Genomic DNA, 71,567 nt, shown 5'->3' on the forward strand with positions numbered 1-71,567 from the left:
TTGTTGAAGATGAGAAAGATGGGTTTGTTTACCTTTGATCAAAGCATTGATTTCAAAATTGTAAATGGAATGTGCTTTGATAAGATTCAAATTTCTCTTTTTTGGTTTTTCTAGAAAAGGAAAAACAATCTTTGAATCTTTAGCTTTGAAAATGATTCCAGCAGTTGTTACTTTAAAGGGAGTTATCAAATTGATAAACGGAGTCCCTAAGATAACAGTTTGCTGAAGATCCTTTGTAAGAATAAAAACATTCTTTAAAGCAATGTTATTATTAAGAATTGCGGCTTCAGTTTTACCAGCAATCTTAATCTTTGAAGAATTGGCTGAAGTCAGCCTTTCTTTGGTTTCTTGATGAAACCTTTTAGGAACCAGTTCGCAGTTGATACAATTGAGGTATGCTCCTGTATCAAACAATGCGATGGTTTCTAACTGGAAATCAGCAGGGAAAACAAGCTTTATTTGAATCAAATATTTTCTTGAAGTAATTTCCTTTAAACCATTGATAAAGTTTTCAGGAACATTTTCAGAAACTTCAAGGTTTTGAAAATCATTTTCCTCATCAGAATCAGAATCACTATTCTGCTTGAGGATCAGACTTTGGAGCAAAACAGAATCATTTTGTTGTTTTTCTTTCAACTCTTTGAGTTCTGTTTTGATGGTTCTAATCTCCTTCCGAGTTCCCGAACGATGGGAAGAGAGTTTTTTGACTTCTTCCCTTTGTCCAAAATCATAGTAAGATCATAAGTATTCTTACTAGAAGAAGGAACCAGAGATTCAGTTTTTAAAATCTCTTTTAAAACCTGCTTTTGAATAAGAGGATCACTAATATGCTTTACAGCCTCAAGAAGAGCTTCTTGTTGCCTAGTGAGCATATTAATGTTCTTTGAAGAGCTCTCTGAATCTGTCTCAGAACAATCAGTTGAGGTTTTTATTTCATCAATTTGAAATTCTTCCTCACTGTTTGAGAACTCTGATTCAGATGAATCAACTAGAAGAGCAGAAATCTTTTGCAAAACTTCTTCTTCTATTTGAAGCTCAAGAAGTCTTTTGGAAAACTTACAATACTTCGAAGTATGGCCTTTCTTACCACATTTAAAGCATGTAATTTTTGAAAAATCTTTTTTGGAATCTTTCTTTGGAAATTTAGAATGAAATTTGGAAGAAGATGGTTTTTTATAGAAATTCTCCTTGGTTTTAGAAGGCTTTCTATATTTGGAAAATCGCTTCTTTTTGAAAGACTTTGAATAAGAATCTTCTTTGCATTTCCCTTTGCAACTAGACACGGGCTCTATTGGGTTGTACTTAAACTGGTTACAGAAACTACCTAGTTCCTGCCTAGTATTTTTCATCTCCCATTTGCGCTGTCTTTGAAGCTTAAGGTCATGACAAATCTTTAAACCTTTTTTTTTGGGTTAGACTAACTAACTCACCATAAGTGTAGAAATCATAAGGGATTTGACCGTTATGGGCTTCTCTTATGGTATTCCTAACTCTTTCACCTAAAATCTTAGATAAACCGGCTAAGAACTTATATATATATAAATAAAAATTTATGATATATTATAAGTTGATTTATAGTAATGAAATTAATACTTTTAGCTCATTTTAAAAATATATAAAACTAAATTTATTACATCAACCATGATCTTTTTATGTATATTCAAAAACTTACAAGATAAAAAAAAGTTTTTTTAGAAGTAGAAATAGAAGTAGAAGTAGCAAAAAGAAATAATAATTTTTCATGTTTAAATGTATAATAAAGAGTTAGATAAAAATTTTAGTATTACAGAGAGAAAGAAAGAAAAACTTTAATTTATATTATTATTAAAGTAGCTCTAAAACAATTGGTAAAACCTATTATTAAAATTTTTAAATTTTATTTTATTGAGCTCTTGAATTTTTTTTTATTTTATCATTAGCTCTATCTTTTTATTTTTTTATTTTATTAAAGGCTTTTGACACATATATCATGAGACTTTTATTTATTCTATTGAATTATTAAATTTTTATTTTTATTTTAATTAAGGACTATTAGATCCTCAATAAAAATAAAATTAAAAATATAAAGGCTCAAAAAAATAAAACATAAATTAAAGAGTTCAATAAAATAGAACTAAAAAGTCAAAGCTTAAAAATGCATTGTTTCCTAAAATATTTAGTACCGGCTCGACTTAAAATTATGATTATATGATGTATATTAGAATTATATCTAAAATAATAAGTCTGAAAAATTGTGAACTTCAATGGAAGTTCCAATCAAAAGAGAAATAATAATTTGGTGGTAGTGGATCTGTGACGCATAGAAGATGGAGAGCAAGAGTGTGCATCGGTTGGTTCCATTTTTGAATCGAACTGAAATAGGTTAATTTTTTAAATCAAAACTGAATAAAACTAAATAATAAAATTTTAGTTCGGTGTGATTCAGTTCAATTTGACACATTTGTTTTGTATTCTAATATCTTTTATGTCATATTTAATATATTGGCAACAACTAAATCGATTTTATAAAATTATTAAAACAACAAAGTAATAAATAATTTATAAAATAATTTTAGTAGTTTATTTTATTTTTATTAAAAACTGAAGAAGAAAAAGACAAAAAAAAAAAGAGTTCAAAATTGTAGCATCCATTATTTATGAGTGTATTTTTATCTTTATTAAAAACTGAAAGAAGAAAAAATATAAAGAAATTAAAGTTTAAAAAAAAAAATTTCAAAATTTTTCAATAATGTATTTTATTTTTATTAAAAACTGAAAAGGAAAAAAATAAAGAAATAGAAGTTTAAAAAATATATCTCAAAAAGTACAGCACGGATTGATCCTAGGTTAATGCCTTTGATAAATAAATGCTTAGCCAAGCTAACCACAATGAATTGATACTATTTGCATCGACTTATATATTAGTGTTTGGTCCGTTTGGTTTCTCTCTATAAAAACCGACCCAAGCCGGAATACATAAAATTCCTTAAAATAAAATCAAAAATTGATTAAATTTTGGTTCGATTTATTTTTTTGATTTAAATCAAATAATGCAGTAATGAACGGACGGTGAATTGTTTAGAAAAAAAAAAAAAAGATAGAAAATAGTATTAACTTTTAGTGTTATTATTATTATTATTATTTTAGTAAAAAAATATATTGCCTAAATGTCTTTTTATTATTTGGTATAATTTATAGTTGGGTCCTAGTATTAATGGAGAAGTAACATGATTAGTAATTTGGGTTTAATTTAAACTTTTTAAAAATATTAAGAGTAAAATTTGAGATAAAATAAAGTACAAGGGTTTAATTATCTTTTTTTAAATTGTTTAAGGGCCTTTTCATATATTTTGCAAAAAAAAAAAAACCAGTCAAACAAGGAACCATTACTTGGTTGCCTGTTTAGAAGGTAGAGAGAGAAGAGAAAAAAGAACCAAAAAGAGAGAAAAAGAAAGGAAACCAAAAGCTTCATATCTAATAATAAATACATTGAATGAATTTGCATCCACTGCTATAAATTCTTCTTTATATAGAAAGAAGAATAATAATATGGATAGGGTTACAGAGTATTTGCCTCTATCCTCTGTTCTAAGATTATAAATGCTTGAAAGCTTTGTAAGTGGCTAGATACCCATGATGCAGTGCACAACTTCCTCCATTTTCCACCGCTAAGTACTAAAGTATGATCCCTTTCTTTTAGGGAAAATGAACATTCAAACACATAGACATCCATATCTATTATGACATGCAACTCTAAATATAATGATAATTAAGCTGGTCTCTTGAAAATTAGAAAGAAATGCCTCTTTATTTTTCTTTTCCTTTTTATTTATTTGTTTATAAAATAAACTTTCTCGTATTAAAGTTTGTTTTTTTTTTTTTTTTTGACCTTGCATATGTAGTAAGTTTTAATTGATAGTATGACTAGCAATTTTTGACACGATTTATTTAAATAACACAATACATCTATTAAAAAATCAGTTTAAACAGATCGATATGATCAATTCATTTAAAATATAAAATGACACTTTTAATTATTCGATTTAATATATTGATATATATATACACAATATCAATCAATCCGTTCATATTACAATTATATATATATATATATATATATATATATATATATATATATATATATATATAATTACATTCATTATATGAATTACATAGATTGTATGATGTTATCTTCCTTAAAGCCATCAGTTACTCTCTCTAGTTCAGCATAGATAAAAGATAAAGGAGCAACTTCCTCACTTAATCCAATATGCTCATTGCTAGATATCCTTTTATATGCCCTTACATGATATCTATAGATCATAATGCCAAAAATTGTCAACGCAAGAAGCTCAAAATCAATAATTGAAGCACTGACAATTAGTATGCCTTTGCCAGGCTCTTTCTTCTTATCAATAGGATCAATTGTGTTTGGAACGGGTGTAGATGCTCTAACCTTGATCAAAGCCGAGTTTGGATTCCTCAGATCTCTTCTTCCATATCTCAAAGGCAGCCGCTGCTTTGCGCACTCCCCACTGCTGAAAATTGCAGCATCGCAATTACAGTCCTCCAAACAGGCTTTTTCACAATCTTCTTTGATAGAAAATGACATAGGGGAGTATGTATTAACTTCCCATATGGTGTTGGGAAGTTATCGAATCGTGTTTCTTGCATCATCGCCTTTGCAACTTTCAGGAACAGAGTTCCTCTCACAGCCTGCAGGCCAATTCCCTTCAGAAACAAACGCAAATCCTGGAAGACATACGCATTTAGCTTCTTGATCATTTAAAACGCAATAGCTATTAAGACCACATAGTCCCTTGGGATCACACCTATCGTTTGATGAAGACCATAAAACTGACCAGTTTCCGTTCTCTTTCAGATCATACGAGTATAATCTGAATATCCCATCAAAATCAATTCTGATTATGTGAATTGCTTCTTGCATGGGAAACCCTCCTCCAGTAATATTTTTGATGTTGAAGCCAGTGTTATTGAGCAGATAGAGACGAATCATCACGATCAAGATTTAGTGTCACATTATCTTCTTCTCCAACTGTACCCGATGTCCAATAAGCAAATGCAGCAATGTCCGAAGTTCTCACTGGATACTGCACAAGGTTTCCATCATTTTGCATCTTAAGGCGAAAAATTCCAGTTGAGTGATCAGTTGCTGAAACACTGGAATGCAGCTTTCTATCAGCTCGAAGGCGTTGCGTAGGCAACAGCGTATCAGTTGGGTTATCAAGACTCTGCAGCTGCAGAAGCAGACTGGGCAGCAGAAGGAGAAACGAAATTGTTTTGGCCTTGCGCAGATTGCAACACCAAAGCGGAATCACTAGTGGAGAGCGAGGTAACATCTCTTGAAACTGGTGGATCATCGCGGTTGGCAGTCCAGACTACTGTCTTTTGGGGAGCTCCAGCAAGAAAAACACCAACAGCATAGCCATTGCCTTGTTGATAAAATTCAAAAGCGTTAAGACTGCCATGAAGAGTTCTCTGTGGGGTAATTTGCCCAGCTGGTACCAATTCTTGGCACTATATATGAATTTGATACCAAAACTTTAATTTGAATCAATCTGGTACCAAACTTACATAAAAGTATATCAATTTAGTCCAAATGTACAAATTCCGACAACCGGTGGTGACGTGGCATGCTGAGTAGGTATATTCCGGTTGTTTTTCCCTCTCAGCGTGTGCCACGTCAATTAATGAATTGACTCAGCAATATCCCTAAATTAAATCCCAATTCCCCTAATTTTTCCTAAATCAACCCTAATTCTATTCCCCTCTCCTATTCCCCGTAACTTAATGATCCAGTTCTATCACGGCGGTCAATGTTGCTGCTGCTTCTTTCCCCGCTAGAAACACTTCCATCCTTAGATCCAATGCTGCTCTTGTGACTTAATCTAGCATCGTGATACCGTGATTCCCTACTGCTATAATGGCCTGAATAAACACTTTCATACTGCGATTTGCAACTGTTCTTTACGCCTCGAGAAGCATTTCTGCTTTGTATTCTTTTGCTTCCTTTATGGCTTGAAGAAACACTCTCATCCATTGATCTTATGCTGTTCTTGCTCCATTTTCTGCTATCTTTATAATCATCACTATCTCCATCTTCATCATCTGATGTCTCATCTTCTTATTCACTTTCACTATCTTTACGATCGCTGTCGCTATCCTTGTGATTCCCTTTATTGTCCTTGGGATCACTGTCTGAACTATCTCTACCAGCTTCATGTATATGTTGGTCATGATTAGGTACTTGCTTTGAAGGTGGAGTGAAGGGGGTGGAGGAGAAGGGATGCTTTCATCTGTAGCCATGGAAAGGAAACTTAAAGCTGTGACAACATCACTCATTAATGAACGAGTTGTTGCTTCCTATTGCAGACACATTGCTGCTATTGCAACTGCCTGATTCAAATCTTTTTTTGGGAATCTCTTATTGAGAACTGGATCGGCCATATCAAGAAACCTTTCCGGATCTCGAAATATGGATTGTGCCTGTTTGATATTTGTGAAAAGCATAAAGAGAAAGACTTACATCAAAGACAACTCAAAATATGCAATCAAATCATAACATCTTGGACGTTCAAGCGATTTGCTGAGTCTGCAAGAACAGTTTTAAGATCTCTACAGTTACTTACCCAAGCAACTAGATTTTGCTCGTTGACTGGTTTTGTTGTGTCTATGGCCCTTCTTCCTGTGATGAGCTCAAGTAAAATAACTCCAAAGTTGTATACATCTGATTTCACTATGAGTTCACCCCCTCTGATATTTTCGAATGCGAGATTGCTCTCACAGTGGGGGTAATAGGAGTTACGGGAAATAGAAGAGAGGGGAATAGAATTATGGTTGATTTAGGGGAAACTAGAGGAAAAATTAGGAGAATTGGGATTTAATTTGGGGATATTGCTGAGTCAGATTCATTAATTGACATGACACACGTTGAGAGGGCAAAACAACCAGAATATACCTACTTAGCATGCCACGTCACCATCGGTTGTCGGAATTTGGACATTTTGACTAAATTGATATACTTTTATGTATATTTGGTACTAAATTGATTCAAATTAAAGTCTTGATATCAAATTAATATATAGTGCCAATGATTGGTACCAGTTGGACAAATTAGTCGTTGTCCGTGGGTGTTAGGGAAGATCCTAAGCTTATATTAGTCTGTCTTTGTTGTGCTGCAGCTTTGATTAATGATGAGAGAAAGAGAAAGAATGAGAGGGAAGCCATGAAAAGGTTTTGGTCACCTATCTTCATCTTTTGGATTTGGACAAATGGATTTGCAGAATTTGGTGGGTGTGATTTTTTGTGGCCGTCAGAAGTAATTTAAGCACTTTGAAGATCTTTCGTCTATGAGTGGGAACAAGTCAAAGCTGCTGAAAATTCCACCTCTCGGAAGTCTCCTTTCGAATTGAGTCAATTGAGTTTGGTTTCTCAAGTTTCTTATTTTCTTTGTCCAGTATGATTAAGGCTCTTAAGGCAGTTTCTAGAGGACTATGAAATATATTGGGAATGACAATAGTTGTCTTACTTTTTAACTTTTTTTTTTCGATCACTTTATTTTTGTTTTTTCTATTTTCATTATAAAAAAAATGTGATAGGTTCTTATAATTTAAGAATAGTTACATTGATAAAATATAATATTAATATATATATATGATATACACTGTTAAATCTTTTTATAGTTATACACTTAATGGTCAAATAAAAATCATGTTTACGAGGAGTTATAACTTAATAGAGGTTTAAGTATTAAAATTTTTCTTTTAACATAATACTTAATCTTATTGGTGAGATGATATAAATATAATATAATATAATATGACAAGATATATAATATGACTATGTTAATATATTGTTATATTATTTAAATAAAATTGATGAAACAAAACAATCTTACAAAGGAAATGAATGAACAACAACTTGCTACATATTTTTCTATTATTTAACCAACAAATGTCATTTGTCACTTTATTATATTTCTTAAATGTTAGTAATTATTTAATCTATTAATCTTTTTATTATTATTTATTATTTAACTAATAAATGTCACTTGTCAGTTTATTATATTTTTACAAAATCTTAATTATGGAACATATTTTTCTTTGTCATTAATTATTAATTTAAAATAGTATAATGAAGAATACTCATATATAAATGTAACAAAAATTGAATAAAAAAAATTAAAAAATTAGGAAACATATATACTTGGTACTCATACTTCTAAATATTTGATGCTTATGTATTATTTAATTTTCAATACATGATACTTATATATTACCAATTTAGAAAAGAAATAAAAAAATATAACTATATAAAAAAATAATTTTCTTTTCTCTTAGATTCAACTTTTTCTTTTTTTCTTTAATTTAAGCCATTAATAATTACATTAATTTAAAGTTTTAAGCTTTACTAAAGCATAAAAAATTTACCAATTTAGTAGTATAATTTTTATGATTTTTATACTCTTTATCATTTAGTTTTCAGTTTAATAATATAAAATTTTAATAATGTTATACATCATTTAACAGTTTTATAATAAATCTTGGTAATAATCATATGGTTATTGGTTTGGTTTTACTTTTAAATATGTATAATATTCATGTAATAGATATAAAAAAAAAAAAACAAATGCCTTAATTATTTATTTGACTTATATTTCAAATATAAAAATATATTTAAAAAAATAATGTTATTAAAATAAAAATATTAAAAATAAAAATAAATAAATATGAAACTTTATTATTGTACGCATGACTTTTTTTTATAATTTGTAACTAGAAGCTTTGAATATGTAAAATAAGTTTTTTTATGATTAATCTTTTCTTTATTAATTTTCCATGCCTTAATCAGTTTAATATTCAATAAATAATTTTATTTATTTTTCTTTTGATCCTATTAGTATTAGGGGTGAGCAGGGATCGGTCCAATTCGGTTATTTATAAATCACCAGTACCATACCAAACCTCGGTTATTTTAAAATTGAAGGTACCAGTACCGTACCAAACATAAAAGGATCCAATACCGTATTGTACCAATTTTACGGTTCAACACAGTTCGGTTCGGTGCTATTTTCGGTTCTAAAAATTTTAAAAAATACAACTTTAATCAAATACATTTAGAGAAAATATGATTACCAACCTAAAAAAAGTAGCATGAAAATCTGAATTAAAATTACAATTACATTCTTGAACAACCTGTTTCGCAATTCAGTCACTTGCAAATACAATAATTCATTCAATATTCAAGTACAAATCATTAAAATATATATTACTGCTAGCATAAAAATATTTTACAGATGACAATCATTAAAATAAATAAATTTACAAACTTTATGTAGCACTAAAATAAATTTCCAAAATTAGCAAAAGAATGTTATTACCTCCCCTCAAAATTAGCATTCCACATTTATTCTTGGCGTAAGGGACTCACCAATCTCAAGATCTTGAATAATTTCTATAATAAAAGTAAAAGATTACGTCAATAAAACTTAACAGCATCAACAATAAACAAATATATGTAAGAAGTAAAGAAATGTTATCTGACTCTATGCTTTCAATATCCTCTATTGATTCTTCTAGTTGGATAGGTTTATTTGAACTTCTAAGCCAATCTTAACAACAAATGAGGACCTCCGCTGTTGTAGGAAGTAAAGAACTTCTATATTGTTAAAAGATGTTTTGACAATTTTTTTCTCAAGTTTTGTTTGATCATTTTCAAAAAAAAAATTAAATTTATAAATATAATTTAATATATTTTTTATATTTTAATATTAATTTATAATATTTTAAAAGTTAATAAATTAATTATTTCTAAATATTTAATTTTTTAAGTTTTATTAGTATAATTATATAAAAATTATTTTTATAATATTTATTTCTTAATTTTAATATTTATATAAATTAATACTTTTAGTATAATTAATATTATTATTCTTAAAATAAAATATTATATAATTAAAAATTAATTTATTAATAAATAGTGTAAATAATATTATATTTATATAATAATATCTTTTTATAAATCTTATTAATTTATATAACTTTTTATTAAATTAAGTAATTTTTAATTAACTTGTCAAAGATTTCTAGATAGTAAATAAATTTTAAATCTAGTATTATAGTATGTATACTAGATTACTAGTATCAATATACTATGTGACATATTAATATATAACTTATATTTTTTATAGAGTATAAAGTATATTATAATATTATAGTTATTTTTAATATGTATTATTTTTATATTCGATAGCAATTGCTTGAATTATATAAATGATAAATATAAAATAATTTTTTATAGAGTATATGTATTATTCTTTTAATATATGTATTATTTATATAATATAAATAATTATTTATAAATATATGTAAAAATTCGGTTCTACGGTTTGGTCCGGATCAGTACAAGACGGATCGGTTCTGGTACGGTTACGGTATAGTTTTTACTAAAGAACCAGTATCATACCGTAATAGTAAAAAAATTCGGATCGGTTCACCGAGATCCATGCTCAGCCCTAATTAGTATAACTTTTATGATTCTTATACTATCTATGACTTGGTTTCTTGATTAATAATATGAAATTTTAGTAATGTTATAAATTATTTAATTATTTGACAAAAAATCTTAATGATGACCATATGGTTATTAATTTGATTTTATTTCTGAACATGCTATGATATGTATGTAATAGATGCAAAAAATAAAAATTAGGTTTTAATTAATTATTAACTTAAAATAGTTTAATTTTCTTTAATTAATGTGATTAGAATTAATATAGTCAAAAAAGAAATAAATAATCAGACATTATAAGAATATTTAAAAATATAGAAACTAAAATTGCTTATTATTTAAATTAATTTACCATGATGCAGTATGAGGATTATTATATTGCAAACTAATATAATATAATTCAATTTAATATATATATGAAAATAAATACTGTCATCAAGTATAAATAATTAGTTATATACTTTTTTAATGCGTAATAACTTTAAAGTTAAAAACTACATATATAAGTTAATAAATAATCTATTTTTTCATTTGTTAGAGGTGATAAAAATAATCAACTTCTTTCAAATATGAATAAGTAATAATATACTTCTTTAATATATTATGACTTACTAATTTAGCCATAACAGTTCTAATAAATAATTGATGTATAATTTTTTTAGAATAATTGTTTGTTATAGACAATAATCTTAATATATTTATGTTGATACTAAGGTTTTATAATTAATATAACAAATTTTTATAAATATATAAAGATATTTAATATATAACTATTTCAAAAAAATTTAACTTTTAAAATTATTTTATCAGTTTTAAAATAATGCTAACCGTACATTACTAACTTACTAATACTTTTAAAATTTATTCAAATGCAATTAAAATAATATAACTACAAGAACATTAGAATAAAAGTTAGATGAAAAATTTAAATTACATTTCAAGATATGAATTCTGTTCAGTTGAGAAATTTAATTGCTAAAATTTAACAGTTTTAATTCAGTTGAGATGACACCCATGCTATAAGTACTTTCATCTATTATAGTAAATAAAACAAGTTATACAGTAAGAATTTTAAAAAAAAATTTCTTTAACCTTCCAATTAATATGATCTAAAGTTATTAAAAATTAGATTTGATTAACATAATATTACGGAACCTTTTCTTAATTTTATATCTCATTGCCAAATTTATCACTATAAATTATATCCCCCATTTGAATTTCTTTTATTAAAAGAGTTTCTATTCGATATTTAGATATTATAGACATATTTAGTTCGGCCGATCAATACAGCTGGTGGATGATAGCTAATAACTGATGGCGGGTAGTTAGTAGTTGATGGCTAATAAATTAAACTGTTATGTAAATTTTTATTACAAATTGTTGTTAGTATGTTAAATGACCATTGAGGGTTGTTGTTAAATATATTTTATTTTATTATATTATGTTCAATGATTTAAATTAATAAAAATAACTTATAATAATTAAAAATATTATAGTTAATTTTTTTTAGCTTAATTTTATTTATTATTAAAAATAGAATAAGGTTCAAAATATTACCATGTGGTTTGACGCTTCTTTACTTGAAAGACGAAGATATTTTTCACATTAAAGGAGTATCAGGTGTTTTATTTTTTAAATATACATTTATATTATTATTATTTTTTACAGAGTTTTATATGTATTTAATATTAATAATTATTAAAATATAATTTTATAAGCAATGTGACATCTATCAATGTCTCAAAGACTTAATGAATATATTGAAATTTTATTTAAAATTTATTTCTTCAATTTGATTAAATTTAAAAAATATATATTTTAACATTTTGTTATAGTCACAAAATATCTAATTGAATGCTAAATTAATTAAAAATATTTAATCTATCAAATATTTATATTACTATTAATATTTACAATTTAAAAATAAGAAAACATTAAATATTACTAAAAGAAAATTAAATATATGTTACTTTTTTTATACGAAAAATATCTTTGTCCCTCAAGTATAAAGCGTCAAATCACATAATAGTTTTTTGAACTTTACCCTTAAAAATATTTATAAAAGTAATTTCAAAAGTAGACATTTAAATTTAAATTTTACTAATAATTTTTTTTTTAATTTTAAATACTATATTATAACTATTATAATTATTTAACTACTAAAAATAATTTTAAAATAATAATTATTTTATTATTAATAATAAAAGTTTAATTATATGAGATTAACTTAAAGTAAGCTATTTATCTATATATATATATATCTATATATACTGAGGTCTAAATTCTTTTGATATGTATACTTAATTTTTGACACATAAAATTTTTGTTTTGACATGTGTAAATATTTTTGACACGGGGAATTCAAACTTATATGTAATTTTATAATTTTTTTCTACTAATTTATTGATTCATATATATTAATTTCTGATATCTAAATTTCTTTTGATATGTAAGCTTAATTTTTGACATTTAAGATTTTTATTTTGATATGTATATATTCTTTTGAGACATAAGATTCAAGCTTATATGTGATTTTATAATTTTTTCTATTAATTTATTGATTCATAAGTTACATTTTTAATTAAATACCAACTCTTATCCGAAGAAATAGTATATTAATTATATTTTAATTTTATATTATATAATAAATAGTTTCCTAATTAGATAGTAATACTAATTCTATCATGTTCTATATTAATTATCTTTTAATATTATATTAACTAATAAATTAATTTCTTACTAATAATTTTAATTTTAAAAAGTAACATCTTAAATTATATTTTTAATCTTGTATTCAATAATAAGTTAATTTTTTAAATATATAATAAATTTTTAATCCTAAAAAATAGTAAAATCAATTGTATTGATATATTAATTTATATAATATTAGAATTAATTAATAAATAATTTTTATATTATTGTATTAATAAATTTTAAAATTTTAAAAAGTTAAGGACATTTAAAAATAGTTAGTTTGCTATTACTTTTTAAAAAATTATAACTTAATATTAAATATTAAAATTTTATTAAATTATATCTATTAACTTGATTTTATAATTAAAATAATAATAATGATCGTGAAACGGAAGGATAAACGGCTAATTGATTTTAATTTTAAGAAATATTATATTAATAATAAATTAATTTCTTAAATACATAATAATTATCCTAAAAATCACATATTAATTATATCTAAATATTATATTAACTAATAAATTAATCTTCTAATTAGATAATGATTCTAATTCTAGAAAATAATCTTAAATATTATATTTACTAATAAATTAATTTTTAATTATATAATAATTTCTAATTATTAAAAATAATAATATTGACTATATTGATTATTTTAATTTATATAATATTAGAACTAATTAATAAATATCTTTAAAATAATTTATATATCAGCACACTAATAAAATTTTAAAATATTAAAAAGTTAGAAAAAATTAAAATATCTAATTTATTGTTATTTTTAAAATATAATAGGTAAATATTAAATTTTATATTAAATTTTATTCTTAAACTTAATTCTACCATTATATAATAATAATAGCCATGCGAGTAAATGACTAGTTATTAATAAGTTTTAATAAGAGTAATAGTGTGCAGATAAATTAAAAATATTAAATCAGCTATTAGCTGATAAAAAAATCTCTAAAATAAATTTAATACAATCAGTAACTACTGATTGGAACTAAATCCACTATCAATTATTGTTTCTTAAGTCTTTACTAAATGTTTTAATATAATTGTTCAGTGAAACAATTATCAGCTACATCAAATCTCTGAGCCAAACACCCTTCATAAACTTTAATCAATTACTATAAAGACTTTAACCTAATAACAAGTTTATTTTAATCCTTATATCATATACTATATTCTAATACTAATTTTTAATGGATACAATCTCTATGTATTCTACAATTTCCATTGACTCATTAAAATATTATATCATAAAAATATGTTTAATTGCTCCTTTCATGTGATAATCATATTTAGAAATGAAATTAATATTTTAGTTCTATTCTTCCGTAATATACAATGCACAATCATTAATTAAAATTATTATTTTCTATTTAAAATAAAGTATATTCTAATAAACTTAAAAAAATAAGGCACTTAAATAAATTTAGAAATGAGGACTTGGGCATTTTTTGGTTGGTAGAACTTAGAAATAGAGTTAATGGGCATCTAATGTTTTTTTCTTGAGGCTCTTAAATATTATTCGCATCAAATTGAATTTTATTTCAAGAAAATTTCTGACTAAATAAAGCAAAATTATTCTTGCAAGTTGTTGTGTGCTGGTCTCCAAAATCTTCAAGTCATATCATACCAGTCAACTTTTAATCTTTGTCAATTTTGAAAATATTATTTCGTGATTGATTATATAATGAAATGTCATTTTGTAGAACTCTCCACATTATTGATGTGTGGGGTAAGCCAAGAAAGGAACTTCTTCACCTGTAAACATTTCAGTTCTGTCAATTTCATCTTAAGCAATTTCAAGAAGTATATTTGATACAACCTGTACCGCAAGACCATTTGCAGCAAATGATAAAAGATTTAAAGTTAGAAGACTCAAGTGGAGGAGAAATCGCAAGGTAAGTACAAGACAATAGAGCAAATTTGAAGACAATAATCATCAAAAGAGTAAGAAGAAAATAGTTGGCATCAGCAAATCATATTGGTGAATAATATGAAAAGAAAAAAAAAATACTTCTAGCATAACATAAGAAGGTTATCATTTGTATTTTATATTTGTATGATATGAGATTATAATATAAGAAGAAAAAGACAAGGTAATCCCTTCTATAGATTACATATTATTATTTATGATCTTTGTTATCTATTTAACAAGTAGTAGGTAACAATATTTCAATGACTAAGATTATAAGTTTTAAATCTAAAGGCTATTATTTCACAAATATAAATTACACTAGATCTATAATACGAAAAGCTAAAAAAATATATTAGTAAGCATAATTGATAGAGTGATTGACTATTTTTTCTTTTGATTAAGAATGAAATTATATTTTATTATTGAAAAAGTGCAATACAAGACCCTAATGCTCAAAACAAAATGTCCAATATATTAGACCCAATTAATATACAAGAAATCAACAACTAAATACTAAATTGTAAGGAGCCGCCGCCACCATGACCGTTGCCGACGGCTTGCAACACCAGAAGCTAAGGATGCAACTCATTAAAACTTTACTTGTGACCTTGGGATTTGTAAGGTGACAGAAAAGATTCTTCAAGGTTTTAATTCTAGAGGCAATCAATAGAAAGAGTGAATTGGTTGAAATCAAAAATAATAAAGAAAATAAATTAAGGAAAGAATGAAAAATCAAGCACAGCTCACAATCCAAAAATTTATAGTGGTTTAGCAACTCTTGTCTGCATCCACTCAAGAATTCTCTTGAGATTTGCACTATCAAATATAATTAGAAACCTAACTCTGTTTGTATTCTTTTATAAGGTTAAGAACAAATCCAAGTATTTTTCTAGGCTCACACTCTAACCCACTTTAAGATTTTTAATCTTAGTTACAAAAGCTTTTAGTCCCTTACCCAAATATTTAATCTCCTCTTTTAAGCTTTGAATACAAAAATTAATAACCAACTACCCAAAGATTCAATCCCAAGTTTGAATCTTTAATACAAGATGAGAAAGATGAAGATTTGAAGTTGTTGAGAATAAATCAAACTGGGGGCTCAAAATAAATGCTCTTGCTTGACCTAGAACACTTAGAAATTATGCTTAAATACTTGTAGCTGAAATAGAGACGTTGAACCCTCATTCAATGCAAAAATAGTCATTTCAACAACTGTCATAAATGCAGCTTCATGGGTGGAAAGAATTCTTCATGGCCGTGAAGCATCAACGCAAAAAACATATTTGAAAAGCTAAAACTTGTCATGGTCATGAACAATTCTTCATAGTTGGGAAGTCTGCTTTGACGGCTGGAAACTTTTATTCACATCTGGAGACTCAGGTTTCACGGTTTGGAAACTTTGGCTGTAAACTGTATTGTGATTTCTTGAAATTTTAGAGAGTTGCCATCATTCACGGTCGTGAACTTTTTCTTCATAGCTGGAAAGATTTGTTCACGGCTTGAAAACTTTGGTCGTGAACTCTTATGTGGTCTTTTCAAGTTCTAGGAGGAAGGCATTTTTCACGGGCATAAATATTCCTTCACGGGCGTGAATTCTCATTTTCATGACTAGGAAGGATGTCGTGAACGCTACTGCCTTTTTTGCTATTTGAGGTGAGGATTCCTCATGGCTGGGAACGTTTTTTGCACAATTGAGAAAATAAGAAGTTTTACAGCATGAATAAAAATTCACGGGCGTGAATCTATCTTGTCTTAAAAGAACCAATTTTTTTCCTTGCACAAAAATACTTAAACATAAAATTAGTCATTCTTAATTATTTATAACCATCAAAATATGATTAATAACCCTAGGTTCAACATTTTCTCCTTTTTTATGGTGATAAATAATTATTTTAAAATAATTTTCTCTTCCTTTTAAAAGGAATTTACACCTATGATTTTTCAAGAATTTAATCAACTTATTAAAATCATAGAAAACCACAATATCAGTCACAATAAAAATCATTCATTTACAATTGATAATTATCAACACAAAACACAACTTGAATATAACTAATTGATGATTAATTGAGGATGAACAAGAAATAAAAAGTAATAAAGAGAAATATGCACTACTTCACCTCCCTTGGCACCAACAAAAAGAACTAAGGCCAAATAGGAGAGTACAAAAAAGTATTTCCAATAGCACTAAAGACTACAAACATAAAGTTTGAAATGTGCTTAAAAAAAGATTGAAAAAGAAATTAAGGAGGGCCAAGAAATTGGTCTTTGATGAACTTGATATCGGCTTGAAGAGAGTCGTATTTGCCTTCCAAGCATCCAAACTGAGCGTCAAATTCACCAAACTTGGCATCAAGCTTGGCATTAAAATGAGAATGATTTGTTGGACCCAAGAGTCATAAGAAGAGGAAGAAGAGTCACCCACTCCATGGCTTTTAGGATGCTTTCGAGAAGACTCATCACTTCCTTGTCGAAAATTCTCTGAATCTTACTCTTCCTAAATAGGCGCCCCATTTGCATTAGGAAACCGAAACTCATTTGAAGCCACCTCCTTGATGACCTTTATCTTAACTAAACTAGTAAGATTAAAATAGACATTTTACCTAACTTAAGAGGAGGAAAGATTCTCTTCTGGACAAAAGCATTTAAGGAAAAGAACTATCCTATTCACTAAATCCCCTATCACAATATCTCCTACTTTCTTTTGGGCTATGGAATAAAACTAGTCCACCAACCATCTATTATAAGCCACTTAATGATTATTATCCATACACCAAAGAAAAAACAATTTACTTTTTCTAACCGAGTCGTTACTCTCACCTCTACCATAAATAGACCTATGGAGATATTCATGTGTAGGATCAGTAAGAAAGGAGGCTTTTGCAGTTTTGATATCACAATTCCCACCTGCAATGAGGGATTGTCAAGCACAACCGGGGGTAAACTCAACTATTTCCATATCATGTAGTGCTTACTCAAAAAGTCACCCAAAATGGTGGCAAATTAGGAGGCGATTAGAGATTTCTTTTGCCCTTATAATTGGAAAGTCATGTCCCTATTTGGTTTAAGTTCAAGAGATGAAAGGAATTCTAGGATGAATTCTATATAGGTTTCCTCTTTGATGTTCACAAAGGTCATCCACCCATTCCTGGATAGTGTTTCTACCATTCTCTCTTTCAAGCCTAGTTTAGCTAAGGTAACCCAATAAAATCATCTTGAATGGGTGACATTACTAGACATCAAATATGCATACTTTTTTTGTGTTTTTATTAAGGATGAAATACACTCACTACTTTCAGAGGATTTTTCTTTCTTGGTAGACTACATCTTTACATGACTGACCATGGAGGAGATAAGATTTAGGGATTAGATAAGAAAATAGAGAGAAAAAGAAGGATTTGGGTTTGAAAGTAGAGAGAGAAAGCAATGGATTTTAAAAATTGAAAAAATAAAGTGTTAAAATTGAATGATTCTTTTGAAATAGAACATTAATTAGGGATAAAATATGGTTGGAACAACTAGTTTGAAGAGACATAAATGGTATTTATTCAACTTTGAAAAAGAGTCGATTGTTTTTATTTTTGCAGAAAATGCCGCGTTCACGCTAGTGAAGAAATTTTTCACGGCCCTAAAGACTCAGATCACGAGTGGGACGCTTTTCTGAGACTGCTTATGCTAAAATATTATGTTTTGAGTTAAAAACGTAATTCATGGCCGTGAAGGAAAATTCATGATTGTGAAGCTATCTTTCACGGGTGGGAAGAATTATGAACCAGACAAAAAACAGAAATTATTTTTGGAAGTTTCAAAACATATTCCCAACATGTTTAAGCATGAATTAGGATTCTTGGAAGTTAAAATATGCTAAAAATATACCACATAAGAGTGCTCAATAAAAAATAAACAAACATTCATATCTTAAGCAAATAAATCAGGAAAATAAGTGCAAATTTAATTCACAATAAATTTCCACCAATCATGTCAATTTTCCTTTTAATGAAGTTAATACGCTATTCATTAAGGGGCTTGGTAAAAATATCTGCAAATTGTTGTATTGTATCAACAAATTTTAATACAACATCGGCATTTTGCACATAATCGTGCAAGAAATGATCCCTAATATCTATATGCTTGGTCCTAGAATGTTGAATAGGATTCTTAAAGATGTTAATGACACTATTATTATCACATTTGATGTGAATATGATCAAAGGAGACCCTAAATTCTACAAGTTATTGCTTAATCCATAACACTTGAGTGCAATAATAATCGATGGCTACATATGTGGTTTCGACCGTTGCAATATCCTAGGAATGGCAAGTACTAGAGGTACTTTTCCTATCTAAAATGCAACAAGCATAATCTGCATTCGAATAGCTAATGAATTCAAATGCATTATTTTTAGGGTACCGAAGACCTAAATGTAATAAGCCAACAAGAATTTTTTAAAACCCTTTTCACAACATGCAAATGAGATTCTTTAGGACAAGATTGAAAATGAGCACATAAACACCTGACAAAGATAATATCCGGTCTATTAGCGGTAAGATAAAGAAGACTACCAATGATACCTTGATATTTCTTCTCACAAATCGTTTTACCACTTTCATCCTTGTCGAGTTTGATCATTGTGCTCATAGGAGTCTTGCTTGGCTTTGCTGTCCATACTAAACTTCTTAAGCAATTCCTTGGTGTACTTCACTTAATTTATGAAGATTCCTTTATCACATTGTTTTATTTGAAGTCCAAGAAAGTATTTGAGCTCCCCCATCATACTCATCTCAAACTCACTTTGCATACACTTAGAAAAATCATCACATAAGCATTTATTAGTAACACCAAATATAATGTCATCCATATATATTTCTATAATCATCATGTCATGCTTATAATTTTTGATAGAAAGAGTTGTATCAACCTATCCTTTTGAAAAACTATTTGACAGAAAAGATGAACTTAATCTCTCATACTAAGCTCTAGGGGCTTGTTTTAAACTACATAAAGCCTTTTGAAATTTAAGAATATAATTTGGAAATTCATAGTTTTCAAATCCGGGAGGTTGTTCAACAGATATTTCCTCCTTAATATAACCATTTAAGATAAACATTCATTTGAAATAATTTAAATATCATGTGAGATGTTTATGCAAGCAATAGTCTAATGGCCTCTAACCTTGCAACAAGAGCTAAGGTTTCATCATAATATATCCCTTCTTCTTGATTATATCTTTTAGCTATTAGCCTAGCTTTAGTCCTAGTAATGGTATCATCTTCATCAAGTTTATTTCTAAACATCCATTTGGTACTAATAAGTAGGATAATCTTTAAGGCTAGTAATTAATTATCAAACCTTGTTTCTCTCAAATTGATTGAGCTTTTGCAACCGAATATCCTTAGATATGAAATTTTAGGTTTTCTACCATTCCAAAGCTCAAAAGAAGTTTTACTTAAAATAGGTTTAATATAAACACGATTTGTAATATAACAAGCGGTATTGACAGCCTCGATCCAAGAGTACTTAGGAAGGTTGTACTCATTGAGTATGGTTTGAGTCATCTCTACACATGTTATATTCTTTCTTAAACAACCCCATTTAGTTGAGGTGTCTAGAGGAAGAAAAGTTATGAAAAGTACTCGTTTGTTCGTAAAAAGTTTTAAACTTTCATTTTCAAATTCTTTTTCGTGATCGCTCTTATAGAATCAATTCTAAAATCTTTTTCATTTTGAAATTCTTAAAAACACTTCATAAATTTCATCCTTATGAGCAAAAAAGCTACCCAAGTGTATCTAGAATAATCATCCATAATCACAAATACATATTCATGCCATCTAAGCTAGCAACCCTACATGGTCCAAATAAGTCCATATGTAATAGTTGAATAGATCTAGAGGATGTTACCTTATTTTTAGCTTTGAAAGAACTCTTATGTTGCTTCTACATTTGAAATGCTCCACACACATTATCTTTATTGTATTTGACTTTTGGAAGGCCAAGGACATGCTCATCTTTGCACAAGTCTCCAATAAGCTCCATGCTAGCATGCCCAAATCTTCTATGCCACATCTAAGAGTCATCTTTTAAAGCTACAAGGCACTCAATCTTTGGATTAGTCAATTTAGCAAGGTCAACCATGTATAGATTGTTAATCCTTTCACCATTAAAAAGAACTTTGTTCTTATCCCTTTGAGTGACAAAGCAATTTTGATGGTTAAAGATTACATTGTATCCATTATCACATAGTTGACTAATACTCAAAAGATTATATTTTAGACCATCAACATAAAGCACATTGTTAATTAGGGGTGAGTCTTCCTTACCAATTTTTTCAATGCCGATGATCTTATCTTTGGCATTGTCATTAAAGATTACCTTACCTCCATGTTTCGTATGTGTCTAGAGTACTCACTATCGAGGGACTACTTGTTCTCCTTTGTGATACTCTTCAAGCACACCTATAAATTAGAGAGTTCACTTCCTTTTAGGTACCCAAATGTATTTGAGTCCTTTATTGTTAGTCTTAGATGTATTAACAAATGGATATCCCAAAAGGCTCATTCTTATAGTAAACTTATAATTTGTGTGTCCATCCATACAACAATAAAAGCAAGTCACATCTATAAGATAATGATCATAAGTTTGACGCACATGCCTATTTTTCAAAGGTTTAGCATACAAATGCTTATGATCATTTTTTCTCCTTTGATGTGAGATTTTAGAGTTTTGAATTTTTTTTCCTTTGCCTTCCTTAACCATTTGCCCTTTTCGATTAGGTCTTGGAAGGTGGAGCTTGAGCTCCCTAAGTCTAGAGCTAGAAGCTCCTTTACTAGAATTAGAGGATGAAGCATACAAATTTGATGGTTTACAAATATTGTTTTGTTTTTACTGGAAGAACCATGTTCAAAACCTAAACCATGCTTAATTAAAGATGACCCTTGAGCATTTATCAAATCATCAAGTTTTTCTTTACCTTTTGAAAACTTAGCAATTTGATTTATTTTTCAAATTCTCATTTTCTTTAGTGCACTTCAAGTTTTCAATCGTCAATTGTCGTTGAGTTTAGTTACTTTCTTATGTTCCACAAGAGTCGCCTTCCCTTTAGACTAACATTCTTGTAAGGAAGTGGTCAACTCTTCATTGGATTTAGAAAGTGAGCTATCTCAAATTTTAAATCATCAATTAACTTTTCAAGCTCATTTACTTTCATTTCAAAAATCTTTTTCTTTAAAACCATTTGATCATACTTATGAATTGTAATGTCACACATCTCGACAAGTTCATCATAAGTGGAAGAGTTAGGTTCAATTACTTTATCCTTTGTAGGTTACTCCATGGCCATGAAGCAAAGGTTTGCTACCTTATTCTCACTAGAGCCGTCATCATCCTCAGATTTGCTAGACTCATCCTAAGTAGCTTTAAGTGCCTTCTTCTTTTGCTTATTGGGATACTTCTTGAGCTAAAGGCAATCTGCTTTGATGTGACCCGATTTTTTACAACCAAAGTATATGATTGATTCTTTCTTATTGTCATCATGCTTCTTGAATGGTTTGCCAAACTTCTTCTTCTTCTTCTTTATAAGAATTTCTATAAGCTTCTTGAGAGCAAGATCCTCATCACAGTCATTACTATGATCACTTTCACTATCACTTGAGATGACTTTCTTAGCTTTAAGTGTAATTGACTTCTTCTTCTCTTCCTTGACTTCCTTGGCGATTTCTTTTTTATTATTTGTCATGATCATCTCATGAGTGATGATTTTGTCCATGAGGAGGTCGATAAAAAGGGTGGAGAAGTTATTAGCTTCTTCAATGGAGTTGACTTTTGACTCCCACTCTTTTTTAGGAAGAACTCTCAAAAGCCTATTATTGATCTCCTCAAGTTGATACATTTTGCCAAGCTTCTTTAATGCATTGATGATGCTCATAAGTTGGCTATACATTTTAGGGACTTTCTCATTTAGCTTCATTTGGAATATCTCATACTCATGTACTATAATTTGAGTCTTTTTTGTCTTGACTTAAGTAGTGCTTTCATGTTGATTTGCTAATGAGTTCCAAATCTCCTTGGCGGAAAGGCAATGCTCAACTCCACCATACTCTTCTCGTGATAGAGCATAATAGAGAATGTTCATAGCCTTTTTATCCCTTGAGTAAAGCTTTCTTTCTTTGTCTTGAACATTTCAATACCATTTTCCTTCTTTATTGGAAGAGTCACGCCTTCTTCTACAATATCCCAAAGGTCAATTCCATTACTTTTAAGGAATATCTCCATGCGATTCTTCCAATATAGGTAATCAGTTCCATCAAAGTAGGATGGCCTATTGAATGCTTGACCCCATCCATTATGGTTTGATGTGGTTGCCATGAACCTTTACTTCAAGATGACTAAATCTTTGATAAAGAAGACCAAAGCTCTGAAATCAAATGTAATTCTAGGGGCAACCAAGAGCGGGGGAGGGGTGAATTGATTGAATTTAAAAACTAAAAAAGAATAAAAAATCAAACACAACTCACAACCCAAGAATTTATAGTGGTTCAGCCAACTCTTGCATCCACTCCTCAAGAATTCACTTGACATTTCCACTATCAAATAAAATTACAAACCTAACTCTATTTATGTTATTTTATAAGGCTAAGAACAAATTCAACTATTTTCCTAAATGCTCACACTCTAAACCAAGTGTTTTCCGAGGCTCATACTCTAACCCACTCTAAGATTTTCAGTCTTAGTTACAAGAGCTTTTAATCCCTTACCCAAAACATTCAATCTCCCTTTTCGAGCTTTGAATACAAGAATTAAATACCCAACTACCCAAATATTCAATTCCAAGCTTGAATCTTTAATACAAGATGAAGATTCAAAGTTCTTGAGAATAAATGTACAATGGGGGCCAAAAATAAATGCTCTTGCTTGACTTAGAACACTTAAAAATGATTGAATATTTCTATGTGAAATAAAGATATGTAAAAGTAGCAGTTTCAATAACCTTCATAAATGCAGCTTCACGCGTAGGAAGAATTTTTCACGGTTGGAAAGTCTCCTTTCACGGTTTGGAACTCAGGTTTCACAGCTTGGGAACTTTAGTCGTGACCTTTACTATGGTTTCTTGAAGTTTTGGAGAGTTTCCATCATTCACAGGCACAAACTTTTTCTTCACGGTTGGAAAGATTTGTTCAAGGCTTGTAAACTTTGACCGTGAACTCTTCTGTAGTTTTTTCAAGTTTTGGGAGGAAGGCATTTTTCACGGGTGTGAACATTTCTTCACTACGATGAATTCTCGTTTTCATGGCTGGAAAGGATACGTAAACGCCATTGCCCTTTTTGTTATTTGAGGTGAAAATTCTTCATGGTTGTGAATTGTTCTTTCACGGTTGGAAAAATGAAGTTTCACGCCCGTGAATTTTTATTCATGGGCCTGAATCTACCCTGTCTTAAAAGAACCAATTACTTTCCTTGCACATAAACACTCAAACATAAAAATTAGTCATTCTTTAATTGTTTGTAACCATCAAAATAGGATTAATAACCCTCAAGGTTCAATAAAGGCAATCAAAGTCTCAAGGACATATAGGAGGGGGTAGAAAAAGACATCACCATGGCCAAGCCACCACATCCAACCATCATAAAGTTGAACTTTAAAATAGCAAGATGGAATCACCTTCTACTGCACCTATGAAAAGATACCTTGTAAAGATAGATCTATTGTAAAATTGGATCTACCTACAAAGCTATTGGTAAGAATCAATATTAGCTCATAAATTAAAACCAAATCTAATTTAAGTATATGCCTAATTTAGTAAATAAAATGTGTAGATATAAATGTATATGTTGGTAAAAATGGATGGCTTATATCAGTATGGGTTATTATAAATACCCATATCTCTTAAGCTTGAATGATATCGAGAATCTAAAAGAAATAATATATATATATATATAGAAGACCTCTGATCTTATTTCTTTTACATTCTCGATATCATTCAAGCTTAAGAGATATTGGTATTTATAATAATCCATATTGATACAAGTCATCCATTTTTACTAACATACACATTTATATCCATACATGTTATTTACTAAATTAGGTATGTACTTAAATTAGAGTTGGTTTTAGTTTATGAGCTAATATTGATTCTTAACACTCCCTCTCATGTTAGCTCTCATCTTTTTAATCGTGGCAAGTTGATTATGAAACTTTTCAAATTTGCAAGTACTTAAACTCTTTGTGAAAGAATCGACTACTTAATCATATGTATTGATCTATCTCGTTTCAATCTCCTCTTGCAAAACCTTTTCTCTTATAAAGTAGTAGTGCACTTTAACATGTTTAATTCTTGCATGAAAGACTGGATTCTCTGCCAAATAAATTGTCTATTGATTGTCACCGTACAATGGAACTGTATAATCTACTCTTTGATGTAGATCATTCAACAGTTGTAACAACCATGTACTTTCTTGAGCTGCCATTGCTACTACTCAATATTCAGCCTCAGTGGTTGATAATGATACTGTCGGTTGTCTCTTGCAACACCAAGAAATTTTTTCACAATCAAGCTTGGACACATACCCAGTTGTTGATCTCCTAATGTCATGATCTCCTGCATAGTCAGCATCATATTAACCGACTAACTTGCAGTCTTCGCCTTTCTTGTAAGAAAGGCCATATAATCATTATACTCTTCAAATATCTTAATATTCATCAAACTACTTCCAAATGAGGCTTCTTTGAATTTTTCATGTACTGACTCATCATACCAATTGCATAAGAATGTTAGGTCGAGTCAAGGTTGAGTAGATTTGACTACCTACCAATTATCGGTACGTTGTCAGATTTTCCAAATATTTCCCTTCATGTGCATACATTTTCCAAATCTTCTCAACAAATCTTTGGAATATTTTTACTTTTAAAGAAATGTTTCTTCTGGCAAACTAGTAATCTCTAGACCAAGGAAGTATTTGATTTGACCAAGTTCTTTCATCTGAAAACATACTGATAAATTCTCCTTTGTTTAAAAAATTTATGCCTCTTCATCACCAGTTAAGATCAAATCATCCACGTACACTAGTACAATTGCTAATTTTCCTCCAATGTCTTTCACAAACAAACTAGAATTTGCAGGTGTTACAGAATAACCGCTTTGTGTTAGGAATTCAATAATTTTACCATATCATGCCCTAGGTGCTTATTTCAGCCCATAAAATGCTTTTTTCAACTTACACACATATTTAAGATGATCTTGACTTTGAAAACACATTGGTTGAATCATGTAGATCTCTTAATCTAGCTCTACATGAAAGAAAGCATTCTTCACATCTATTTGTAAGTTTTGCTATTGGATTAAATGTTTCATCATAGTCTAGTCTACATTGTTTATAAAAGCCACGAGCTACCAATCATGCTTTGTATCTTTTGATTGAGTCATCTGGACGATGCTTTATCTTTTAAATCCATTTACAAGATATGTGTAACGCCTGCATTTTCTCATCATCCATGTTATGTGCATTTACATTTAATCATTGGGCATATGATGGTATATCAATAATATTTTTATTTTATGAGAACAGATATATATTAATTATAAGTAGAGAATAAGAAGCATGATATTAGATTATTAATTTAGATAAGTTGATTAAGTACTTGGGTTATGTGTATTAAGCCTTAAGACTTAATTGAACCAATAGTTGAAGGTTGGGTAAATAGATTGGACTTAAAAGATACAATTAAAAGTTAGTACCTATATATAGTTAGTAAGAATTAATTTAGGGTGATAAAAATAGTTTATTAGGTAGTGGCATTAAGAGAGGAATATTGAAAATTGGAACCATGAGCAAGCTCATTTTACCTCTTCATTTCTCTAAAATTCGTACATGGCCAAAAACACAAAATTTGGAATAAGAGAGAGGAGTGGAATACCTAGAAAAACTTAAGATTAAGATAGGATTTTGCCAACTATTGAAGGAGCCAAGCTAAAGCTAAAGGATTTAAGCATATTAGCAACCCAAAAGCTGAAATTGGTAAGTTGTTACTTGAGTGTTATTAATTTGTCATTAGGGTTCTTGATTACAAATTGGAAAAACTTCATTTGATGCTCTCATTGATTAATTAAAGGTCTGATTATCATGAATTAGTAGAGTATTGAATGATTGCATAAAGATTAAGCTTGATTTAAGTTTAAGTATGTTAAGATAGAAAACTGTCAAAATTCCAGCAACCTTGATGTTCTGTATTTTAGGCATAACATGGGTTATATGAGTCCAAATTAAGCTTAATTGGTGTCTATGGAAATTTTGAAGAGTCCTCTATAACTTTGTAGTTTTGTAATTTCGCTATTTTTGCCGTTTTAGTTGCTTAAATTGAGCAAACAGATTTCTGCTCGGGTACAACTAGCCGTATGATCCTTGCTCAGTAATTTGAAGATAATTAAATCTATAGAAGTCGGAATTGAGTAATTCTTTTTGGAGATGAAACTAGACGCATAGACGGATATGTTTATTTAATATGAGATTTTTTTATTAAGCCAATTTTGCCCAGAAATAAATATACCTGGGTACTAAATTCTGTCTAGAAAAGAGAGATGTTGGAGATTAGTTTTATGCAATTTATTTGATGTTAATTTAAGTTAAATTGGTAATTAACTAGATGAAAAATGTTTCTATGATATTAAAACAATAATTGAGAGTCTTAGAGGAAGAGTTAATATGAATTAGAGAGGGGATGATCTTGTAATGCATTAGAACTAGCATTTACATGAATATTTGGAATATGCATGAAATGTGAATTGATGAATGTGTTGACAGGTACTCAAAGGCCTGGAAAGGAAGTTGTGGAGAAAGGAGGTTCTTATATGCTAAAGGAATAAGTATATTTTGAGTAAGTAAATAGTTAATATTTGCTATATCCATATATTTAATCAAATGTTCTACGAATGGTTGTGTTTGCTTAATATTGTGTTGTGTTTGAATGAATGAGATGGAAATGATTGGTGTTGAGTGGAACAATTGTTATTGCTTGAATATGATATAAGTGAAATGATTGAATTGTGATGTTAAGTGCATATGTGCATGTGAATGTGAATGTGAATGGTGGATTCCCCTGTAAAAAAAATATATATATATAAAGCCTTGGGAGGCTAAAGCCTAGAGAGGCTATAAAAGTGTATAATGTGAGGATGAGACGGAGCAGCTTACGTGTGCGATGGGTGAGGATGAGGCGGAGCAGCACATTAAAGGGGATCCACAAGCCGTGAGAACTAACCATAATTGTTGAATTGTATTTTTTCTATGATGGTTGTACTGAATTGAGTAGAATGGTATGAATTTATACCTAAACTATGAATCATGGTAAGTTTTGTGATTGGGTGGAAATTGTATTAAGTGTATGTGATATAGATTATGTTGATTATTTATTTACTGAGCTGGAGGCTCACCCCTCTCCAAAATTTTTCTTTTCAGGTTTGTAAATAGTAGTGCATCCGTTGGTTGTATCCGAAGTCTAGCTTTTAGCAGTTCTGTCAAGTTGGGCCAGTTTTGTGGAGTCTCCTCCTGATGCATTTTGTATGCAGTTATGTGATGTATATAGAAGTGTGCCTTGTAAGGCATAAGAAGATGTTTTGAATACTTGTTAAATGATGTTTAAGTATAATCATATGTTTATATGTTAATAACCTTGTGTCTTGATTCTTAACAATCTGCATATTGACCTATCTACATGTAGTATATAGTCTACAACGCTTGTATGTTTTCTGGCTAATGTCTATTGGTTAGCATGTAATGGGGGTGTTACAATATGGGTTTCGCATCTCTTAGTTTTGGCACTAGATCCCAAGTCTAGTTTTGCTCAAGTGCTTCAATCTCTTTTTTCATTACTGTCATCCACTCAAAACTTTGTGAGGATTCTTTGAACATCTCAGGTTATGTGATACTTATTTCTTCGACTATGGCTGCATTGGTATATTTGGGATTTGGCCTTCATGTTTTTATTGACCTTTGAAGTTGAGATTGTGAAGGTTAATTTTTATTTCACTAAGCCTTCCTTCTCCTATTGGTTATTGATAAATACTAGTTTGCAAAGGATTTTGAGTCATTGTTTGTTCGACGTCATTGTCATTTGAATTCTCTAACTCGTCTAGACTTGGTTAAAGTTGAGCAACATACTCCCCCATCTTTTGTTGCGAATTGTCTTCAAATTCTTTTGAGTCAGGTGACACCTTCTTCTTTGAGGACCACTAAGAAGATGCTTCATCAAACACCACATTTCGTGAAGTGTAGCTTCTATCACTTGTTGGATCACAACATTTCCATCTCTTTATCTGACTATATATCCCACAAAGATACTTCTAATAGCTTTCTTGTCAAACTTGTTTCATAAATGACCATAAACAAATACATAACATATACAGCCAAATACTCGAAAGTAACTAACTATAGGTTTCATGTTCCACAGTTTCTCAAAGGGTGAAGAAAATTCTAACCTCTATTGAGGAAGTTTGTTAATTACAACGGTCGCAGTCCTCATTACTTCAGGTTGAGACTTTCTTGGTACATTCATTGTATGTAGCATACTGCGATAAATTTCTGCAAGATGTCTATTCTTACTTTTAGCTACACCATTTTATTTTGGGGTTCGACACAAGTGTATTAACGATGTATTTGGCATTCCTTCAGAAATTGAGAGGACACATTTGAACTATATTCTCCCTCATTATCTGTGCGTAAATGACAAATCTTCTTTCCCATTTCTCCCTCAACCATCTCTTCGGACTATTTAAACTTTGAGAATGTATTTGATTTTTCTTTCATAAAAAAACCAACACATATTTGGAGAAGTCATTAATGAAAGTCACCATATACTGCATACCACCAATTGACAATTGCTTAACTGGTCTAAACACATCAAAATGAACTAACTTTAATGGTTCTATTGCTTTAAATTATGATTCCATGTATGGTAGTTGGTATGCTTTACCATAGTGGCATCCTGCATATATTTTGTCTATTCACACATCAAGCTGAGGTAGCCCCTTTAACATCAACTTCTTTGATGACATTTAGTTTGGAATAGCTAACATGAGCTAACCGCAACGTACCATAGATCTGTTCTCATTTTTTCTTACCTTATCCACATATGTAGACTTTGCTGACAATATGTAGACTGATTCCACTCGTCATCCTTCCATTACCGATATTTTCATGTCGCGATACCTTCACATCTTGAGGATCGAACATTACATAATGACCTAATGATGTTAGTTGAGCTACAAATAACAAATTTCTTTTCATTTTTGGGACATAATGAACATCTTGAAGTGAACCTAGTTAGAATTATATCGAGGAGTAATTATAGTCTTACCAATATGGGCTATCAATAATCTTGAGTTATCAACTGTCACCCCCACACGATTTCCCTTATACTCAGGCAAGTTTTGCAACATCTATTAATCACTTGTCATATGATTAGAGCAGCGTGAATATACAATCCAGTCAGTCTTATAGTCAATATTGACTAATGTTGTTACCATGAGAGCTAAATCTTCTTCCTACTTAGCGAAAAATGCTTTGGCATCCCAACCATCTTCGATTTCCTTAGAAGTAGAAGTAACCATATTACTTTAACATGCTTTTTCTTAGAACAACAGTCTTTTTCCATGTGACCTATTTTCTCGTAGTTGTAACACTTACCATTAAACTTTTTACTATTACCGTGATTCTTCGAAGTTCCCTATCGATGAGAGTCTTCTTTTCATTAGTGATACTTTTTCTTACCATTCTTTTTAGGTCCACCATCAGTGTGCCACTTGTCATTACTTTTATTAGTGTAGAGTGCTTCCTCTTCATTTTTCAACAAAAGTCCTCCCATTTGCTTGGCCATAGCTTCTTAACTAGCAAGTAAATTTTCAAACTCAACAAGCAATGCTTGTGTTGGCCATCCTTGTATAGTAGTAATAAACCCTCGATATTCAGGTTTCAAACCCTTGATAATTAATCTCTTTATCCTCGGATCGCTAATGGATGTTGTTAGATCTAAAACAAAAATTTCACGGCATTATCGATTTCATCTTGTGGAAATATTAGGCAATTGTCATGTCATGTTGCACTATTATATCAACTCATTCCCGAGAATTTGCAATCTTGTATCACTCTTTTTTAAAAAGAGTGCAATTAAGGTGTCCCATGATTCCTTTAGTGTTTTAGCATCACGTATGTGCTCCAACATTTCTTTTTTAATTGTTAGAAGCCATTTGTGCAGAGAAAAATGACAAACTATTGTAGAAAATAAGTAACTGAGCTTGAAACAAAAATATAAAAGTAAAAACTAGAAAAATATATAGCATGATTGAATTCAGAAGACCTCAAAACCTTAGGAACTAGGTTTAAACTGTGGAAAAACAGTGAAAAATGTGCTAAACCGACGGGTTAAAGACTGTTGAAATGAGTTGGCAAACCGGATCACAAGTTTGGGTCTCGCATACTGCCAGAATAGGAAAGTAATTTTAAGAGCTTTGATCAGCGCGTGAGGGCGCGTTCAGTGTCCATTCAAGTTTCAACAAACTTCATTGAGGTCTCCAGAAAGAGAGAAAGCTTATGATGGGGTTGGATGGCTGATTGCATGATGGAAGGACAAAGATAGATATGCAGAAAAGGCAAAAAAAGATTCTTGCTAATTGTTTTTGCAGAATCCAAAAGATCAGAATTTTCTAAAGAATTTGTAAATTTATAGATAGAAACTCTAATACCATGATAGCTATAATAAAAAATAATTTATATATATATTTGATGATCCACCACCAATGTACATATAATGTTTTTTATATAGAGTTACAATAGGCCTAAATACGTTAAGATAACATTACAATGGAAAGAAAATATTATAGCATGATTTAAGGACTAAATTAGGAATAAATGAGTAAGTAAGATTTTATCCTTTAACATTTATACCCTAATTCTTGACTAATGATTTTATTTTTTTTAAATCTAAAATATGATTTAATTTAGGTGTGGGAGTAGGATGATGGAAATTCGGTATCCATTCTGACAACTTCTGTTTTTCTTATTTTTTAGGTAACTTGACCGAAGACTTAAACTGCAATTTCCTTGAAGCCTTCCCGACAAACCTATGAGCTATCAATTCTTTCTTTTCTTTTTGTAAAGAAAATTGCATTAGTGGACCAAAAAGTTTAGCCGAGGGCCAATCTATTATTCCACATTCATTTCATTTCCTTCTGTCTTCTATACCCACCGTTATATTGGACTTCCCGCACATTTTGCCTTTGCTATTGCACTCCACTGCATATGGATGCATACCACCAACACGTTAATATTGGATATGGGTTATTATCTATCACTTAATTTTAATAAATAATTATAATTTCCTTCTATTTTGTTATTTTTTAAACTCGAGATCTTTCTTACATCATTGAACACAATTCTATTATATTCTTTATATATCTAGGAAATAAAAAGTTCCTTACATACTTATACTATAATTTTATAAATGTATGTCAACATATAAATAATTCTAAAGCAATAAAAACTCTGAGTGTAATAATAATAATAATAATTTATGAGAAGTTATATTCTTTTTTGAAAAGAGAAAAGAGTAGTATTTGTCTATATTAATGTGATAGAAAATTCTTATTTAGTTTTGGTATATTTCTATTTATATATTAAATTGATGAACAATTGATATTATTAGTTTTAGAAAATAAAAAATTATTAAATATTAAAATATAAAATAATCATATGTACTATTATTATGGTGTATATATCAAATTTAAATAATAATTTTTCTAATTTCATTAAAAGATAAATTTATCAGCATCAAATATATGTATATAAAAAAAATAAGTGTTTGAATATTGAATGATTGATAAATTATTTTTTTTTAAATATGCCGATAAATACTTAATTATTTAAATTAATACATATATATCAATATTTTATTAGTTTATTTATTAATTTAGTGTATAATCAATAAATAAAAACATGGAGTTTGCGGGTAAGAACTGGCAGGATTTTGTTGTCTATAAAGCACTCTGTAATCCTTAGTACAAAAATTGTTTCATATCATTCTTCTCAAACAAAGACCCAAATGGCAAAAACATTTATCCTCCTTTTCGTTTTCCTTGTCTCTTTGACAAAAGCTCAACCAAGAAACGTAACAAGAGGTTCCATTCTTTACACCAACAGCACCCCAAATTTCTGGCCTACTTATTCTGGTCTGTTTGCATTTGGATTTTACCCTAGTGGAAATGGCTTTAGAGTTGGTATTTGGCTTTCTGGAAACCCAAAAATTACAGTAGTCTGGACTGCACAAAGAAATGACCCCCCAGTATTACCAGGAGCAGCTCTGATATTTTCCTCTGATGGGAGGCTTCTTCTTCGTAGCTCTACCGGAGAAGTCAACATAGCTGTTACTGGTGACCAAAGGGCACTAGTTGCTTCAATATATAATTCAGGAAATTTGGTGCTATACGACTCTAGCTCAGAAATCATTTGGGAGAGTTTTGATCATCCTACCAATACCCTTTTGGTTAAACAAGTACTAGCTCGTTACAATTATCTATACTCGAGCAAATCTGACACCGATGATTCTGTTGGAAATTTTAAGCTGGCTATGCAAGGAGATGGAAATCTTGTTGCTTATCCAATGAGAAGTCTGCAAGAAGGCAAATATGCTTATTGGTCGTCCTTCACTACGCGACCAGGAAATAACGTATCCTTATCTTTAGATGTCGATGGCCGGTTGTATCTTAAGAACTTGACAGGGTTCCCCATCAAGAACTTAACTGAAGGTGGACTGCTAGTCAATGATGCTAACATCTTGTATCGAGCTACGTTCGATATAGATGGGATTTTGAGGCTTTATCAGCATCATCTAGGGATTAACGGCAGCTTCAATTCAACCAGATTGTGGTCAGCGATAACCGAGGATGAACGTTGTAGTGTGAAAGGAACTTGCGGACCGAACAGCTATTGTGCCATTAATGGTCGAGATATTGCTTGTCTGTGTCCTCCTGAATTTGATTTTCTTGATCCCAATCAGCCCAGTAAAGGCTGTAAATTGAGCTCCAGCGCTGGAAGTGGTTGTTTCGCCGACGCTGATAGAGCTAATGGAAATTTTAGCATCTCTGTTCTTGATAACACCGCATGGGAGAGAGAAGAGTACGACGTTTTGACGGCAGTGAGTGAAGAAGGCTGTCAAGAAGGTTGTTTGGAGGATTGTTATTGTGAGGTAGCTATGTTCTGGGATCAAATGTGCTTTAAAATGAAGCTTCCGTTGCATTTTGGCAGAGAAAATAGTAAGAGCGTGAGAAAATCTTTTGTAAAGATTAGAAATGGAAGCTTGCCTGTTGACCCCCAACCGGATACCATTTTGATCACAAAGAAGTCCGGCAAGGAACTTGTAATTGCTGGAATGGTCCTGATAGCCTTTTCTTTGATAGTTTTCGTTTCATCCGGCTTTGTTATATGTGCACATAAAATCTGGAGGTACAAGATCAACACAGGGCAAGCTTGTCATGATCAAAGCATTGCTGAAGATATCAATTTGAGATCATTCAGCTATGATCAACTCGTGGCAGCCACGGATGATTTTAGAGATGAGATTGGTAAAGGGGCATCAGGGAAAGTCTACAAAGGCTCATTAGGAGAGAATGGTGGTGGGAAAGAAATAGCAGTGAAGAGACTAGAGAAGATGGTGGAAGACGGAGAGAGGGAGTTCCGAAACGAAATGAAGATAATCGGAAGAACCCACCACAAGAACTTGGTGCATTTGATTGGATTTTGCAGCGAAGGGTCAAACAGGCTTCTTGTGTATGAGTTCATGAAAAATGGTTCACTAGAGAACCTGCTTTTCAACACTCAGAATCGTCCCAGTTGGAAAGAAAGAATGAGGATAGTTCTGGACATAGCAAAAGGACTACACTATCTACACGAAGAATGCGAGACAAAGATCATCCATTGCGACATTAAGCCTCATAATGTCCTAATGGATGAATCTCACTCTGCAAAAATATCAGATTTTGGATTATCCAAGCTGTTAAAGCCAGACCAAACAAGAACATACACAATACCAAGAGGCACAAGAGGATATGGAGCTCCTGAATGGCATAAAAATAACACTCCTATTACAACAAAAGCAGATGTCTACAGCTTCGGAATTCTGTTACTTGAAACTATCTGTTGCAGGAAGAACTTTGATTTAACAGCTCCAAGTGAAGCAATAATACTGATGGATTGGGTATATCGATGCTATGAAGATGGAGAGCTTGGAAACGTGGTGGGTGACCAAGCTGAGCTAGACCTTGGAGAACTGGAGAAAATGGTAAAGATTGGATTGTGGTGTGTGCAAACAGAAGTAAATTCAAGGCCAACAATGAAGGAAGTGATCTTAATGATGGAAGGGACCATAGTGACAGCATCTCCTCCTCCAGTTTCTTCTATAAATGCTTGAATATCGAAAGTCAGATAATGTTTTTCATAAATGTATAATCAACAATTTAATAACGATAATAGTAACTGAGTGCTTGCTTGCTTGCTTCATGTACGCATTCCTGTTCTGCACGCCTCCACTCTCCTCTGGAAACAATTATATCCCAATTCCTGAAGCTGTGATTCCACATATGAAAAATCTTTTTAGAATAACAAAACCAATTAGATGTTGATTTGTTGTTAAAAATGAAAATTAAAAAAACTGGTAATATGTTCATGCTAAAATATCAAGAGAAAGTGAAACTAAAAACTGCCCACTCAAAAGCACTATTGGAACTAGAAATGGTGAGGCTGAACTGAAACCACTGCTTCACTATGTAATTTCTCCTGGTTTGCTTGGATTATTAAACTATTTTGAAAGTGACTGCAATATTCGTAAGTCTAATAGGCTCCAGTCAATGGCAGAGCTTCACTCTTTTCTCCTTTCTCCTTTCTCCTTTCTCTTTTCTCTTTTCTCTTTTCTCTTTCCTTTTTCTAAGGTCTGATTATACTTCGACAATAATTCTGAATCAAAAATTTTTGTAAAATATTTTATTTAACTAATATTAACTAATAAAAAGAAAAACAAGTATCTTCCATGCATTTGGAAACATATAGGAGAGCCATATATCGGAAATCTATTAAAAAAAAAGTTTATTATAAATTCTAAGTACATTTTTATAAAGGAAAATTTTCTTTTTTGTGGTCAAAAAAGTGTTTTTTTTTTTATAATTTCTTTTCAGAATTTCATCAGAAAAAAATATCAAAAGTATATTTACAAAATATCCGAATAATATTTAAAAAAAAATTATATTATGGTGACTTTAATTCTTATTTTATATCTTTTTTATCTTTTCAAAATTTAAATAAAAAAAATACTAAAAATATATTTAAAAAATATCAAAAGAGAAAAATACTAAAAATATATATATAAGATATCAAAAGAATATTATTTTTAATTTGTATTATTATGAATTCAGTTTTTATTTTAGATTTTTTTATTTTTTAAATTTTATTAAAAAATATTAAAAATATACCTCAAAGATATTAAAAATTTATTTATATTAATTTGTATTATTATAAATTTATCTTTTACAATTTTATCTAAAAAAAATTAAAATTACCTATAAAATACCGATAGTTAATGATTTTAATTTGTAGCACTGTGAAATCAATCAAATTAGATTATCATTTTTATTTTAAATTTTTATATTTAGTATTTATGAATTGAATGATATTATATATTTTTTATAGCAACTAGTGTGTTTTGATAATATGAAGATATGTGTTTTAAAAAATATATCATAATATATAAAAATATAATTAAAATAAAATTAAAAAATATATGTACCAGTAAAAAATATATTGAAAAAATACTATAATACAGTTCTAAAAAAACTGTATAGAAGAATTTTTTAAAAAATCATAAAAGAATTTAAAAAAAAATCCTACAAGAAAAAGTGATTGTAAAAATAAAAATTGAGACACGCTTTTCCGTAATTGTGTAAAAGTGCCTTTTATAAATTCTAAAATTTATAATTGTGGCTTTTGGCCCACCCGGCTACAGTCGAGACTGATTTTCTTCTCGGAGATGTTCACACTAGTTTTCTTTTTCTTTTCTTTTTAACTGGTTTGCTCTAGTTGTTTTATTTGCAGTTCTAACTTTTTAAATTTATAAATAAATAAAATTCTAATTCTAATTTTAATTGAATTGAAAAATAGATTTATTTTCAAGCAAACTTGTGAATACTCAATATTATTTAGTAGGTATCATAAAATGTTTTATTAATTTATTAATTTATTATTTATTTTACCTAATTTGATATTATAAATTAAGGCTTAATCCATCCGTAACCTCCTATACTTGTCCAAATAAGTTAGTTAGCACCCTAAACTTCAAGTTTGACCTATCAGACACCTCTATTTAATTAATTGCTCACACATAAGCAACTGCAAGGTGATTTGGCAAGGTGCGTTTGGTGGTAGCTCTGACGCGCTAGTGAGCTATTTTTTGAGACACTGATGTGGATATAAAGCAGCTCTATTTGGTGCCAACCATCATCTTCTTCATTCTTTTCTTCTTGATTTTTAAGTTTTTGTCAAGTTATATTACATTCTCTGTTTCTGTTTTTAAAAAATTTTCCTTCTTCTCATGATGGAACAGTCTGAAGTCGACTAATTGCCCTAGAATTTTATATTTTCAATATGTCATTATAGGCAACCTGCTAAATTGAAGGCTTCATAGACAGTTTCAAACCTTGAACGAAGGTTTTTTTGGGTGTAGAAACTTTAGTGTAAGAATTGTCGTCTTTGTTAATATTTTGAAATTGTAAGTTGATTTACTTAATTTAATGTCTAATTAGTTTATTTAAATTATAGAGGATCGGTGCTTGTGAGTATTTCATGTGGTTTGGTCCACCGGTGGCTGAATATTCAAGACAAGTTATTCATAGTTTGCTGAGACGTGTTAGAAGAAGTGAAAATGAGATACAAAGTGCAAAGAATAAAGCGAAGCTTCTAATGGTGTTGCTTGTTGCTGTTGTTATTTTTTTTCTGGATTGTAATGCAGTTGGCATAATTGAGTAGATATGATATAATAGTGCATGGCTGTTGTTATTTAGTTCTATGAGGTTAATTCTAAAGTAATGGAAGCATATGCCATTCTGAGAAAATGCAAGTGTTTACTTTGCTGGTATATAAACTACTAATTGCAAAAGGAGAAAACCAAAAATATATAAAAAGAAAATGCTAATTCGAGTGCATTACAAGAATTAGTCTAAAACATAAATTAAAGGTTTGTCATACTAAAAAATTACATTTTAAACAGGACAAGACCAACAAATGTCCAAAAAAATATAATTTGAGTTTGTTGTCATTACAATTAAAAAAGGACTACTACCAAACATCAGCACTTAAACTCAAAAAATGCATAAATTGTCTTCAACCCTATGGCTTCCATCTTGGTTTTGGGACATGAAGTGGTATTGAAGAGCTAGTCTGGCTAGAATTAATGCTTGGTCGTGGGGTAGTTGATGAATGTCTAACATTATCTACACTTTGTTGGGCACTTCTTCTATTTTGCATTGCCATCTGAGCTTGTTCCTGTTGCAGTTGTCTGGTGGTAACAGCATTCTTGCCTTTCCACTTAAGTCCTAGAGGCTTAAAACCCAAATCAACAGATTGAGAAACATGCTTAAAATGAATAGGAGGTATAATGACTCTACTGCTGCTCTGGCCAGACTGAGAAATGCATAAAAAACACATATATTAGGATAAGTCCTTATGACAGTTGGAAATAGTGGTGCATGACTTATAACTTATATTGTACACCGCGTACCCAATTTGTTCATCTATGTAGCATCTTAGGCCTCTATTGTTTACAACTCTACCAATTGAGATAGTTGGGACATTTGGTGTGACACCAGTGGACTGAAAAGCATTTGAGACATTTGACCTGACACCAGTGGACTGAAAAGCACTTGAGACATTTGGTGTTACAAGTGGTGTTGTTGGGTTAACACCATTATTCCCCACCTCAGCCTGTATTCACGTAATTATATAATGCAAATAGAAAATAAAACCAATGCGATATATTCAATCATCATATTGCATACCTAAGATGGAACATTTTTATTTCTCAATCCATTAGTAGTTGTATTCATCACATTAGCACTTGCCTACTTCTATTTTCCAATGAAGTTATTAAATACACTCAACTACTGCTGGATTATCATCCACATCATCAATATTAATGATTTCTTCTACCTGACCTACTACATGAGTAACATACAAGTCCACTGTCTCATAATTCACCAACTCTTATGCAAATTTTAAAATAACTTGATCATTATTCAAAGCTAAGAATTCATTACTACTTTTTACTTTATAAAACACCCTACCTATTATCAATGTATCCATAATCATGTGTATACCTTAACAACTCAAATAAAGACAATTTCTTAGGATCAACATTAGGTATATATTCAACATGGGTCTCACAAATATACTGTGTTGGTGGTCCTTGAAGAATATGTCCACCAAAGTGCCACCTCAGGTTGACAACAACATCTATTTTCTATAACAAATATAAAAAGAATGTAATTGTCATTAACTTCTATTAAAATTAAGCTAACTTTAATTTTTTCTTTCGAAATACATAATCCTAATCTTTTGACATACACAAACACTAGTAAGCCCTAATGTCTTTACAAAATAACAATAATGTCATTTTACCACATACAAAGCAACAAAAACAAACATAGTTTCCAACTCATAAAAAGTTTACTTTTGTTGCACTCCTCAAAGCTTTCTTCGAAACAACTTCTGCAATTTCACAATGAGCAACTCAATGGGTTTCTTTCTTTGAAAAAAGCTTTTGCAACTTCTCCTCTAATCAGTGGCTTTCTCCATTACTTAGTTGAAATGCAGTCCCTTCAATGGCTTCTTTCTTCAGATTTCAATTTATTTAAACTATCACAATGTAGCAAAATCGGTTTCTATTATTTGTTGATTAGGGATTTCAAGTTGAAAAATGAAATTAGGGATTACAAAATCGATTTAGGAAAATAGCTCAGGAGAACAGCTTAGGAAGAGAGGAATTGTTTGACTGTTTAACATTAATGAGCTGAGAGAAGTTGTGCGAACTTTATGACCTGTCTGCCATATCACTGTAAAATGCCCACGTGTCCATCTAATTAATGAGTCAGCACGTGTACATATAACGCTATTCTCTAAAACCCTGCAGATGCTTATGTCTGAGCAATTAGTTAAGTAAAGGTGTCTGATAGGTCAAACTTGAAGTTTAAGGTGCTAATTGACTTTTTTAGATAAGTACAAGAGGTTATGGATGTATTAGGCCAATTAATTAATATAGTCATAAATTTTGACTCATAATAAGAACACATGACTCCGAAAAACATATTTGACTATAGAGTAATATGGATTTCCATATTCTTTTCTTTTATATAGAAATTCAAATAAATGGTTTGCAAGCAACTAAATTATATTGTAAATACATAGTAGAAACTTTTTATAATGATAATTTACATATGAATAATTTTTACGTAGATATAGAAAATTGAATCCTAAATTAGACCGGTTGTAAATAGAAATAAACTCTATATTGTAATAAGTTATAAATTCTTAATTTCATCTTAAAAAGATATTTCTCTAATAGTAGTATTTATATATATAGTTCTTAAAAAATTATATGTTATATTATGTTTTATCTTAGCGTGTTATTATTTTATCTTATCAATTTTATTTTTATAAAATAGCCAGATATTAACATATTTTATCTCTGATTGCTATTATTTCACAAATAACACTTAGTATTAAATGAAAAGAAAAATTTTAGAATTCAAACTTCCATTAAGTTATAATATCCTCATCGTCATAAATTTTATTTAATCTCAAATATATGACTATAAACAAATTTTACTGTATTAGTTATATTTATATTTAAAATATAAGCAATACATTATTTTTTTTAAATTGAAAATTATTATATAAATAAAAAATTAATTTATCAGATAATATATATTAAAAATATAATAAAATATTTTTTTAGAATTAAAACTTTTATTAATTAAAAGATAATTTATTAATCAATTGTCAATTGCGAGAAGCCAAAGCAATTAATTAAAATTCATCTATTTCCTTTTTTTTAACTACTTTTTTTTATTATTATTATTCATTGGAAGACCAACATTGCCATAGTATCTTAGAATTCACCAATAACTTTTGACTTCTTTTCACGGCATAATTTTTTTTATTTTTAATCATTAAATAAATATATAAAAATATTTATATATATAACATTAACATTATAAATTTAGTACCTTAAAATTCACCAAATTAAAGATATTACTTTTATATATACACGTTCTCTGTATCACCTTTGCATGGTTTTCCTATTTCTAGAGATGGAGAGAGAGAGAGCTTAGAAGGCGAGGTTTTATTAATTTTGTTATATATTTGATCGAAATGATATTTGTGGGATATTTTTTAATTTCTTTTTCTCTCTCATCCTTTCTTTCTCCCCATCGATTTATTAGGCCTAGAATTTTCTAGTTTTGATCCCTTTGAGCAATTTAATTCTTCTTCTTCTTCTATTTTTCTTCTTTTTTTGTTCATCTTTGGCTCCACGGCATCGAATAGAGAAGAGAATCCAACTTTTGTCAAGTTCATATATTTGTCCATTTCATTTTAGGTAACAATTTGAAAGCTTAATGTTCTTTTTTCCTTTATTGTAAATACAAATGTTGCAGGTTTTTGTGAAATAATGATTCATGCATTGCCATGTTATTGTGTTATCCATGTTAACGCATTTGTGTTCGTTTTCTTTTCTTTTTAGTTTTCTGTATGAATTCTATTAATTTTTGTTCTTATTAATAATGAGGTGGGTTTTTTTTAATTCTTATTTTGCTTTTTTTGTGGCTAATCATGTCTACTTTATAAGCATATTATGTGTTATGGTGCATGCTTGAGGTTTGAAATTTTTATTAATCGGTTTTTGTCATTATGAATTTAATTTGTTTTTCTTTTTCCTTTTTTTACTTTTCCTTCAATTGTTAAAAAAATTATAGAAATAGAAGAATACGATTTGGTTGAAATGGAAAATTGTGAGGATGGGGGAGCGCATTCTGAACCTCCTGATCCTGATGTTCTTGAGGTGGATCCAACTGGTCGATATATACGAGTAACATTTAACACCTTTTTGTCTTCTTTGCTTTCATGTTATTGGCAATATGAATTTGATTTTAATTAAGAAACGTCCACCCAAATGCATGTCATTATAATCATAAAAAGGAAAAAAAAATTGGCGCTTCCATTGATTTTAGTCTTATTGTTTCTAACAGTACAAAGAAATGCTTGGAAAAGGTGCTTTCAAGAGAGTGTATCCTTTGGTTTTGTTTCCTCCAATGGTACGAGGATTTGATTCTATTTCGCATTTTAATCATCGGCATGGGCGGACACAATAAAGCTCCAGTGGGGGCTTGAGACCTCATGAGATTTTGAAAGTATTCTTTTTTCAAAAAAATATTAAAATTATTGAAATAATTATAAAAGATAAGTAAAGATATATGCACCTCTGAAAGAAGTAAAATTAGTTTTTCTGGCTAATTAAATTATTGAGAATTTTATTCATATTTTTTGGACTATATATACATAATTAAGGTTAATCATTCGTGTTATATATATATATATATATATATAGTCTTTTCTCCTCTTCAATAAACCATACAAAAACATTATTATTTGCAAATTTTCCTTAATTAATTGCCTTTGCACATTAGCTACAAGGCATTTGACGAGGTCAATGGACTTGAAGTAGCATGGAACCAGGTTCGGATTGACGAGGTGTTACAGTCACCTGAAGACTTGGAAAGGCTTTACTCTGAAGTGCATCTCCTGAAATCACTGAAGCATGGAAATATTGTCAGGTTTTACAATTCATGGATTGATGATAAAAACAAAACTGTTAATATCATAACTGAGTTGTTCACATCGGGTAACCTGAGAGAGTAAGTCTAGTTTCATTTCTTAATTCTTACATCGACAACAGGCAAATGGGTGGCTGATTAATGAGTTAATCTGATCTATGACATATAAACAGGTATTGTAAGAAATACAGGAATGTTGAAATGAAGGCTGTGAAAGGTTGGGCCAGACAAATTCTGATGGGTTTAAGCTACCTTCACGGTCACAAGCCACCAGTTATACACAGGGACCTCAAATGTGATAATATATTTATCAATGGAAACCAAGGAGAAGTTAAAATTGGAGATCTCGGTTTAGCAACTATCATGGAGCAATCAAATGCCAAGAGTGTTATTGGTATTTCCTCCCTTCTTATTTCCCTTCTCTTTCTTTTTCTTTTCTTTCTAGTTTCCTTCACATCATCAGGGGCGGAGGTAGAAAATTTTAATGGGAGCAAAACATAACAGATACTCTTTTCTACCAAACCAAACACTAACTTGGCCATTCTTTCACATGTAAAAGGAGAATTTTAGAAAAGTCACCCCCACTAATGGTCAACCAATAGCATTACCGCTCTCTACATTACAATCATTTTGATGGTTCCAATTAAAGTCATTTTGATTTTTCTAATTTGTCAAAGTTTTCTTTTTGATTTTTTTTTTTTTTATAGTTTCACACGACTCTGTCTTGAACCAAATTGTACGATGACATATATGCATTATATATTAAATATAGTATTTATATTAGTTGAATTATTTATTCCCGTTAATAACCCATAATCAATATAAATAATGCATCTAATAAATAATATTACATGTCAACTTATAATTAATTTTGTTTTAAAATGACATGATAAATTAAGTTTCTCATCTTTTTAATAGGAACTCCAGAGTTTATGGCACCTGAACTGTATGATGAAGACTACAATGAGTTGGCTGATATATATTCCTTTGGGATGTGCATGCTTGAGATGGTTACCTTTGAATATCCTTACAGTGAATGTAGGAACTCAGCTCAAATTTATAAGAAGGTTTCATCTGTAAGTCATGTGAATTAAGAAAATTTCATTTTTTTCTTAGCTAAGAAAAAGTGTTTGTTCTTGCAATATTTGTAATTTGTCTTGCTCTTATACAGTCTTCTTTTTTCTTTATATAGGGAATAAAGCCTGCTGCCCTGTCTAAGGTAAAGGATCCAGAAGTCAAACTATTTATTCAGAAGTGTATAGTCTCAGCTTCTCAAAGACTATCTGCTAAAGAGCTTTTAATGGATCCTTTCCTTGAGGTGAATGGATTAGCAAAGAATCGTCCTTTGTCACTTCCTGACATTGTAATGCCTAAATTATCAGCATTTGGAGATCGTTGTTTAATGTCAGAAGGACCTGCCAATGCAAGAAATAAACCTCCCTCCATGGATTTGGATAATGATCCAGAAATGCCCATTATTAAAGCTTTTAAAAATTCCTTTGGTCGGCATTTCAATTCTACATTTGTGGAGGTCCGGAGGGCAAAGAAAGGCAACATTTTCTTTCTGAAAGGTGAAAAACATGATGAGAACTCGGTGTCATTAATACTCCGAATAGCTGATCAAAATGGTATGTATAAACCTGCTAATATCCACTTTCATCCTATCCAGCTTTTTCAGTTTATAATTTACATAAACTTTTCAAGCTTTTTGCTGTTTTATTATGTATAGGTTCCCGGGTTAGGAATATTCATTTCCTTTTCTATCTTGACGGTGACACTGCTCTCTTGGTTTCAAGTGAAATGGTCGAGCAATTAGAACTGGAAGATCAAAATATTACATTCATAGCAGAGCTTATAGATTTGTTATTGTTGAAGTTAATACCCAATTGGAAACCTTGTGTCCGAATTGAGCACCTAGTTCCTCGAAATGCAACAAATAGTAGCAAGGGCAACCTGAAGAGCCACAAGTCGTCAGAAAATTACAAGGATCAGATTGTTGTTGCAGGTTCTGCTCAGGATATTCGTCAAATTGCAACTTATTCGAGGACTTCAAGTTGCCTTGATTCTTGTTCTCAAGGAGGATCAATCCCAAGATCAGAAGCGGATCAGGACGGTTCTGCAGGTATTATAAAACTCAGTGACATGCCATCCCAAACTAACGAGTCTGGCAACTATAGGATGGCAATGGTTGAAGATCTAGTTTCTGAGAAGTCGTACACTTCTGCAGCCTCTAGTGAGTGGAATGACAAAAGGTTATCTTTTAATTCATGCGTCACTGCAGAGTCAGGACTTGTAAACTTTGATGGGCATGGATTCAAAGGTTCCCAAGGGGATCTTTTGGCTAGCATGGAGGCAGGTCAACCACCTGATAGCCATATGGAGATCTCTTCTGATTATCCAACTAGCATTTCCTTTTTGTCTAATAAGAATGAAAGCAACGAGCTCAGGGAGGAGCTAGAAAAGATAGAACTTCAATATCAAGAGGCAATCAAAGAGATAATTAGACAGAGACATAAAGCAATCATAGAAACAACAAAAAGGTTGTCATAGAAATTAAAGTATAGGGTTATTAATTAAGTACTAGTTTTCACCTCATGCATCCCAATACCCAACCCCCTCATCTCTTTCTCATCCCTTCACTTTCATATCACAGTCAAAAATGTATATATCAATCGTATGAGAAGATTATTAATATGCAAATTTTGTTACCATAATGTAAAGTGATTAGATAACTACTGTGTTTAATTATTCTTTTAGAGGAAAGGTACAAAAAAAGTGTCACGTATCTTAGCGTTTTTGCACTTAAAAGACTGATTTTTTCTAGTGATAAAGAAGTACCATGTGATTTAGTTTGCTTATATTTTTATTATCTTACAAACTAATATCTTTAAATTTCTATAATTTAATATTAGTATAATACTCATTTTCAATAACAAAATCGCTTATTAATTTAGCATATAACTAACTATATTGAATTCATATTAAATAAAATTAATATATAATTTTTTAGTTTTATTAGGAATAAAATAAAATAATTTTTAATATAAAATTATAATATTTTTAAGAGTATCCTCACAGCTGGTTTGATGGTACATCACCCATAAAATAATTTTATTATTAAAAATAAATATTATACTAATAATAAATCATAGAAATCTAAAATATGAATTTATAAAGTAGTAAAAATGTAAAAAAAACTAAATCACAATATACTTTTTTATCACGAAAAAACAGTCCTCTTAAGTATAAAAACGCTTAACCTCAAAATATATTTTTGTCTTTTCCCTTTTTTCGGTCGCTTGATGCATATTGCAATTACAAATAGTACCATCTTTTCATTGTATTACTTCTTTTTGGAAGCACTTATAGTAATACAACTGATTCAGTCATTTTTAAGACCTAGACTTTACATGGCATTACAGCTTTAATGGCTACCCTACTAATAATTAAATAACTCTTTCTTTTACTCCAGCCACTGCTCCTCATTCCTTTTCTATTAAGCTTACTAGCAAAAACTATTACCATGAAAATTAACCCCTTCCCACCCCACCTCAATTTCTACAAAGTTAATATGTGTACTTTTTATTATAATTTGAAATTGCATAAATATATAAAATAAGTTTTTTCCTTTGACAGCATACCATTAAGTGTTCAATTTATTAGTTTGTTATATATATATGTTACTAATATAAAGAAAATCTAATAAATATGAGTTTTTAACTATTTAATAAAATTATAGAGAAAATGACAGACTAGAATCGGTGCACAAGGTTTAGAGAAAAAAAAAAAGAGCAAAACAACATTAAAAACTTATATCATGCTTTTCTAGTGCATCCAAATGATGCTAAACTTCTGTTACCTATGTGCAAGTGCAATTTCCCATTTCATAGACACTATGACTTCTCATTTCTCTTGCAACAAATACATACCCTCTACTCATATAAAACATTTGTCTAATCTACTTTTGTGCAATTGAAATGCAGGATTGACCCATGTTCCACAGTTGCATTGCATGCCTGCCCAATTGAAGGAACCTAACCGTGCTTTGCAGCCCAGGCACTGAAGCTTCTCTCCTACAGAACCTTCTCCCACAAAACCTTCGTGCACTGAGCAATTCAGATTCCAGTATTACATCCTATAAAGTAAGAGATAATTCTGCAAAGCAACATATGGTAGTAACTGTTCATACTACCTGTTTGCATCCACTTCATGGGTTCTACAAAGATGGAGGAGCATTCAGCTGGTTCCTTGTCTTGGGGATCACCACTTCTCCTTTTCCATTTAAAGCATTCTTCTCCCTTTCCACGCTCATGTAAAACAATGTTCTCCACTGATGCTACAATTCTTCGACACTTTTTACAGCGGTATATGACTTGAGGCTTTGAGGCAGGTTCTAAATCAGAATTATTAGTGTCAGCTTCTGGCACAGGTGCTGAAACTGAGTTGTCCATTGTCGCCATTGTTAGAACGAACTTAAGTCATTGCACTGCCAATAAAGAATAAACAAATATAATTTATTAGTATTTGGCCTTCCGCATGCAGGGACAAATACAAAAGTATACTAACATCAACGAGCTAACAGAAATCCTAACATTTAATTCTAATCTCTATAACGCGCTCTCTTCCTTTTCAAAGTTGAGTAATATAAATAATAAGGGACTGAATACTACATTTTTTTCTTTCATAATTAGATTCATAGAAACTTAAAGAACTTTAAAACATAATCTGCTTCTGAGAGACATAAGTATATGTGAACCTGCTCACACAAACACCCATATCTTCTGACAAAAGTAATTCAGAGATTCTATTGTGCTGGAAATCAATTTTCTATAAATAGTCAATCTACTTGTCTGTGTATTGCTTCAACTTCTTCCTGCCTAGCTTTGAGGAAGTGAAGGCATACAGAACATTCGAAGATCCAAGGCTCTACATCATAGTGAAGATGATAAAAAATAATTCTTTAAAAGGAATTTGTAGTTACTAGGGTAGCAAAATATCCAAAATTCTGTCATGTATTTCATAACAATTTCCACAAGTTAAATGTTAACAAATAAATCAAAGCCCAATTTTGGTTTTTCATTTGCACAGACAAGCATTAGCACAGGCGAAGGAGAAACCCTAGACAGCAGACACCTAAACATTTGAACATGAATGCTATTTCTACACTTGGATTCTGAGCATAATCTAAAGCTATTATGCAATTAATTAAACACATTGAAGATACACATACTTTCAGATTTAAATAAAAAAAATAAAATCAAATAAAATCAAACTAAAGAAAGATACCTTAGACAGAGACAGCCATTCAAAGATACAAAAAGAAAGAAAGAAAGAGAGCCCTCAGGAATGGCAACGGATAGGGTACTTGCCCATTTAATGCTATCCGAACCCGAACCCGAACCCGTTTAAACCATACTTACCCGAACTCATCCCAAATCCATTTAAGAAGTGGCTCTTATGACCCGAACCCATCTCAAATCCTAATAGGATTATCCGCAAACTATCCGAATCCGATTAAACCCGTTTAGATTAAATGACTAGTAAATAAGTTTTATGGGTATTTAACTGAGTAGCGGGTATCCTACACGTTAAAACCCGTTTATAAGAACATACGGGTAATTAAATGGGTACCCGTTTACCGAAATCGTTTACAATAATTTAAATTAATAAAAGTAAACAAAAAATAACAAAATATAAACTAATCAAGTCTAAGTATTCAACATTAAATGTTTGATATATTAATACAAACCAAGCATAAATTCAATAAAATTTAAAACAACGTTGTAAATAATAAAAACTAAATACAAATTACAATATTTATTATACTTTATAGATCTTCAACTCCATATTCAAAGTGCTTATCTACCACATTTGAAAAAAAAAAAAACACCATTAGCATATTAAATACTAAATAATAGATCTATTTATAACTATTATTATAAGAAATATTTAAATAACACTTAATAAAAACTTCATGGAAATAGACATCATAATTCAACATCTTCTTCAATTGGCATAAACAACTTGCTTCTGCAGTTAAATATTATTTTATATTATCACTGCTAAAAAATTTGAAATAATAAAAGAAAAATCAAATAAGCAGTTATAATGTATTGTGCATATAATAAATATAAAAAATATTTATACTAGATGAATTGTTAACTGAAAAGCAACAGTTAATTCAAATAAAAATTACAAATGAAAATCTAAAACTAAACCTGTATTATTGGTTCAGCTGATTAGAAGTCTAACATAATCTAGACATAATATATCTGACACCCATTGCTTTGATTGGAATCAATTGCTTATAAATTGTAAATTTTGGACAACTGTATGTTAATCTTTGAGACCAATATGCAAGTCATTTTCATAAGGTTCTAATATATATGTTTTCTTGTTCTTCAAAATTTCTTTAAAGAAAAAATGGGAACTGCATATAGAAATTTAAATGATTCTAAATTTAAGTGATGAGAGAGAGAGGTACGTTTTGAATTGGAATTTTAAACAGCTAATTCAAATTTCATGGAATCTAATTTTCTGAGATAGTTCAAACTTTGGGAATTTCACCTGCAGCCACAAGCTACAGTTCCTAGCTACTCATTCTTTAAGACATTTGGTTTAAAAAAGAAGTTGAAAGAAAAGGGGAAAACTATAAATTCGAAGTCAAAATCATTATTTTTACACGAAAGAATCATACCCTTCAATGAATCATTATCAGCATCCAAAATGATAGCCACAGTCAAAATCATTAACTCAAGAACCTTTGGCAAACAGTATATGAGTTCTTTTTTTCTTTTTTGTGGGAAAATGGTGTTTCGAAGATGTCGAGAGATTAGACTGAAATAAAGAAAAATGAATAGTGATTTTACATGGATATTGATTAATGTGTTTGATGCTTTTCTCTAGATGTGTTTATATCCATACAAGAAAAACTAAACCCAAATCAAAAGATTTATTTAACTACCGAAGACAAAGTTATTTACATCTATTTTGACAAAGTTGTTGCCTTCCTAACTTAACTTACCTGAGACGGAGCAGCGGCTGAGAACGACGGCAGCAAGGGCGACGCCAGCAGCAGCGGCGTGGACGGCAGCAGCGGAGTGAATCGCAGCAGCTGTGGCGTGGACGGCAGCAGCGGTGGCGTGAAGAAGAAGAGGTTGGATGGTGGAGACTTTTAAGAGAATTAGGATTCAGTTGATGCGAGCTTGAGATGAGAAAAAGATAATAGAATTAGTGTTTATTTTGTCTTAGATTTCTTTTGTCTTAGATTTTCTTAAGTTTAGTATAAAAACTATGTAGTTTTATTTATAATTATGTAGTTTTATTTAAATTATTTATTTTAATATATTAAAATTATGTACTATTATTTTAAATTATATAATTTTATTTAAATTTTTTATTTAGTATTATTAAGATTATATAATTTTATTTAAAATTATGTAAATTACTTTGAAACTATATAATATTATTTTTAATTTAATTTTTAATTTATATATAATATATTTTTTAATTTATTAATAGGAAATTTATTAGATTCATATATGATATTTTTATTTTTATATAAATATTGAATTTTAATATTATTAAAAAACTATATTATATATTTAAATATTAAAAATTTATCTTATATTTCTTAACATAATAACACAATACATATACTTATAATATAGGATCTTAATAATAAAAGTGAGATCTATTAATTAAAATTAAAAATTTAAGGTTAAAATTTAAATTATATTACATAATAATATGGTATAAATTTTTTATACCACATTAATTAGTTAAAAGACATAAAGTAAGTCAAAATTATTTAATAAAAATAATTAATGTCATATTAACACTACATAATCATAAGTTAATAACGCTAATATGTTAAGTTGAGCATTATAATAATTTCTTAACATGATTTAATAATACATATATATATATATATATATATATATATGTATAATGTATATTTGTGTATATGTATAATGTATATAATGTGTACATATGTATATGTCTCTTCTATGACAAAATATTAAATTACTTAATGGTAGAATGACTTTGTTTTATATAAAAAGTCTAAAATACAAAAAAATTATTACGGGTTTAATAAGGTATCCGTTGGTACCTTAAAAAATACTTATTTAAATAAGCGGGTAGTGGATTCGGGTATCTTGTTTCTGTATCCGTCTACATAAACGGGTTCAGGTAGCGGGTATTCGCACGATCAAACTCAACTCGAATCCAAAACAGATATTAAATTTAAATCTAAAATCCGTCTTAAATTCGTTTATCACTACCCAAATACGTCCCAATAGAGTTCGGTCGTGTCGGATCGGCTACCGCTAAAAACTCGTCGACTGCCATCCTTAGCCCTGATGGCTTTGGTTTTTCTGATGTTTCAATAGAGATTGTTTATTGCCAGATGCGACATGGTCTATTAATTTTATTCTCTTTTTTTTCTTTCCTTTTGTTGTTACTAGGAAAATGCCAACAACACATAAAATGCGGTTTCATTACCTATCTCAAAAAAGCAAATTTTGATTCTTCAGTTAATTTGCGAGATGATGATTTTGATTCTTCATTTAATTTTGTTTTTTAATTCTCCAGTTAATTCACTTACCTAGCCTTATATGGAGAAGGAAGAAAGGCAAGTGGATATAGGAAAGCAGACACACAGCAAAAGATTGTTGATGGCAGTACAAATCAAATAGGATAGGCAATGTGGAGGAAAGGAATAATGTAAACCAAGCATTTGGAGCAAGACGCTCAACTAATATAACAGAGAGAGATAGACCACCTCAAGTTAAGAAGGGGAGAACAAAGTGCCAAATAATTAAATGAAAAAAGGTGTCATATTTCAAATACAACTAAAATATGAAAGTATACATGTCAAAGTTTTGTAATTGAACTTCTCTAACTATGAATTTATATAAAAGCACCAAGGAGCTTGAGATTCTTGTTGTAGAATAAACAAATCTATCTACTCAAAATATATATATATACAATATCCATCATACCTGTTCGGTATTTTTGCAACATATTCTTCAAGTCATGAAGCTGAAAAAAAAAAAAAAAGACAAAATATAAATCTAACCGTTCTACCTGCTATTTGAGAGCCCATCATATGCTGTCCCAGAATTGAACACATGTAAGTCCAGCAAGGTATTATAATGCCCCTTCTCAATTTCCTCTTCTTTCACTTGATGAAGCAGGAGGGTCTCTATGACAAAATCTTTCCAAACAACTCCTTTTGCAGATATCTTTCTTTTCCTCTTGTTAGTATGTAAATCTTGTAGAATATCAATATCACTACAATCACCTGAATCAGCACTCCAAGGATGCATAATCCTTTCAATGCGCAGCTTTGCAGCATTTATCTTTGCTCTCCTTCTCTCAACCACCACACGACCATTAACAAAAGATGAGAGCATTAGATCTAATCCCACATCTTTCTCCAATATTTGCTTCAAGAAAATCTTCTTGCTCAATTCTGATTTCCCATTCCACCAATCTGTTGCAAAAAGCTCAAATGCCCTCTTGCTTTTCCTTCTATATGCCCTTTCAATCTCTTCTCTATACTTGCCACAGCTAGCCTCATTCAAGAATTTATTATAAATCATAGACAAACATTCATGTGAAAGCTGAAGTTTATTCATACCATTATCTCCCATTTTACTCAACTCACTTCCAATATATAGAATCACCACATTCTACACTCTTCTCTTCAACAGCATACTCAATATCATCTTTCCTCAAACACTAACTAGCCACCTCTCCCAAATCAAATCCAGCATAATGCAAAACGCGATTTATCGTCGTTTTATGCATATCAAACAGAGTTAACCAGCGAATCGGCAACTACCTTCGGCGGATTCCGGCCATTTTCTTTTTTTGTATGTGACATTCAAAAAGAATAGGGACTAGTGGCTATATCAGCATGGGCTCGGCCCATTTGTTTTCTCTGTTGTAATTGGGCTTCTCGCACATTTTATGTGCTGTTGGCATCTTTTTAGTAACAACAAAAGGAAAGAAAAGAAAAAAAAAGAATTAAAATCAATAGACCATGGGCAATAAACAATCTCTACAAAGCGAAAAAACAAGTGCAAAGCAAATTGAAACATAGGAAAAACCAGAGCAATCAGCTAATTACAATAATGTTGGTGGTCATTACTAGAAATTTTATTTGCAATTATTTTAATAGTTTCATTATTGTTAGCCACACACACTATATATATTTGTGTATTTTGTTGTTGGCATTGAAACTAGTGCTAGAGAAATATTTGAGGAAGTCATGCTGATGCCCGTTTAAAATCAGATTCCATTCTTGTGGTTTCATTACCTATTCGCATTTTAGGGTCTATAGTTTTCAAAAAAATAGCACATGTTTAAAGGTAAAATATGAATAACAATGTCTGTAATACTCGGAATTTTCCTTTAATAGTGATAATATTAATAATAATTAATAAATGAGTTTTTATTTAAAATTAATTTTATTTTATTTATATTTGGTTTAAATTGGAATGATTTAAATGAGAATTTTAATGCTAGATAAATAAAGGAATTATTTTTTATATCTAATTAGTTTGATTTTTAAGAAATTAATTAAATAAATTCTTTAAGAAATAAATTATATTCTTGGTTATTCAAATTTTTTCCTCAAATGAATATATATAAATTAAATTCTATATTTTAGAGTTATGGAAGAATTTGTAAAGGATATTTTATAAAAGAATTATTGGGGGAAATGGCATTTTAATTAGCTAATGGTGTTAAATTTTAATTGGAAGATATTTAGTAAATTGATTAATTAAATTAATTGTGTTAAGACTAAATTGAAAATTTATTTTGGAATAAGAATTAAAATTAAAATTTTATTAATATAGAGTTTTAATGAAAATTTGTATGTTTGGTATTTTCATAATTAAATATGTTGGCAAGGGTTTTTTGGTAATTTTATATTTAAAAGCAAGGGTAAATATGTAATTATATATTTTCAATAATTCTATTTTGACCCAAATTAAATAGTTAGGGGCTTAATTGAAAAGTCTAAGGGTTAATTGGAAATTTTTCAGGACGAAATTGTTAGTAATTAAAAAATTTGAGAGACTAAATGGTAAAGAAGAAAAGTTTAGGGACGAATTGCCGATAAGGAAAGAAACAAAAAAAAAAAAAAGAAAGGAAGAAGAGGAGGGAATCGGCGTCGGGGGGAAGAAGAAAGAGGAGAGAGTGGTGGCGGAAGAGTACCGATGGCAAAGATCGGTGGCGTAGAGAGAGAGAAAGGAAGCAGCGGTTGTCCGACGCCGTTCATGGCGTGTCCGGCGGCACCAAGGGTGGGTGGCAGCCGGTGTTTTCTGGCTTTTTCGGCGAGCTCCGGCCGATTGGAGGGTATATCAGGACTATCCTCAGCTCAAGCTTTCCAATGGCACCGGTTTCGTGGCGATCAGACTCCTTTAAATCTCTCCGGATGATCGAGGGTCGGATCGGAAGCGAGGATCATCATCAGCGTATTGTTTTGAGTTTGTTGGTGCGTTCGGATCGTCGATCAGACTCCGGCGGCTGGAGGCGAGTCGACCGAGCGATCAAGCGTCTCGGTAATTTCTCTAGCCCGTTGATTTTAGAATTCTTTGGTAAATTATGTGTTTATTGAATTGTATTGAGCATTAGAAATATTGTTAGTTAAAATAATTGTTTGTCGGACTGTCTGCCTTTAGTCGTGAATTGTGATGTGTGGTGGAGTCGGAAAAAATAATAAAGCCTTGGGGACCCGACTCTCGTTAAAATAAATTGTTGAATCTTTGAAGTATTTTCTAGCAGGTCCTGGACCCATTTTACGGGGGGTAAATGTCCATATTTTAGGGGAGGTTCTGCCAAATTTTTGGTAGAATTTACCCGAGTTGAGATTTTTAGACAGTCAGTCATAAGAATCTAGACCTAGGGTTAATTATCAAATGTTTCAACTAATTAAGTTATTTTCTGTGATTAGATAATCTGTCAGTTCGGCTCGCTCCACCCGAGGCATCGGAGCAGAGCTAGGAGGTCGTCAAAGCTGCGAGTTAAAGTCATATATCTGTTTACATGTGTTATGTTGAGATTTTACGAAATAATTCTGATTACTTTAATTAATATTTTAATCAGTTATTTTAATCGCTATTTATATAATTTTCATTTTTCTGCATTATGAATTTATTGTTTCGTGTTGACTCAGGATGTGACGGCTGTAGAACATGCTATTTGATGAGTGCACCGGTATGAATCCGAGACTGATAGCAAAAGGGTAAAGGGTAAATTTAAAAATGTAAAGTTAGGACTTGCCCTGGTCGAGCATTGCTCTCTAGACTTAGAAGAGTGTATGAGTAAAGGTCCCTGGTCAAGCATTGCTCTCTGGCACCGGCTTATTTGGAAACTTAAGTGACCAGACTGGATTTAAGATCTATGGTCAAGCTTCGCTCTCTGGGTGCCAGTCTTATTGGAGTAAGAGAGCTGAAAGGCTAAGAGTGTTAGTGATAATTAGGTGGCTGAACTGGATTTAAGGACCCTGGTCGAGCTTCGCTCTCTGGGCGCTAATTCTGTTAGAATGAGAGAGTCGAGATGTTAGTATTGAGATTAGGATTTTGTTGAGGTACTCCGTCCTGTAGTATGTGAAAGTTATTTTTATTTAAGCATGGCATGGCACGTTTATTTTTGCATGACTTAATATTATTTCAAATTAAATAAATGTGTTATTGAAGTGTTTGTAATTATTTTTGGATATATGATTTTAACTCACTCTCAAGACTGACAATCTCAATTTTACTGTTTTTCATATATGTAATTGTTAGTCTTCCCGCGGCTCTTATCTAGCAACCCGACTCCTTCATCATCGGGTGATGTAATTGATTTGGTATTTTGACTTGTAAAATCTTAGATTCTCCGCAGTAGAAATAATAGACTTATCAGTTGTAATTTTATGTAGTTTCGGGTCTTGCCTAATTCTACTGGCAGACCGAATTAAATATGTAGAATTTAATGGTTAAGATAAATTGTGACATCAATAATATTAGATGAGATTTAATTAAGTTAGTGAATGTTAGGCTTACTATGGGATTCAATGGCCTTACGCCTACCCATTCCCTAGTGCCGGTCACGGGCCCACAGATCGGGTCGTGACAATGGCTATCGTATGCCACATCATTAATAGCATTGTAATATTTGATAGTTATGTGTTAACAGTTATATTCACAGGGTGCTAAATTGAAAAAAAAAATGCAAATCTTAAATTGTAAATAAATGAAACTATAAGATGGTAGATATAAAAATAGATAAGGATGAAGAATTCTAATAGAAAAATTTATATCCAGCCTAATTGAAGATCATAAAATCTCCTTGATGCTTCTTGTTAATTTGGTGAACTCCCTAAGGGTAGAAAAAAAGAAGAAGCAAAAATCATTTATAATAGGGTGAAACTGGTGGTAAATTATGTGTCTTTAATTGAATATATTGGTAAATTAAAATTGAGCTTAAATTAATCCTTGAAATTCTATTTGACTTGTTGCCTAAGTAAATTATTTAACTCTAAGGGGAGAATAATTATGTTGCAATTTCCTTGGTGCACACTAAAAAAAATTCCAAAACATCGCATTAATAGATGTGGTTTTGGAGATTTGATACTTCGAAGAAAGTTGTTTGTTTTATATTAATTCAACATCCAGACCGGCATTAGCAGAGCTAGGGTGGAACAGAGGTGGCTATAGCCCTCCCTAGATGAGATAAATTTTAAAGATAAGCATACTAATGTTTTTTTTTTTACGTACTTTAAAATTGATTTTATTATAAAACTTTGGTCCCTTTAAATTTAATTCTGGCTCTGCTATTGCTGACGGACTCATATTTTGAATTTTTAATATTTAATTAGGTTGATGTTATACGCTTAATTCAAAAATAGTAATATAAATAGTCATTTAATTTTTTATTTAATTGATTTTGATTAATTTTAATTTATTTTTATTATAATAATATAACTTTAATTTAGGGGTCACCTCTATTAATATTAGTATTTAAAGGTGTCAGAATGCTGAGATGGACATCTATACCAACTTAGAGACCGATAAATATTAATTCTCTTTTTTAGTAATTTAATAATATAAATAGTTATCTAACTTTGTATTTATTTTTGTTTTGATTATAAATCTTTAATCTATTTCATTGTAATAATTTGTTTTTGACTTGGTCATTTTTATTAAAATGAATAAAAGATTAGTAATCAAAATAAAACTTGTTGAACCTTGAAGGTCATTAGAATCTATTTTAATGGTCACAAACAATCAAATTTGGCTAACAATTTCAATTAAGTGTTAATATGCAAGGGAAAAAGAATAGAAATCTTCCATTCTTTTAGAGCACGAGGAGTACATGCCCGTGGACTTTTATTCATGGTCGTGAATTCCACTTTTCCAGCCATGAAAAGTTTAAAGATCAAGACAAAAAGAACAGAAGCATTCACGGGCATCCTTTTCAGCCGTGAAGGTCAAGATTCACGCTCGTGAAAAACCACTCTACCTCAAATCCTTGAAGAATTCTCAAAAAGAATTAATGGCCAACTTTTCCAGTTGTGAAGGTGACCATTCACGGCCATGAAGATAGCTTCGCAGTCGGGAACAAATTTTCACGCCTTTGAAGAATTTCTTCCTTACAAGTCCAGTAGCCTTCATAGCCAAAGTTTCCAACCGTGAAAGAAGACATTCCTAGTCGTGAATAAGAGTTTCCAGCCGTGAAAGTTGTTTTTCCAGCCATGAATTTTTTTCTTCGCGGCCTTGACAAATTTTAGACTTTTGAATCTGAATTTGGTACTGAAGCTTCATGACCGTGAATAAGGATTCCCACCCGTTAAGCTGGATTTTTAAAGGTTGTTGAAACGGCTATATTTGCATTTAATGAGGTTTTAACATATCTATTTCTATTAGAACTATAAAAATATAATTTTTAATAGTTCTAGGGTAAGCAAGAATATTTACTTTGAGCCTTCATTTGTAATATCTCTCAAGAACCTCAAATTCTTTATTAATTTCATCTTGTTTTGAAGATTCAAGATAGAGCTTGAATCTTGGGGTAGTTGAGTGATGGACTCTTGTAGTCAAAGCTTAAAAAGTTTAGGTTGAGCACCTAAGTAAGGGATTAATTGCTTTTATAACTAAGATTGAAAATCTTAGATTCGGTTAGAGTGTGAGCCTAGGAAAAATACCTGGGTTAGAGTGTGAGCCTCCAGAAAATATTTAAGTTTGTTCTTAGCTTTATGAAAAAAAACTCAAATAGAGTTAGATTGTAATATATTTGATAATGAAAATCTCAAGGGGATTTGCACCTTGAGAGCGGGTCCTCACATCAGTTGGATACTCACCATTAATAGCTTAACACAGTCCCATAGGTTGAGGTGCGAACCTATAATCAAAAGGTGTTAGTGAAGATTTTGATATTGATAAAGTTTAGATATCATACCTATTTTAATTTCTTTTTGCAGGTGGAGATATTCCTTAGGGTCGGCCTGCTGACTGGGCAGTGTTGGACCGCAAAGAGGCTTTAGTGGCACTTCTTACTTTAGAGGACCGTCGATTTCTGGTGAATGCCCCCCGGGTTCGCATATGGTATATGGGCGACCATCTGGTCGACTCATTCCATTACCACTGCCCCAAGGACTGACCTGGGTGAGGCAGATGACGGTTGTGATGGTCGAGCAGGCCCAAGTAGGATACTTTTATGACAAGTTGGTGGAGGAGGGCGAGGCACTTGCCATGACATATGTAGACTTCATTAGGATGTTTGCCATTGCCCGAGTCAATTAGGAGGAGCTGGAAATTAAGAGCAAGTTAATTATGTGGGCAACTTTCAAAGGTCAGTCAATCCATAATATAACCTGTACTCTTACACTTATAATCTAGCATGGAAAAACCATCTGATTTTCTCTTAGAGGGACCAAAACAATAATACAAAACCAACTTCCCCACTAGGCTTTTAAGATAAACAATAAGGCTTTGTACTTCAAGCAACCTTTAGAGGATATAGGTCTTAATCTTGCTAAGACCACTCAAGACTTCATGATGAAATAAAACTCAATTTAGCAATCAACAAGCTTTCATTAAGAATCTAGATATGCAAGTAGGATAATTGACAAGCAGGATGGGTGCTAGACAACCTAGATACTGTCTTTGCCTAGTAATGTGGAGGTTAATTAAGAGAGCAATACAAGATGATCATTTTAATAAATGCGACAAGAATTAATGTTGGAGTAATTAATGATTTTCCACCAAGAAAAGATGATACTCAAGCTATGGGTGAGAATCAATAACCAACATTTAATGAAAAAGAGAGAGATATGCCTAAAGAAAGTAAGAAAAATCCAGTACCAACAGCCAATCCTTTTATACCACCAGTACCTTTTCCACAACAATTACAAAAGCATAAAAAGGATAAACAATTTGAAAAGTTCGAAGAGATATTTAAGTAACTTTATATCACTATGCCTTTTACAGATGCTTTAGTTTAATTGCCAACATATATAAAGTTTTTGAAAGAAATCTTATCAACCAAGAGGAGCTTAAAAGAGCTAGAGACTGTTGGACTTCTTGAACAATGTATTATTATAATTCAAAAAATAAGCTCCCATCAAAGCTTAAAGATCTAAGGATATTTTTCTATCCCTATTATTATTGATAATACTTACTTTAGTAAGGTTTTATATGACTAGATGCTAGTATAAGTTTAATGTCGTTGTTTGTTTCTAAGAGATTAACACTTTTTGACCTCATCCCAACTTCGGTTTTCTTACAATTGGCAGATCATTCAATCATATATTCAAAAAGGCATGATTGAAAATGTGTTGATAAAAATAAGCAAGTTCGTGATGCCCAATAATTTTATAATGTTAGATACATATGGGAGTAATGATAGCTCTCTTATTTTAGAAAGACCTTTCTTGGCAACTGTTGGAGCCGTTATTTATATGAAAATAAATAAATTAACTCTATCAATTGGTGATAAGGTGATGCAATTTAATATCAATGAGGCTACAAATATCCATCCTTTATGAAGAATTATTATAGAGTTGATGTTCTTGATTATGACCACAAGCCAATAAATCTTAAGAGAAAGAAAAAGAAAACGAGAGCTAGTTTTAAGGACTTTCAAAAAGTTATTAGTAAGGTATGGAGGAAGAAATTGAAAGAACCACTTTGAAAAAGGAAAAAATAGAGTAAATTCAAGTTAATGACTATAACTATGAGCTAGTTGAGAGGCAATCCAATTAATTATGTTTATATTTCTTTTTAGGGATAAGCACAAAAAAATACCTTGTGGTTTCATCATTTGACAACTTAGAGTGTGTAGTTTTTTTCAAACAAAAAGAGGTATGTGGTTACAGATCGTGATAAAAAAGGTATCTCACTATTAAGAAGTCTAGATTTATAAGAATTTAGCCATCTTAACTCCGATCAGCCGTCATTATCATATTTTTCATATTTAATAATATAGATTTAGAGCTTAATAACTCAAAACATCATTATTTGACTGTTAAATCAATCTCATCAGATCAATGACTTCTCAAATCATGTTGTAATGGTCAAATAATGGAATTAGAAGTTATTATACTCCAAACACATGTTATCAAATACAAGTTGATAATGATGGTTGATCAAAATGGAGGTGGTTGAATCACTACAAATCAAGATTTTTTAAAGGTGAGATATATTTTTTATCACGATCTGTAACTACATACCATTTTTTTGTCTAAAAAAAAATGCGTACTCCAAGTTGTCAAATGGTAAAACCTCAAGGTACTTTTCGTACTTATCCTTTCTTTTTATTTCTTTTTGAATGTGAATTTAATTATATTTTATCAATTCTAGTTAACCATAGGTGTTTTTTGTTTGATAATTGTTAATTTTCAAGTTTTTAGAAGATAAACTCCAACTGATAATTGAACTATGGCTTATGAAGAGAAGAAAAAGCACTGGTTACATCACTACTTATGAATTAGAGCTAAAATTTTATTCACAAACCTTAACTAGCCATGAGAACACAAGAAAAAAACAACAGTTATGATATTGATTAAGTTGGTGAGAAAAGGAGCTACGACAAGCTCTAACAACCATTGAACTAATGATTTGGATTCACAAAGAAACCACCAGTTAGAACCGCCAATTACACCTTAATAGAGGATGCAACACTCTAACTTGTGATGAACGAACAAGCTTGTGTTTGAATGATAGAAGAGGAGTATTTTCTGATGTTTATAACAACTATCACTAGTTATTTTAAGGAGTATTTCTTACCTTATTTATTTATTTATTATTATGTTGCTTGTTAACATTGGAGACAATATTGATCTTAAGTATGGGGATGGACATTGTTAGTTACTTTTGTTTACTTTTATTTTAGTTGATTGCTTTTATTTTGTTTATTATTTTGATTTATTAAGTTGTTTAATTTTAATTTTCTTGAAATTAATTGAGTTGAAAATGAGTATGCATTTAGACCCAACGACAAGTTTTTATGGATAATTTGATGTTTATCTTTGAACTTTGAATTTTAGGTACCCATATGATTTCAAAAGATAGAATTTTATGTTATGGATTATAATTCGAGATTTATACAGTATTAATTTGAAAAAATGGTCTTTGTATATGTTTACTTAGAGGGGGTTTTTGCTTATTTTTTGATTTTCATGAATTTGACCAATGCTAGAACTATTTGTTCAATTTGTCGAGGCGAAATAAAAACTTATGCTTTTAAGAGAGAATAATTTAGGAATTCTTTCTTCAAACATAATTTTTTAAACTTTCTATCTTTTTTGTATATTAATCCTTAGAGTCTCTCTTTGAGCCAATTACATATGTATTTAATAAGTATATAAGCCACTATTTCTTATTGATTAATCCAAAAAATTTAACCGTATAACCTTTAAACTTTCTCTTTTCAAGAATTGATTGGTTGAGAAAAGTGCATTTCATTCTTATTATGTTCCAAAAAAATTTTAATTAAATGATCAATGCTTTTATCTTTGTTAGTAGATATTGATGGAAGTTTATAAAATAAAATAAAAATTGTTGAATGGAGAAAAAGAAAAAAGAAAAAAAAAAGAGAAGAAGAAAAATAAAAAAATAATGAGTTATAAATGGTGCTCGTTAAGAAATTGCACCTTGAATTTGATTTATTGAAAATTCCTCAATTGATTGTTTAGCATTTTGTGCTTTATTAAGGAAAATTACATATTGGGTATGTTTAAGATGGAACATATTTTTACTATCATTAATGAATTTTCAAGTTTCTTAATCAATTTGATTCTTTCACTTTAATAATTAGACTTTTGCTCACTGTCATCTTCTCTGAAAAGGATAAAGGCGATGGTTTCCTTAGTTGTCGCCATATACAAATACAGATTTTCCCATTTAAAGGTCTACTAAGTAGGGGTGGCAAGCTTAGAACTTATTCATCTCTTCAAAAGCATTTTGACATTCCTCTGTCCATTCAAATTTTTTGATATTCTTCAAAGTCTTGAAGAACGACAACCATCTTCTACCTGAGCTAGGGATGAACTGACCAAGGGCTATTATCCTGCCATTTAATTTTTGCACCTTATTAATGCTACTTGGTGGTCTTATCTGTATGATTGCCTTGATTTTCTCAAGGTTAGTCTATATCCCTCTCTATGAGATCATAAATCCTAGGAACTTTCCAACTTTGACACCAAAAGTACACTTATCAGGGTTTAACTTGAGATGGTAATTCTCTAGGATATTGAATGCTTCCTTCAGATCTCTAGCATGATCCTCGACCCTAGCCGACTTGATGATCATATCATCTATATATACCTCCACAGTTTTGCTGATTTGATCTTTGAACATAATGTTTACCAGTCTTGGGTATGTTACTTCAACGTTCTTTAAACCAAAAGGCATTACTGTGTAAAGTAAGGTACCTATATCTGTGATAAAAGAAGTCTTCTCCTCATCGGACTTAAACATCTTGATCTAATGATATTTCTGAGCAATGTTAATAAAGCTGTAAACCTTATAACCATTGGTTGAATCCACTAATTGACATATATTGGGGAGAGGATAGCTATCTTTCAAACAAGCTTTATTCAGATCTATAAAATCTACATACATCCTCCACCTTTTGTTTGGCTTATTAACCAAAACCACATTTGCTACCCAATTATGACACATTACCGGCCTGATGAACCTAGCCTTTAGCAGGTTATGACCTCTTTAGCTATGGCGATCTGCCTCTTAGGAGCAAAGCTTCTTTTTTTTCTTAATTGGCTTAAAGCCTGGATGGACATTTAACTGATAGAAGATTATACTCGGATCGACACCGATTATCTTATAAGGCAAGCTAGCAAATATGTGCTTTTTCTTAATAAGCACTTGCTCTATATTTTGAATCACTTGATCAGACAATTCGGTGCTGACATGAACTGCTTTCTTTAGATCTCCATCTAAAGATAACTTTCTCAACTTTCCCATTGGTTCTGCTTTTGCTAGACCTTCTAAGGTTAGAAAGCTTATACATGGAGTGCTTGGCATGTTCCTTTAAGCGCGGTAAGATAACATTTCCTTACCATCTTTTGATTACCTAGCACAATAATAACACCCTTAGAAGTCGAAATTTTTACCTTCAAATAGTTGATGCTTGAGGCTGCCTTTATTTCCATCAGCACAGGTCGTTCAAAGACTATATTGTATGAAAATGGAATATCGATTACCATAAAGGAAGTAGCCACTTCTTGGTCGCTCTTTTTATTTTGTCTGCTTCCCTGGTCTCCTCTCTGAGCTCTACTGTAAGCTTAGCTATCCCCAAGGGCTGCACTGCTGGCTACAGAAGAGGAGAAGTGGAGTTATGCATGGATTCAGATTAATCACTCCCCATTAATGGCTTTGTATCACTTTAGAGTCATGATGTTAACCGCACTTCCATAGTCAATAAATAGCCTCCTTACCTAATAGTTCTCAATGAATCCCGAGATAACTAGGGCATCTTGCTGAGGCATTTCAACTCTTTCTCCATTCTTTTCTAAGGAAACTATATTTGAGAGTTTCTCATGCTCAACCATCATAACTCAGTCTCTTTTTCTTTTGGAGCTCTTAGCAATAAACATAGCTCCTCTAAAAATCATATAAATATCGCTCTTCTCATAATCTCTCTTTTCTGAGGATTCCTCCTGATTTCTATCTCTTGATTCTTTTAAACCCCTCAGACCGACCATCTTTTCCAATAACAAATCTGTTGAAGTGTCCCATCTCAATCAACTTGTCAATCTCTCTTGAGGTGAATGTCGTCCTTTGTATCATGACCATGACCATTATGGAACTTAAAAAACTTATTTTTATTCTTGGAGTTTGTGGTTTGCTCCCTCATTAGGTTTGGATACTAAATATCTATTTTATTCTTCTAAACCCACATCAAGATATTGGTCCTTGATGTGTTCATAGGAAAAAAGTCTTTCTCACTACTGCTCCTAGAGTCACTCTTCCTTATGTCATCCCTATACCCTTGCTTAGGTTGATTAAATTTATCTTTTGACCGATTACCATGATCACTCCTTCTCCTAACTCGATAATCTTTATTTAACCTAATGAAGCTATGAGTTTAGTCCATGAGCTTGACATATGACTCTAGCAGTTCTATGGTTAGTGAATCTTGTTCATACAAGTATTGTCAGTCATTGCATCTATAGATGTGTTCCAGTTAACCTTCTCTACCTAGATAGCTTCCCTATTGAACCTTTTTGTAAAATCTTTTAAACTCACATCACACCTTTGAATACACCTCTTTAGATCGTCAGACCTCTTCTTCGGAGGTATGCTAGTGATGAACTGAGCTTTAAATAATTCAGCAAGTGTAGGACAGTTGTATATAGAGCCATCTAGTGAGCTCTAATACCATTACTAAGCACTTTCCTTTGGGATTGTCGGAAAAATCTTGCACCTGATTGGACCTGACACGTTTATACAACCTCATCTTAATGTTAGAATTACTAACATGATCCAATGGATCCCCTAAACCATCATAGGAATTTAAAGGTTGCAATCTCAGCTTCTCAAAGATGTGCTCTACTAGGATGCTCGGACATAGGGGATTACTCTTAGAGAGGACCTCACCCCTTATTATCCTCCCTGCACGATGCTTCTTTAGAGCTTCATTTATTCTCTTATTTATAGTCTTCTCGATCCATGCAGAATTTTGAGTTTGAGAACTGGAACTCTCATCCATATTATCTCTAGCTCGGTTATTCTTTTTCTAAGACCTATTATTTTCTATTTGAGTATTTTTCATCCTCAGAATTTGTATGGTCAGTGGCGAACCAATATCAATGGTATGCTCGGTTGTAGTAGGAGCTATGCTAATGCTTGTAGGCGTAGCTTGCCTTGCGAGTGTCTAAGCTAGAACACTCTCATAATTCTTCTTCATCTTCTCCACCTATTGATTATACATAATAACAATGTCCTCTGGCGATTGTTACCAAAGACTTTGAGGGAGACCAAGAGGTGAGGGCCAGCTCTGAGGTGTAACGGGCGACGAGAAGAATGGAGCTTGAGACATAGGTGTTGGAGGTCTCTGCCTCATCTCTCTTTGCCAAGAAGCCAAAAGACCTTCAATGGGAGGCTAGACCTCTCCATATATAATTTTTGCTGAAGACTTCCCCAAATGTGAAGTTGTTGTTAAAAAAATTTCTCCTCTAAGGTTGGGAAGATGTTATGCATGGTCTATGAGGACATGTTGATGGTTGACTAACCTATGGAGAAATTGGAGGTCCAATAGGTGGATCAGTGGCTCTAACCCTAGTTCCTAGAAGGAGAACATCTCTAATTTGATTTTGGCCAGATGCCATTTATCTTGATGAGGGAGGAAAATATAGCTTTTTCACTTAAAGTTTTCACAGACGACACCTATTGATAACTCAGTCAACAAAGGTGAGCTATCAACAAGATCTCCAAAGGCTGACCCAATCACCGTAGTACTTGAAAAGATGGTTAGAAAGCGTCGGACAAGGTTGTCCGACCACTTACTCCAATGATTACGTCAGTAATTTGTAAAGGGTGGCTTATAATATTTTGAGTGTGCAAAATAACATGTACTCGTAAATATTATATTATAGTTTTTTATATAGATATTGAAGGTCTCCTCATCCTATTAGGTCATCCTAATTATATTAGGACTTATCTTCTTGGCTGTTAGTAGAGTTCTAGGTCGGATCAGACTCTTCAATTAAAGTCTGATCATGACATGGTCTCTAAGACTTCACGTTTTAATAGGATATAGACTTGGTCAACCCCGTCTTTTTTGTGGGGTGACAGGTTGGCTTATAATACTCGGTTATCACTATCGATTCTTGATGATTATGCTATGGGTAGTTAGAGATGTAAATTTTAAGATAAGCAGGGTAATTACTTGTAAAATCTTTGAGGTCTATTCCACATGTTATTTATTTGATTCTCAATTTCTTTTCAAGACATTGTTGATTTGTATTTTAGGTTTGTCTTAGTTTCTTTTTGCTTGAGGATAAACACATACTGAAGTTTAGGAGTATTTGATAGGGTGGTAATTATTATTTATTTAGTAGGATTTTAGTTATAAATTGTAATTACTTTAGGTAGCTTTTATATTAATTTCATGTTGTAGGTGAAGGGAAGTATTGGAGCACCAAAGTAGTGAATGGAGCACTTAAAAAGCTAAAAATTCACATTTAAAGATTTAATTGTAAGCCATAATTGGTGATATAATCTGCCATGAGGAGTTAGGGGATATTGCCCAGTTTAATATTACTCATTTGATCTTTGGTACAATTATCTTGACTTATTATTTATAGCTTCATGTTATTGTGAATGTTAGGATCCAATATTTGCAACGTATCTAAATATTAAGTAAAGTGAAGAAAGTTAAAGCTTAATATTAGTTTAAGAAATATTAAGAAAAGGCTATTAAGACTTAGACATAAAACTAAAGTGCTTGAGATTGTTTTTGATTTACCTTAGAACTTAATTAGTTTATATTAGTAGAATTGACCATAACAGTAGACAAGGAATTAATATGAATATAGTAGGTATGACTTAAAAGAGTATATTTACTAGAATAAGGTGAATTATCTATAAATTAGTTGTGCTAAATTTAAGGAATATTTGATTGAATAACAAAAGGGTATGCACGATGGAAACTTAATTCTAGAGTTTTTTTATTTATTTATTTTATTTTCTTATTATAATTATTTAGTTTTAATTCTAAATTATTTTCAAATTCAAATTCAAATTGTTTTAATTTAGTTAGTATAAAGCCATAATATATCTTAGTATAAAGTGCAATAAATCCCTATAGGACGATAATCAGATTCACTCCTATATTGCTTTTGTGATAACTGTATATTTGCAGGAATTATCACAACAATTATAACAAATTTACATAGATTTTTCTTCTAGAGAACTAAGTCTCAAGCATTAACTATCTTTACTTAATTTCACTTGTTTATTGTTAGAATTTGATTATAAAGTCAAGTGCTTACAAACTGATTAAAGAAGAGAGTATAGAGTTTTTATTTCTTATCTTGTCAAATTTGGTATTGGTCATAATCATCCTTGTTCCTATCAACAACAATAGAATGGCAGAAAGGAGAGAAAGGATTTTATATAGTTGAATATGGTCTTTCTTTCTTAACTCAAGCTACATAATAAATAGATTACTTTCTCTTACTTTGCATAATATTTCACCTTATCAACTTCTATTCAAATAATCTCTTGATTATTAATTTCTCAAAGTGTTTATATGTTCTTATTATCCTTATCTTAGACCTTACAACTCCCATAAGTCCCAATATAGAACCTCTGATTGTGTCTTTTCAGATTATAATCCTAAGCATAAAGGCTACAAATGTCTTTATTCTTCTAGTAGAATTTATATTGCCAGGTTTGTAGTTTTCAATGATTCATCTTTTCCTTATATAATTTTATTCTCTGAACCTTTATCGTCATACAAATTTCTTGTTCTTTTAATTTTATGTTAAATTTTTTTTGTGCCTCAACAGTTACATTTTTCTTTTAATCCTTGCTCCTCCAGTTTTATCAACAATCATAATCATCATCATTTAGCATCATCATATAATTTATTTTCAAATTCATATGGTTCCTCGCAGCATTCACATCATTTTTCTTTTGTTATACATATATCTCCATCTACTTCTTCTACATTTGCATTCTCTATACCCTTTATCTCCTTCTTCTTCTCCAACATCTATATTATAACATGGCATGCAAACTAGATAACAATCTAGTATACAAAAATTCAATCCTAAGTATATTGCATTATCTACTTATAATATTATGTTTTTAGAACCATCTACTATCTTACAGGCTCTTTCCATACTTGAGTGGAAAGCAGCTATGGAGGCTGAGTATGGTGCCATAATACAAAAAAAAAAAATACAGTTAGTGCGGCTACTCCTATTATGAATGTAGTGGTTGGTAGATAGATTTTTCATACCTGTTGTGTGTATTGAAAGACATAAAGCTATATTAATTAGTAGCTAGGGGCTTCAACAATCTGCAATGGTTGATTATTTAAAATTTTTAGTCCTATCATTAAGCCTTCTACAATCAAAGTTATTTTGTCTCTAACTATTACTTTTAATTGGTAGATTCATTAAATAAACATTAAAAATGCCTTCTTGAATGGAGATTTAAAAGAAATTACATTCATGGCTCAACCTAAGAGTTATATGGATCTATCAAAGCAAAATTTTATTAGTAAACTTCAGAAAGCTCTATATGGATTGAAGTGGGCCTTTAGAACCTGGTTTGATGAACTTAAACAAGCCTTGTTTGCTTGAAAAATTGGTGATTTTATTATTGGCGAGGATTCAATGATGATTGCTCAGGTTATTATGGATCTAAATGCTCAGCTTTCTTTTAAGAATCTTGGATCTATCAACTAGTTTCTTAGTTAACTAATTAAAATTAATATTTAAGAAAATCCTAATTATTTATCGAAATCTCTAATTATCCTTATCTCCAAATAATCCCTAATTGTAACAGTATCTATCCACAAAACCTATTTTAAAAACTATTCTTTGAGACAAAATCAGAAGATCTAAAACACTATTCTCTAAACTTGCTAATGGCTATTACAAGAGACATGAGTGAAATTTGATGATTATTGCTTGAAAGAATCAATATCGATAACTCAGTGGTCTAAAAAGTCGTGGTCCTAATATCTTTACTTTGTAGCGACAATGGCGAACAAGTGCAAGCTCTGGATCTAACCATTCGAAATATTGACCGTCATCGTGCTACCCAGAAATAAAAAAGAAATCAGTTTACAATACCATTTTACAGCTAATAACTGAAAATATTTTAAGAGTCAGAGAAAGTCACCTTTCTAACATGGCATCTATAAAAGCGCCTTGCTGGATTCTCATCAGTCCTAAAGGTCAAAAGATCAATATGAACATCATATGCCCAGTACAAATGGCATAAGGCATGGAGCTGGTATACAATGCCCGCGATCCAAACTGAGTTGAGTTGGGGCTTTGTAGGTTTGTAGATGACATTTCAATTTTGTGATTTTTAGGGACTTTCTGGTTATCAAGAAAGCAAATGAAAAGAATTAGAGATGATGATTAAAGATAAGGAAACAATAAATTGTTTTTTAATTTAGGGTTTTCTTTGATTTAAAATTCAAATGGGGTGAATTAAAGCATAAAATACTGCGTTTTAATATATATTTTGCATGTTTAATAACATGACTGGCGTGATATATATATCTTCCACTCGCTTGACATGTTCGCACCTGGGCACCAGAGATCTCAACGATGCTCGAATTGCAAAAACAATTCAAGATTGTATCTTTGTATGCCAAAATTAAAAAGTCTTGTTAAAAATGCAAAACACAATAAAATTCGTGATTAAATAAGCATTAAGCCTTTTGTTAATGTAATAATATAAAAAATATTTTAAGAATATTTACTAATTAATTTTTAATTATATATAAAACTGATATAACAAATATAATTAATATTACTATTTTTTAAGATTAAAAATTATTGTATAATTAAAAAACTCATTAAAATATTATTTTTTAAAATTAGAATTATTGTTGAATTATAAAACTAATTATTAGTTAATATAATTAAAACAAAAATTTAAATACCTAAAATTTGATCATTTAGTTATTTTAACAATTTATTTTTAATATAATTGAACATATATTTTAACTTGTCCATATATATTGCACATGTTTGAATAAATTAAATATTATAAAAATAAAATTTTAATGTTTATAAAGTAAAATGACTAAAATTCAGGTATCAATTATGCAATTTTCCGTGGCTAATGAGTAAATGTCTATGTGGCTCCATAAAAAAATCAGAAATTGATTTCTAGTATCTTATTTCACTTCAAAAAGTTGAAACTTCTGCAAATGCCAAAATGATATATATTCTATTTGCTTGGGCAAAACAGAACACATAGCCCTACTCTTTTCAATTTGAACACTCAACCCTTCTCTTGACTTGAATGAAGAAATGGAAATGGTCTGATATCATCATCAAAACCTAAAACAAATGATTAAAACTCACAAGGAGCTGCAGACTTTTTATATTTACTTTTTCTCCTTGTCCTTAGGTTCTTATTTTCTTTTCTGGACAAAGATACAGAAGGAAGGAACTGCCCTTATAAAAGCTAGGGTCACAGCACAGTGAAAATTCTCTGCTATCCCTATAAAGGAGAGACCCTTTCTACGTACTTGCTACATATGTGTCTCCTGTAACTATTAATATAATCCTTTTGAACGATGGATATGAGTTATTATGACCCTGAAGCTTTCTTTGAATGAGCCTCTCGCCAACTATTCCTTTGGAACCCATCTTCCTTTTCCCTGCTTTTCAAAAAGTCTGAAACAGTATGGGCATTTGGAGACAGATTGAGGTAAGTTGTACGTGTACATACTGCAACACAAAAAGTAGTCTAATCTAATGGGATTTGTTTGTTTACTGTTTACTGTTTACTGTTGTTGCACATTCAGAGTACTCTCTTCCCTTTGATTTAGGAGAACTGTCACACTTGCACAGCTACTTTTGTTTTTAAAAGATTTTTCTTCGTTATCGCAAGTATATTTATGTTACACTCGAATAGAGTGATCCCTATAAGATAATAATAACAAAATTTGAAAGTTTTATATATTTTTATAAAATTTTATTTATTTTAACAAAAGAAGGAAAATATATTTTTTAGATAGAGAGTGATAAAAAAATGTCCAATTGCAAAATGCATTAATTCATGGTAAATAAAATGGAAAAAAAACACTAAATTACTTTTAATATTAGATTAAATTTTATTAAAATTTTTATCTTATTCGTGATCATATTGATAATTTCACATACTGCTCATTTTTATCTACATTAAATAGATGTATGCATCGCAATGAAAATGAAAATAACATATATACATATTAAATAATTAACATATATTTAAATTAAAATTATGACAAATAACTTTCTATTGCCTGGACCATTTTCCTATAACCTA

At 30.6% G+C, this 71,567-nt stretch overlaps 3 protein-coding genes across 3 annotated transcripts; 2 read left to right on the forward strand and 1 right to left on the reverse strand.

The window, feature by feature from the left end:
- Positions 1-33,158: 33,158 nt before the first annotated feature.
- LOC8261756 (G-type lectin S-receptor-like serine/threonine-protein kinase LECRK4) lies at positions 33,159-35,629 on the forward strand. The gene has a single exon (XM_002533363.3). The coding sequence runs from the start codon at positions 33,213-33,215 to the stop codon at positions 35,574-35,576; it is 2,364 nt and encodes a 787-aa protein (XP_002533409.2). The 5' UTR covers positions 33,159-33,212; the 3' UTR covers positions 35,577-35,629.
- Positions 35,630-42,998: 7,369 nt separating this feature from the next.
- On the forward strand, positions 42,999-45,684 carry LOC8261754 (probable serine/threonine-protein kinase WNK6). Its single transcript, XM_015727920.3, has 5 exons — positions 42,999-43,119; positions 43,212-43,432; positions 43,957-44,114; positions 44,231-44,666; positions 44,768-45,684. The coding sequence occupies exons 2-5, from the start codon at positions 43,240-43,242 to the stop codon at positions 45,586-45,588; spliced, it is 1,608 nt and encodes a 535-aa protein (XP_015583406.2). The 5' UTR covers positions 42,999-43,119; positions 43,212-43,239; the 3' UTR covers positions 45,589-45,684.
- A 1,054-nt stretch (positions 45,685-46,738) lies between these two features.
- On the reverse strand, positions 46,739-50,282 carry LOC8261753 (probable inactive dual specificity protein phosphatase-like At4g18593). Its single transcript, XM_002533360.4, has 3 exons — positions 50,063-50,282; positions 47,231-47,524; positions 46,739-47,144 (listed from the first exon to the last, which is right to left on the reverse strand). Exons 2-3 carry the CDS (start codon positions 47,496-47,498, stop codon positions 46,975-46,977), a joined length of 438 nt encoding a protein of 145 aa, XP_002533406.1. The 5' UTR covers positions 47,499-47,524; positions 50,063-50,282; the 3' UTR covers positions 46,739-46,974.
- Positions 50,283-71,567: the final 21,285 nt, after the last annotated feature.

This window comes from Ricinus communis, chromosome 7 (genome assembly GCF_019578655.1).
Source record: "Ricinus communis isolate WT05 ecotype wild-type chromosome 7, ASM1957865v1, whole genome shotgun sequence".
In the NCBI taxonomy this organism is placed as follows: Eukaryota; Viridiplantae; Streptophyta; class Magnoliopsida; order Malpighiales; family Euphorbiaceae; genus Ricinus; species Ricinus communis.

Bases quoted from the DNA above. Each gene is read 5' to 3' on its own strand.
- LOC8261756 (XM_002533363.3), top strand. From the start codon at position 33,213: ATGGCAAAAACATTTATCCTCCTTTTCGTTTTCCTTGTCTCTTTGACA.
- LOC8261753 (XM_002533360.4), bottom strand. From the start codon at position 47,498: ATGGCGACAATGGACAACTCAGTTTCAGCACCTGTGCCAGAAGCTGAC. The intron at 47,145-47,230 runs GTAGTATGAACA...TGAATTGCTCAG, and splicing joins CATGAAGTGGATGCAAACAG to TGCACGAAGGTTTTGTGGGA.
- LOC8261754 (XM_015727920.3), top strand. From the start codon at position 43,240: ATGAAGGCTGTGAAAGGTTGGGCCAGACAAATTCTGATGGGTTTAAGC. The intron at 43,433-43,956 runs GTATTTCCTCCC...TCTTTTTAATAG, and splicing joins AAATGCCAAGAGTGTTATTG to GAACTCCAGAGTTTATGGCA. The intron at 44,115-44,230 runs GTAAGTCATGTG...TTCTTTATATAG, and splicing joins TTTATAAGAAGGTTTCATCT to GGAATAAAGCCTGCTGCCCT.